Raw genomic sequence first — 72,089 nt, 5'->3', positions numbered from 1 at the left:
TCTAGTCGTTTGATATTAGACGGAATGCTGACATGGTGCGTTGGAAACGTAAAAAGGTGGTTCATTACCCCTGCCAAGTCAGAGATGTATTAAAACTCTCTATCTTCCTAACTAAATCCAATTTCTCTCTCCTGCCCAAATAAAACCCATCTCTCTCTCTCTCTCTCTCTCTCTCTCTCTTTTGAAGCTCTCATCGATGACCAAAGAAGTATCCACAACCCTCTTTCATGGCTTTCTTAGCCATTTCAAGCTCAAAAATGCGCCAAGTCGTTCGACTTTATATAGCTGTGGGCAGGAAGCGATCATGAAAACCTCATTGACTGAGATTAATCCTGGTAGGCATTTTTTGGATGTGTGAATTAATGGGGTAACTTTTGTGGAGGTGTAACCAGTATGATATCAGGAGATTTCTAGTTCTGTCAGTTGGGTTTTAGATGGCTTATATGTTGAGCATGGACAACATCACCTTCTACCCAAACTCCCAACTGATGAGGCAGATGGGACATACACAGGGGTTATCACCAGCTGGTGCCTTTTTTGAGGATACACTGATTTCACCTCAGGTTACTGTGGCTGTTCTGGGTGGTTGGTCTAGGGGAGCATATATGGTTGAGGCTATAGTTTCTGGGGGCAGGATTGTTGCATATGAGGCTTGGTGGATACTTAAGCATGGTGACTGGGAGAGAGAGCATAAAGCGACTTTGACTTGGGAGATTGACACTAGACTCTAGGCAACTATTGAGATTGTCATAAACTCTACCTGATAGGCAGACCTAGAGTACTCTAATGATTTGAGGGACATTCATCCGAAGCAGTGCAGACGAGCGACCTAGACCTTCAGTGCATGCCGACCTTATTTTGATAGGGTAGGATTTTCAACATTTTGATTTTCGACTCAGCCCGTGTTTTTGTGAGGGCTTCGAGATAGATTACTAACTCATGATGTATAGAAGGCACAGTTGACACATTGGACATTTTGACACTCTGGATAGTTGACACATAGGACATAAATAGTTGACACATAGATAGATGACAGAGGTAGGTGACAGAGGTAGATGCCTAGATGATAGTGCTTTAGTGATTTGCTTTTTAAATAGCTTGTACTGATTTGAAAGATATGTAAAAAATGGAATTTATGAGCTTATTATTTTTAAGCCTTAACTTTTGCCTAAAGCCCCCTTGCAGGTTTTCGATTTAGTAAGCCACCCTAACTTTTGCCTAAACTGCCCTTTAGATTTTTCAACTTAACAGGCTTATACTGATTTTTCCTAAGCCACCTATCCTTGCAGGTTTTCAACTTAGCTTTATTTATTTTTGCCTAAACCGCCCTTTGAGGGTTTTGAATTCAGATTTTGATTTTTTATTCTTTTTTTCTCTTTTTTTTAGTTGGCATAGTGAAAATATGGAATTTTCATAAAAGGGGAAAAATATATTTTTTTATTATTATTATGACCGCATCCACAGACTAGGCTACGTAAGTAACAGCCTAGGCCTAGCAAGATATTGTCTGCTTTAGGCCGAACCCACTCAAGCCCGTACGATTTTGTTTCTGCGTTAGAACCAACTCAATAGCCGAAAAGGCCTCTTGCTAGTCTAAGGCTTGCCCTTTCTTATGTACTTCACTTTCACCTTGTGCTTAGCAAATGTGGGATTCGCTTAGGGTGTCACAGTCTACCCCCTTAGGGACTTAGCGTCCTCACTGAGGTTTGCCCCACCACCAGCCAGAGGGACAAAGCTCGACTCTAATATCAACTTTGTAATAGCCTAGACCTAGCAAGATATTATCCGCTTTAGGCTAAACCCACTCAGGCCCGCACGATTTTATTCATTGGCTAGAACCAACTCAATAGCCCAAAAGGCCTCTTGCTAGTCTAAGGCTTACCCTTTCTTATGTACTTTACTTCCACCTTGTGCTTAGCCGGTGTGGGATTCGCCTAGGGTGTCACAACCTACGTATCCCGTACTTTTGGAACATATTTTCAGGAGTTAAGTCATTGTAGTTCTAATTAACAGTGACATAAAAGGAGGGGACAATATTTTTGGTGCTAATGCCTAGATGCATTCAAACAAAGTATCTCTTCAGTTGATCCAAGTTGCATGGATTGGTGAATACGTTGCCATTGATATTTGATAGGATGACACTGCATCCGGAGAGAATCTTCTTTAGAATGTAGAGGCCTACCCAGTTTGGCTGAATTTACCCCGAGTATCTTGTATAAGAGCTCTGATTTTCTTAAGTACAAGACACCCTTCTTCTACTTTCCATTCACGAATTCACTTATTAAAGTGCGTGGCTATTTTCTGTTGGTAGCTTGGATTTGATTGAGAGCCTCTAGCCTTTTCTCATGATAGCATTCAGCTGATTGTGATAATTTTGAGCCCATTCTGCTTCGGGCAACTAACTTTCTTATAATAACCCTAGCTAATTGAATCTAAACTTCGATGGGGTTGACTACTTCCAACCCATAGACTAGTGAGTACGGTGTTGCCTCGGTTAGCATTTTGATGGAGGACACTGCATCCGGAGAGAATCTTCTTTAGAATGTAGAGGCCTACCCAGTTTGGCTGAATTTACCCCGAGTATCTTGTATAAGAGCTCTGATTTTCTTAAGTACAAGACACCCTTCTTCTACTTTCCATTCACGAATTCACTTATTAAAGTGCGTGGCTATTTTCTGTTGGTAGCTTGGATTTGATTGAGAGCCTCTAGCCTTTTCTCATGATAGCATTCAGCTGATTGTGATAATTTTGAGCCCATTCTGCTTCGGGCAACTAACTTTCTTATAATAACCCTAGCTAATTGAATCTAAACTTCGATGGGGTTGACTACTTCCAACCCATAGACTAGTGAGTACGGTGTTGCCTCGGTTAGCATTTTGATGGAGGTTCTATACCCCCATAAAGCAAACGGTAGATGCTCATGCCAATTTCTGTGATTACTGATCATATTCTGAAGGATGTTCTTATTGGACTCATTAGCCGCTTCAATTGCTCCATTGGTCTGGGGCCTAAATGGTGAAGATCGGTGGTGTTGAATCTTGTACTTAGTCATGAGTGTGGACACGTCCTTCTGAAAATGAGACCCATTGTCTGATATGGTCTCGAAAGGAATCCCGTATCTACATATTATGTTTGTCTGGATAAACTGAGTCACTTTTCTAGAATTCAGAACATGATAAGAGGCCGCTTCTACCCACTTTGTGAAGTAGTCGATGGCTACCAAGATATACTCATACTCATTAGACGATGTCGGAGTGATTTTGCCAATCAATCAATTTCCCATGTCACGAAGGGCCATAGTGTAGAGATGGGATGAAGATCCATAGGGGGCATCTTCTGAAGCTTGGCATAAATCTGGCATTTATGACATTTCTAGACAAACTTGGCATAGTCTGATTGCATGGTAAGCAAATAATAACCCTGATTAATGATCTTATGGGCTAGAGTCATTCTTTTCGCGTGGGGGCCTTCTTCTCCGTAATGTACCCATTCCATTATCTATTAAGCTTCTTCTTCTATTACACTCCTGAGATGTGTATGATTCCATGTTCTCTTATACAAAATACTATCCTTGTAAAGTAGCCTAATAACAACTCCTAGAGAGTCCTCTTATCAGATTTAGAAGCACCCTTGGGATATTCATCCTTCTCCAACCAGGTCTAAATGTCCCAAAACCATGGCTTGCCATTGGCGAGTTGGAGGCTACAACAGTAAGCTGGCTGTTGGTGAATCTGAATATTCAGAGGCTTGATTACCATACATGAGCTAACATCAACCATGGAGGCAAGAGTAGCCAGTGCATCGGTAAACTGATTCTTAGCTCGAGGTAAGTAGTGGAAGGACAATTCTTCAAACTGTTGAGCTAATTAATCAAGGTGTTGAAGGTAAGGAACCAAACACTGCTCTTTGATTTTTCATTTTTTTAGGGTATGAGGGACAATCAAGATGGAGTCTCCGTATACTGTTAGGTGCTTAACCTAAAGGCTCAGTGCTACTACTAGCCCAGCAATGCATGACTCATATTCTGCTTCATTATTCGTGACTTGAAACATCAATTTAAATACTGAAAGGTAATCGTTCCCTACTAGGAGTCACTATGATTATTCCGGCACCATAACCCCGATAGTTGGCTGCCCCGTCAAAGTACATCTTCCATGCATCAAACTGAATCTGGAGAATATCCTCATCTAGAAATTAGATATTCGCCATTTTGGCGTTTCCTAGTAATGCAATAATGTGATTTGCTACCATATTGCCTTTCATTGCCTTTCTTGCAGCAAACTTCAGATCAAATGCTGTAAAGATGGTGGCCCATTTCAGCATTTTACTATCGAGAACCAGTCTCTCCATAAGGACTTTTAAGGGGCTCTGATCAGCTATGACAAAAGTGGCGTAAGGGCACAAGTAATGTTGGAGCTTAGAGCATACCCATGCTAGGGTCAGGCATAGTTGCTTGATCTTGATATATTTCAATTTGATGGCCAACATGCTCTTACTCAAATAGTAAAAGGCATTCTCCTTATGAGAATCTGGCGCTTCTTATGCTAACATCGCCCTTATGGCTTCGTCAATCACTGAGAGATATAGGAGAAGTGGTTTATCAGGCCTTAAAGGCTGAAGAACCGGAGGATTGAGTAGGTATGCTTTGATCTTATCAAAGGCTTTTTGGCATTCATCATCCCAAGTCTTGGGGGCATCCTTTCTAAGTTTCTTAAAAATTGGTCCACAGGTGTCTACTAACTGTGAAACGAACCGGCTAATGTATTGTAAGCGGCCTAAGAACTCGCTAATTTCCTTTTCTATCTTATGAGGTTGCATCTCTAGGATGTCTTTCAATTTTGCTGGATGAATCTCTATTCCCCTTTTGGAGACCATATTGCCCAGAAAGGTACTAGATGGTGCTTCGAAAAGACATTTGGCTAGATTGAGCTTTAGGTTGTACTGACGAGGTCTAGAGAAGAACTATTTAAGGGCAATTAAATGACTCGGCCCATCCTCGGTGTGGACAACCATATCATCGATATATTCTTCTATGTTTTTGTGCATCAGATCATGAAAGATTGTGGTGGCCATCCTCTGGTAGGTGGCACTAGCATTCTCCAGCCCAAATGACATCATTTTGTAGCAAAATTTAGCCCATTGAGTGATGAATGAAGTCTTCGGCTTAGCCGATGGATCAACTGGTATCTAATTATACCCTGCATACAAATCTTCTAACTCTGAAAGAGAAGACAAGGAAGACTCAGAAGACTTATCAAACTCTGAACTGGACTCGGACTCAGATTTAGTTTGTGACTCAGACCTAGGTTCAGGTTCGGCAAGAAGGGTGAACTTCTTTACACTCTCTTCCAAATAACAATTCTAGAGGGGGTGCTTGGATAGGTCAAATGAGGCTTATGGGGTCTGCTTCCACTTGATTGGTTATCATGCACAAGTCAAAAAGATATGCTTCCATGTTATCCTCCCAATCTGTCTGGAGTTTGAAAAGAGGCTCATGGTCTTCTACGGAGAGCCTAACATCAAAAAGAATTTCAAAACCTAGGATTAGCTTTCTAGTCAAGGGACAATACCAAGGTTCTTGAAAGAAGTAGTAGGGTTCAGATTCCCCTTCTTTGACAAAGTAATCATTTAAGGTTTTGAAATATGGGCGCATTTGAATGTCCTAAAATCACCTCTTTTCTTGGCCATCCAGTTGGCATCTTCCAACTCCTCTCAGTATTGGTCGATCAATTTGAATCTAAGACCAAATGGAGGTTTAGCAACCAGATGTTCAGTAAAGGAGGCCATACCCTGTTGGTTTCGGCCGAGTCTCATACATAGAAAATAGCACACAGCCCTCATCATATTAGTAATTAGGAGGTTACTATACGGGTCAAAGTCCAAGGGGAATAATTCTTTACTAGGCTTTGCTTCTATAAACCGAACTGAGTCAAATGAGAAACCGGGGAGGGGATAAACAGTAGGCTCAAGCTGGATTTCTAAGAGTGAAGCCAGGACGGGATGTCAGATTTTCTTGTCAAGTCCCTTTTGATTGTCACCACTGCAATTTCATTGGGGAACTTTAACTTCTGATGGTGAGAGGAGCTATTACTTTAGCCTTATGAATCCAAGGCCTTCCAAGGAGGAGGTTAAAGCAAGCAGGGACATCTACCACCTAGAATGGTATAGTCATAACTGTGGGTCTGATCGTGACTTCCATGTCAATCACACCCAAAACTTCTCTTCTGGTATTGTCATATGCTATCACTATTTGGTCGGAAGCCATAAAATCTTCAATAGTTAACCCCAAGCACCTTGCAACTTTGAAGGCAGAGCCATTATCAACCAAGACCATAGACACTGTCTTGCCCCTGGCTTGTACTGTTACATATAGAGCATGGTTGTGAGTAGTATCCCTGTAACATCCCTTCCCGGTCCACCCGTGAACCCAAATGAACCGAGCCGAGACGCTACAATCTGGTTGAACCTATGTCCTGTCATGCTGATATCATCCTGTATGCTAAATATTATGTCATGCTGTTGCTTTATACATTATTTATATACAGACATTTATTTAATATATACAAGACATTACACTATTTTCCAAATGAAATGGGCCCAACTATGTGCCTTGTACATGCCACAGAACTAAAATATCAAAATGAGTAGTTACCCTAAAGACTGGTTCTTCAAAAGATGAACTGCAGCAGTTGTAAAGATGACTCTCTACGGTCCAGACCCAAAACCTACGAGTTAAAACAGATAACTCGCTGAGCAAATAAAGCTCAGTGGATATTTCAACTTAATAAGAATTAAATAAATAAGCATGTAAGTACACATATCATTATACTTTCATGGTCTTACCTGCTGTTCATTATGTTGTATGAATTATGCAATTTTTATTAAACGTTGTATAATTTATAGTTAGCTAACACATTAGGGTACAAATATGTCTTCTATCACCTCTTTGAAATATATTGGTAAAGTAGTCAAATATTGAATTAAAGTAGCAACTTCCAGTCTGCCTGGCTGTCGGTTTCCAGCCTACACAGTTTGTACCATTTTGGTCATGTCTCTCAATTTATAAGGCCAATTTAGGTGATTCTAAATTCTATGGTTAGCTAACAGATTAGGGTAAAAATATGTCTTGTATGACCTCTCTGAAATACGTTGGTAAAGTAGTCAAATATTAAGCTAAATTAGCAACTTCCAGTTCGCCCAGATTTTTTATTTTCAGCCTGCACAGTTTGTACTATTTTGGGCATATCTTTCAATTTATAAGTCCTTCAATTTATAAGTCCAATTTAGGTGATTCCAAAGCTCATAGACAGCTAAAACATAAAGAAACAAATAACGCTTCTATACCACTTCCTAATTCCATCGGTAAATAGGTTCAAATTCAGGTTAAAATTACTAGTCAGTTTTCCAACAAACCTGTTTCAGCATGAAATCAGTATCCAATTCATTTATTCAATGCATCCCATGCTTTATCAGCATTCTCAGACCTATTATTCAACATTCAGCAACATATCTTATCACTATCATCACACTACACATATTCTCATGCAAGAAAATTTGTTAAACTAAAAGAGATATCAAACCTTTAACAAAAAAGCTTTAAACCTTCTAGCTTCCTTATTCTTCTCACTTTGAGCTCACCTCTCCTATACATAATAACATCTTATTAATCATCCAAAGTCTCACTAATTATGAAGTTCAAGAAATTCAACTTACTTGGATAGAGTTATAGGTTGAATTTAATGCTTCAAAGGTTGAATATTAAGTTAGAAAATGGAGGAAGATTTTGGAGAAGATGGAGAAGGTAAAGTGAAGGAAGAAGATAAAGGAGAAGATGGAGAAGGTAAAGCGAATGGAATGTCCGGGTAACCTCTAAATATATCTTCTTGTATGTTAAAAAATTACCAAATAGTACCTAAATTTTCAATATTTTACCATTTAATACCTAAACTTTATACTTCATTTCCATTAGGTCCTAATCCTTATACTTTTATTTCAATTGAGTCTAAATCTTTATATTCTTTTAATGATTTAATTTAAATCCCATTTTACCCCACTCTGGACTCTAAAGGCTCGAACCGGATTCTAGTTCGGTCCGACTCGACTCGACTCTCTCAATGCAACGACTCGATTCAGTAGGATGTCACAATCCCCTTTTGGAATCTCATGATCAATAAAATGGATGGCCATGGCTAAGGGGTTCCATATAATGGATACAACCAATGCCTCAGGGGTTATATTAGGAGTGGTTTGGCATTGATTCATAGCCTTGACCAAGGCTTGGCAATGCACAAAAGATGACTGAATGAGACCCTAAATGGAGATATTGGCCTTAGTCTTCTTCAGCAGATCTAGAACACGATTCTCAGGTTGAGGGTCAGAATTGGAGCTCGGTGAGTCCTTGGCTAAAGAGGTAGGATTGGGTAAAGCTTCAGGAGGAGATGGGTATTGTCTCATTCTCCAGGTGATGACATTTATCTCCTCAAGTACGCCATTTAGGTCTATGACGCAATATGAGTTGTCAAGAATAGGTGGATAAGTGAGACCAGGTCAGTATCTAACTCTTGGTGCAACGTATGGACGGTGGCATGATGATGAGGAAGGGGATTGGTGCTTATGTTCAGTCTGCGTCAAACTAGGAGAATTCGGCCATTGTCCATAAGGTCTTGGATTTTATGGTAGAGGGTTTTGCATTCATCTATCTTGTGCCCTGCCCCCTTGGTTGAAGGAACAGTATGTATTCAGGTTGTACTTTTTGGGAATGGGATTTGGAGTAGCTCTTGGTTCAAGCGGTTGCATCAACTTGAAATTTACAGCCTTTTAGAAAATGAATGATAGATGGACCCCCAAATCTGTGAAGTTACGCTAGTCAATTCTGGCGACTAGTCTTAGACGAGGAGGAGGAGGAAACTGTCTTTGGCCGGTCAGATTGGCCACCTCACCGCCTTTCTGAGTGACGGGAGGAACTGCATGGTAACTGGGCTATTGGGGCTTTCTGTAATTGGAGGAGAAAGCTTGGCCGTCCTTAATTTGACCTGACTGGATCAAGTCTTCTATTTTGGTGGCAGTTGCAATTAAGGCCCTAAAGTCTAGAAGGTACTGGGTCCTTAGAAAATTCTGGTATAAGGGAAGCAAATTCTTGACAATGACGTCAATATGTTCTTGCTCGGAGGAGCGGTTGAGCATCTGGGAACCCTTGCCTCTCCACCTTATAAGGAACAAGGAGAAAGACTCTCGGGCCCTTTTTTGGTTATCTCTAAGTCCCTTATTCTAATGTAAACCTCAATATTATAGTGGTACAGCTGGTTGAAGGCATTTCAAATCTCATCCTAGGTCTTGTTCTTGGCATTATATAGGGCCATAAACCATTAGAGAGCTACACCAGTTAGGGACTACAGAAACAACTAAGCAAGGAGATCATTGTTTACACTAAGAGGAGTGAGGGCACCCACATACATTTTCAGGTGAGTCTTTAGGCATGTGGTACCATCAAACTTGTTCATGCTGCATTTTGAATTTCAGTGGCAACCTGGCTTCTAGGAACAGTGGGAGAGAGTCGACATCAATAAGATCCTCATACTTCTTTATGCTCTTTAGAAACTTCTCGAAGGAGTCCATCTTCTCCATCATTTTCTTTACCTCATGTGAGGCTAGCTCTTCCCTAGTCTAACTTGGGGTGGAAGCAGTACTGGAAATGGCTCCTATCTTAGGAATCGACCCTCAAGCAGTCTGATCGCCGTTGGGTGGGATAGCTTATTACTCATTAGATCCCCCAGCTTAGTGAGGAGGAATAGTGTCATTCTGGCTAACAGTAATCAAGGTCCTAACCTCCCCTAGTATAGTCTCCCACTGAACGGTTAGAGTGTTCTGGAGGGAGTTATTCTATTCAATGAGCATGGTCCAAAAATGAGTTTCTTGGTCTCGGAGCATCTCTTCCATCATAGCTCTTAAATCAATAGGTGTAGCAGTCATTGTTGTTATTCTCTAGTAGAAACAAACAAAAGGAGGTATCAGTATTTTGCTTTTGGTCAGGTTTAAGCATAGATTATCAAGGTTTAGAACTCAGGTTAGTATTTGAGGCTTAGGATATAATATTATTTGCTCAGGTTGGTGTTTGAGGCTTTTTAGTAGGTTGAGGTGCTCAGGCGAAGCTTTTGGACTTTTGATAACTCGATCGGTGTTTGAGGTTTTGGAGGATGTGGAAGACAATGCTTCGATTAGTATTAGAGGCTTTGATCAAAGCATTTTCCCTGGTTTAAGTGCTTAAGTTCTACTTAAGGCTTTTGGTATTTTGAGGTGCTCAGGTTGATGTTTGGATTTTTAGGTCGTGCTTTGGTCGGTGTTTGAGACTTAGGATATAATAGTATTTGCTCAAGTCGGTGTTTGAGGCTTAAAGGATTTGGAAGATAATGCTCAGATAAGTATTTGAGGCTTTGATCGGGGCATTGTCCCCGATTTAGCTACTTAGACTAGGTTTAAGGCTTAAAGAATTTAAAAGATAATGATCATATTAGTATTTGAGGCTTTGATTGAGGCATTGTCCCCAGTTTAGGTGCTTAGGCCAGGTTTAAGGCTTTTGGTATTTGGTGGTGCTCAAGTCGGTATTTGAGGCTTTTGGGATTTGGAAGATAATGCCCGGATCAGTGATGACACTTTGATCGGGGCATTGTCCCCAGTTTAGGTACTTAGGTCAGATTTTAGGCTTTTTGGTGATTTGGTGGTGCTTAGGTCGGTGTTTGAGGTTTTTGGTATTTGGAAGATAATGCTCAAATCAGTATTAGAGGCTTTGATTGGGGGCATTGTCTTCAGTTTAGGTGCTTAGGTTAAATTTAAAGCTTTTTGGTGATTTGGTGGTGCTCAGGTTGGTGTTTGAGGCTTTTGGTATTTGGAAGACAATGCTCAGATCAGTACTAGAGGCTTTGATCGGGGCATTGTCCCCTATTTAGGTGCTTAGGTTACATTTAATGCTTTTGGTATTTTGTTGAGTAAGGGTGCTTAAGTTGGTGTTTAAGGTTAAATTGGTAAAGGATGATGCTTAGGTTAGTGTTGAAGGCTTTTTGGTATCTCAGGTCGGTGTTTGAGGCTTAGGATATAATAGTGGCTCAAGTAAGTGTTTGACGCTTTAGGTGAATAGGGGAAGACAATGCTCATATCAGTTTTAAAGGCTTTGATAGGGGCATTTTCCCCCGATTTGGATGCTTAGGTCAGATTTAAGGCTTTTGGGTAATTTGGTAGTGCTCAAGTGGGCGTTTGAGGCTAAACTAGTAAAGAATGATGCTTAGGTCAGTGTTGAAGGCTTTTTAATTGGGAATATCTCCTCGGGTAGGGATTGGTATTGGAGTTTGACCACTGGTTTGTGTTTAGGTTTGACCATTAGTTGGTGTTTAGAATTTCTTGGTCCATGACATGAAATGCTTGAATGTGTGGATGTCATGCCAAAAATGGTTTCATAATTTTTGGGTGCATATAATCCTAGAGATCAGTTCTAAGGCCATTACATGCTTTTGATGGTTTGGTTTAAGGGTCCCATCTACTAGAGTTGGAATATACCTCGTCATTTGACCATGTCGTATCAAATGGAATGGTTGGTATGCCAAACCCTTCACCCTACTAAAAGGATCGGAGGTGTGTAGGATTGGGTGAGCAGCTTTCTCAACCCGAGGCAACTCTATGGAAGATTGCCCCTAGGTGATAATAGTAACTCATTTTGCTTAATTCTAATGTCAGGAAAGGATCCCAAATGATGCATTTGAATGTATGCAAAAGGTGATTTCTCAATAAGACCCAAACTGAAGATTCGAAGCCTACTAGGTAGTCCTCTTACTTCATTTTTCAGTTTTAAAATGGTTAAGTCTCTAGCCGAGTCGCCAGTTATGCGCCTCCAACCGAGCATCAAGGGAAAGATATTCGAAAGATGGAGTCTTAATCCAATCGAGTCCGTTGATTGGTTCGTCACGAAAACTGGGAGAAACTCCTTATGGTTTTTTTTTTTATTATGTTGATTGATTAGATTATGGCTTGGTTTAGCACTTATGTGTGTCGGGTTGGTTCTTTGGAGCACTTTGACAGTGTATGAAGTGTTAGAGTCGCCACCTTAATTTGTTTTTGATTTCGAGGAAAAGATTAAGAAAAAAAATCCCATAATGGAATCCATTTTCATTTTGCCTTTTAGGATAAAAACGCACTAGTCTCGAATCATTGGGTTTAGGGACTAGGTTTTCAGCTTCGAAATAAATCAACGGTTTGGATATTAATCAAGAAATCAAAATATTATTTTGCATGAATGATATTGATATCGATGTGTAAGCATACTTATAATGCATGATAATTATAGACAAAGAATTAAAAGCATTGAAAAGTATGTAATTCGAAGGGGAGCCCGACTCTAGCCTTGTTTATCGAGGATTCTAAGTCGTGCAACACATTCTCCTAGATCCCAACTGGTCTGTTCAGTCGGGAGCCCGCTACTTAAGCTGAAATTTATAGGTATGCCTTTGTACCTCGTTTGTATGAGGATCATGGTGCACCAAGTTCTATCATCAATCAAGATGGTAGGGTTTTGAGAGTACCACTCGTGAAGTGGACTTATAGGGTCCCAGATGGACCGGGCTTTGAGTTGAAAATGGATTTTGATGGTTTTGCAGGATGTTTGTATGCCCGATCAACCGGCTTGTATGCCGGACGGACAGGGCTTAAAGCATGCTTATACTGGATAGACCAGCCTTAATTGACAAAGATTTGAGTTTAGTAATTTATGCCCTAGGTCAAGGGGTTTGAAGGTCGAGTGGTGCGAGAGTGTGGTTGCATAGCTACATGTTGAAAAAGCGATCAAAGAGGTCGAGTCTTGCTCTAAAATGATAAGGGATGGCCACAAGGACCCTAGTATAGTCGTTATAACATTGTTAATTAACGAATTATTAATTAATCCTTAGATTAATTAATAATGAATTAATTAACTAGTAGCTTTGGTCTAAGGAAGACCGAAGTTTGAGTGATAGTCGAAATGATCGACTTTTGAGAACCAAGTCGAGCTTTGGCTCAACTAAGTTAGAAAAGCAAAGTCAGACTTTATAGCCTTAGAATCATTCACAAAGGGAGAATTAGAGTCGTTGATGCATGAGAAGCGCTCGATCAAGCAACAAGAGATGCTTAAAATGAGGGGAGAGTGTCTTATTTATAGGCACTGCCCGAGATGGTCGATATCGATGTCCTCAGCGCCAGTACCGGCCATGTTAGCCCCGGTACCAATGAGGGCTACTTGGAAGGGCCTTGCCGATACTGAGAAAGGGTGATCAAGACCGCGTTGGGTAGCTCGGTATCGATAAGGGCCTACCCGATACCCACGCTGGGCAGCTCGATATCCATTAGGGAAAAATTACTACCCTGCCTTTTAGCTTGATTTTTGGATTTTCGGGCTTCTGGGAATTCGTTTGAGGTCCAAACGATATCTGATCGAGCTGATTCTTGCATCGTTGGATCAAAACTAATATTTTCTAGAGCGTGGTGCTGAAATCATGGTCAACACAACCTCACATTTGTGATGATAATCTTCATAGTAATCAATTTTTTTGCTTGATTTATAAGGACCTAATTAAAATAATTCATATGTCTATTTATTCCATTTGGACTCATAATTATAATTAAAAAAGAGTTTAAGGACCAAATGGTATTTGGTTTTAGTTAAGATAATAATTAATTATGATTAGTGATAATTAAGTGATAGGATTTAATTAAGAAATAAAGCTCAATTTGTTCTGTGACCAAACTGTTTATAAAAAAATGTTTTGTTCTTTTAGTACAAGTTCAGGAGGTAAATTGTACAAAAACTTAATTTTTGGGCAAATTGAATATTACTCTCAAGTGCATGGGGCAAATTGAGCTTTATTTCTTTAATTAATTGGATAGATGTAGTTTAATTTAATAAACTAAGTAGTTAAAAAATGATATTTAGATTAAATTAAGTGATTAAATGGCTAATAATAGAAATAACAGAATATATGGATATTCAATTTAATTAGTGTAATTTAGTAAGATAATAAAATATTGGGATGCTAACCCTTATTTGATCAATTAATCGATTTAAGTCTCGTGTATGAGAATATAAAGAACTATGAAAATTTTGGATTATCAAGTGATTTATTATGTTGTATTGTATGTATTGAGATTTGTATCAAAGTCTTGGAAATTGTGCCAAATATTGAATAATTTATTATGTGAGTGAACTATGCATGATTTTTGAGTCTGATATTATGTATCAAGTATTTTAAACTTTATCAGAGTTTGAAAATATATTTTATGGCAGGTATGGATATTTTTAATACTTTTAATTAAATAAAACTGATTTTATCCTTGTGTTGGGATTTGTGGAATGTTATGAATGTTTTAATGAGAATAATAAGTTTATAATGGAGAATTATCTTGTAAAATGTAGTTGGGGTTGTATCTGAAAATATAGATAAGGATACTGAAAATATAGAGAATTATTTTGTAAAATTGTTAGAATTCTCCAAAAATTTTTATAAGTCATTTTTAATAAAGTAATAATAAATGGTTTTAATTGGTTAAGCATATTTGCATGCAGGGTCTAGCACTTCTGATGAGGATCCAATATAGTAGTTATCATCCAATCCTATGGTACCAGGTATTGATTTCATGTGATGCTATTGAAAAAATGAAAATCACAAATAAGTTAGGTGTTTAAACTCTCAGACTTCTCAAGTATTTAAGCTTATATACTGAATGATGATTTTGTAAAGTATGAAAACATAATGATTTTGCAATGAATATTTTAAACCCATCCTTAACTTGAGTTATAAAATGGGATATACTTTTATCAATATTTTGTAAGAACTCAAAGAATTTTTGTAAAATGGGATTGGTTTCTCTTAGAAATATTACGCTATGAAATAACATACTTTTTATAAAAAGTTATATATATATATATATAGAAAAATTATAAACATATCTTCATAGAATGTCAAAATTAATTACTTTATCTGGATTTTCTTAAAGAATACACTACATTGTACCTTTATTTTACCCATTTATACTACAATATACTTTTGTCCAACTTAGTCCATTTTAGAGGTTAAATGAGAAGAAAAAGACACAAAAGCCCTTGTATATTTGTAAAAAAAAAAATGGAAAAAAGAACAAAAATTTAAAATAAAGCACAAAAAATTGTTTCTTTTTCAACATGCAAAAGTTCATTAATCTGATGTGTTAAAGTACAAAAAACTGAACTAATTCTTAGTGAGATTGCATAATCAAACTTATGATTGCTAATAACTTTTTTAAGCTATGTTATCTATTACCAACAATTTATTTAAGATACTAAAATCCCTTGATTTAAGGTATAACTTAGTAATTAAATTAAAAAAAAACAAAAACAAATGGATAAAACATAATAAACCTAAAAACATTATTACAGCTCCTCCATAAAATCACCCAAATAGCAACTCGCTCAAGGGTCAGTTTTAACTAAGCTCATGTAGACTCTCACCTGTCTCCAAGAAGGCCCCTAGACCCATGGCTCGACAACCTGTGGCCTCACAATCTTTGACTATGTTAGGCATCAGCTCTGGTACCAGTTGTTGGGCACTCACAAAGAATTAAGAGAAAATTGACGTAGCAAAATAATCAAAATATGACACACAGAAATTTACGTGGTTCATCCTCAACTGTTTAGGGCTACGTCCACAGGACAAATTCCGAATAATTCTTCCACTATTAAAAATAGTAGTAATACAAAGAGTGTAATACAAAAATAGTAGCACTCAAAGTGCTTCCCAAAAAAACTCCATAATAATTTCCTCACTATTTTTCCCTCCTTAATTTGGGGAAACCCTTCCTAAAACTAGATAACTCTCTCTCTACATTATTTTTTTCTTCTTTTCTGCTGTGTGTTCGTGAGGGAAAACCTTCTCCTATTTATAGGAGAAGGAAACGCGTATTGAACGAGCTGTACGATACCAATGCAAATTGGCTACCACTTCCAATTTGCACGTTTCACGGCTGCTGGCTGACTTCTTTATTTCCTCCTCCCTTTGCTGACTTTTCTTTCCTTTTTTTTCTTTATTTTACACATGTGGGTCCCATTTAAGTGGGCACACCACAACAATTCTCCCCCTGCACATTTAAGTGGGAACATTAGGCATACTCTCTCCATCATTCCTGCAACTAACCAATAGTATTCAACTGTCACAAAATATCTGATACCGTTCTTGATGAATTCCGAGTTCATTCAAGAATTTCTTCATCCACAGCAACTCCTTGCACGCTTTAGTAATCTCGATTGCCACAACACGACTCCCCCTGCAAATGTGATTGGATATCCTGAAAATCCATTTCACTGCAGTCCAATGTTCCTTTTCAGGATTTGAAAGAAACTGACTCACTACTCCAACTGAGTGAGCAATATCTGGCCGTGTACAAACCATGGCATACATCAAGCTTCCAATTGCTGAAGCATATGGAATCTTTTCCATTTCTTCCTTCTTTCCATCTGTAGAAGGGCACTTGTTCTTGTGAAACATTTTCTTCATCTCCAATTTGTCTGTGTTCTATTGGAGGGACTCTCTGTATGTCTATTGAGTCTTCATCAGATCTATTGGCACTCTACTTCAATAACTTCAATAGTCTGATCTTCAACAAATACAGCATCACGATTTCTTATAATCATCTTCTAAATTGGTTCATAAAACGTATAGCCACATTGGTCTTTGCCATAGCCAATGAATACACACCGTCTAGTCTTGACATCAAGCTTAGACCGTTCATCCTTCGGGATAAGCACGAAGGCTTTGCAACCAAACACCCGCAAATGATCATAGGAAACATCATTTCCTAACCATACTCTCTCTAGAGTATCATACTGTAGAGGGAAACAAGTGAACGATAAACTGCTGTGAGTAAAGCTCCACCCCAAAATCTCTTAGACAACTTTGCATGTGAGAGTAAACATCAGACTCTCTCCATCAAAGTTCTATTCATCCTCTCGGCCAAACCATTCACTTGCGGCATCTTGGGAGGTGTTGTTTGATGTCGAATGCCATGCTCTTTGCAGAAAGCATCAAATGGCCCAGTGTATTCTCTACCATTATCTGTCTTGATACACTTCAGCTTCTTGCCTATCTGTCTCTAAATCAATTTTAGAAAACTTCAACGTCTATACCCAGGTCTTCCTAGAATGATCATCGATAAATATCACAAAATATCGATTTCCACCATATGACATCGTCAATGGTCCACACAAATCTGAATGAATCAGATCTAATACATTCTTCATTCTAGAAGGAGGGGTAATCTTGAAAGCTACTCTGTTTAGCTTTCCCGCCATACAATCAGGACACTTATCTAGGTGAATTTCATCCAATCCAGGTAGTACGTTCTTTCTTGCCAGAGTTTTCTTACTCATGTGGCGTAGTCGTTTATGCCACAATTCAACTGTACTGTCATTCTCCGCTACACTCAAAGTGTCTTAAGAGAGTTTCGCATGCATCACGTACGGCTTTCGGTCTTTAGCTACCACAAATGAATCTTTTGTGAGCTTCCACTGACCATTTCTGAAGGTGCTATAGAAACCTTCATCATCAAATCTGCCAACCGAGATTTGGAGGCATGCTCGAAAGCCCATTCCTCATTAGTCTTCTCTTTCGGTTTAGTCAACTAAACACAGGCAAATGCATTTTGATTACCATAAGGAGATCTCTCATTTCTCCATATATGGTAATTCCTGCCATTTAGACTAATCATTTTGCTTGTCCATTTTGACTTGCGTAGAAAATCATCACCAACATAAATGTATACGTGAACAGCAGTATACTTGAATAGTAATTGTATGTATAAATAGTAACTGTATACGTGAATAGTACGTAACGCCAATAGTACTGTTCATCATCAACTTTGATTTACTATTTTACTATTCATCACTAAGTTGATTCTGCAACGTCTTTCCGAGCGGACAGCACCAATGGACTCGTCGTAATTTTCTCTTCATCGTGGTATATTTATTTTCAAAATATATCCACGGATTCGGTATTGCTATCTGACCGGCTGGACCTGCCGAAACCTTCGGCTCTAATACCACTTGTTCGGCATCAGCTTTGATACTAGTTGTTGGCCCTCACAAAGAACTAAGAGAAAATTGACGCAGCGGAATAATCAAAATATGACACACAGAAATTTACGCGGTTCACCCTTAATTGTTTAGGGCTACGTCCACGGAACAAACTCTGAATAATTCTTCTACTATTAAAAATAGTAGGTATATAAAGAGTGTAATACAAAAATAGTGGTACTCAAAGTGTTTTCCAAAAACACTTCATAATAATTTCCTCACTATTTTTCCCTCCCTAGTTTTAGGAAACCCTTCCTAAAACTAGTTAACTCTCTCTACATTTTTTTTTCTTCTTTTCTGCCGTGTTGATGAGGAAAAATCTTCTCTTATTTATAGGAAAAAGAAACGCGTATTGAACGAGCTGTACAATACCAATGCAAATTGGCTACCACTTCCAATTTGCACGTTTCACGGCTGCCGACTGACTTTTTTATTTCCTCCTCTCTTTGCTGACCTTTTTTGTTCGTTTATTTTACGCATGTGGGTCCCATTTAAGTGGGCACACCACAACAGATTACTGGTCAAGCAAGGATTTTGGTTGAGGCAGATCTATCCTATACCTTACTATATTCTCTCAGAAAACTATACCACCGTTCTTGTTTCTAATAGGGTTGAATTTATCCCGTCCCTTCTTCCATCCAAACCTACTTACCCTTGCCAGCTAGAAAAAAAAAAAAGGACATGGTCCACCAATTTTATAATGATTTATTTCATCTTTTGAATGCATGTAAAAATAGATAAAGATAAACACATGAAAACACTATGAATTACAAATACAGTAATATTGGTTGGATTGCATTTAGCTAGTAGGAAAAGATAAAGAGAAGCAGAAATGCATTATACTTGGCCTAATGGAGGGTTAGCTTAAAAAACAGTTTTAAGAACGACAACCACTCATTTATTACTATAACAAACACTCATTTATTCTATCACTGTTCATAGAATAGTGATTTGGCTTCCTTGCCCTTGCAAAGTCACAATATTACTATATCAAACACTCATTTATTGTCAAGCACTCGTTGGTAGTAGATTTGGTTTCCTTGCGAAGGTCACAATATTACTACATCAAGCACTCATTTGTTGTCAAGCATTCATTGGTTGTCTTTTTCTATAATAAACATTACTCCCACCTCCTGCATAACTATCGTTTTTTTCTGCAATTATTATTATGCTATAGCTATATATGCCGAGCCATGTGAAACAAAATAGCTATAGCAATTTTATATCCATAACAAAATTTTTATATTAAAGACTAAAAATAAACATGTGAGAACATAATGTGAAACAAAAATATAAGAGTCCACAGAAAATAAGTTTAAAGCTTTAATATGATTATTTGTTTTCTCCTATTATTAATTAAAAATGTTGTTTTACCAAATTCCTATTAGTTTTACATGTATTTATGAAATAAATTTTATACTAATAAAATAGAATTTTTAAGAAAGAAAAAGAAATTACAATTTTATATAAATAAAATATATTTTTTATATAAAAAATTAATAAGAAATAGAGTTAAAACAAATGAAAATATAGAATTTTGATTTTAAATTCTATCAGAGTTTTATTGACTTTGATGATTTTAAATTCTTTCAGTATACCTTTTTACATATTTGGTTGTAGGAGATCTTCAATCTACTATTATTTTTTTATAAACAAAAGGCATTCTCTTATCTAAATTTTTTGAAAGAAAAATAAATTAAAAATTTTAAAAACTAAATGGAGCTAGATTAATAGATAAAAATAACTAACATTAATACAAAATCAATTCACATTTTTTTTTCATTGTTCATATTACTTATCTTCTTCTAAACTTTTATATTTTTCTACTTCTGAAATGGATGCTATCTTCTCTTATTCTTAACAATCTTTTTGTCCGTACATTCCTTATTCCTACTTTGTCAATGAAAAAATCAATATGATTTCAAGGATTTAATGATAATATTCATATATTTATACTAATTTTAAATATAATTATGAAAAGCATATATTAACATTTCAAGTTAAGGGATAAGTCATCAAGATAGATGAGACTCGTTGTCTCATATTCTTGACATTTCTAATAAGGGATAGAAATTTTTTTCGTTATAAAATATTAAATGAAGCAACCCTTTTCTGCTTTGAAACAAACTCAAATTATTTTAAATGATGATTCAATAGAAATTGTTTGTGTTCCCAAAATGCATTTTTTCTCATTTTATTCAATACTTTTGTTTTGAAAAAGCAACCATTTTTACCTTTTATGGTGTTAACCTCCTTGATGAAGTATTCGCTACAAGTGAAGTATGTTTCAAATCATATTTCCATAAATGTTTTATTGCATGCTTTGTAAGTTCCAGGTGGTGATGAAGTAGCACTTATCCCTAATCAAATGCAAGAGTACCTCAATTCTTCTTTTTTTTTTTTTTTTTTGGCCAATATTTATGCTTGCTTATATGCATTTGTAGTATTGAAAAGACGTATACTGTTGTATTTGTAGGAAATTTTTATTTTGCAACTCCACCAACCAATAATTATGTAAGCCTTCCCATTGCTAACACTTCACATCCAGCTATATTATTATATTTTTGCCATCATTATTTTTTTTTTATTATTATTTTGCTATATCTTTATGAATTGTGATTATATTATGGTATGATTCTTTGTTTTCATGTTAGGTATTGCTGAAACATCTGGAAATAATAGCAAAAAACGTGGAGGAGTAGTCTAAGCAACAGCTTAGAAAATGTTAACTTTCCTAAAGAAATTAGAAAGAAAAAAACTAATAAAAAAAGGGATATGACATCCAAGACCAGTAGAATTTCATCTTGGTTAAACAAATATCTCCTACATATAATTGACTAAGATCAACACATGTATAAAAGTTGTATGAAATCTTAACAACCTGTATGTGAGATAACTATATCACTTTAGTTCGAAGGACTAATATAATTATGATCAGAATAATGCATTATTGACAAGTAGTAAACCTTCATGTAATCATTCTCCATTGTTGCATGTTCAACCTACTCGATTCACTAGAGCATCCACATGTATGTTCTGATTCTCCAATCAAAGAGTATGAGACTTGCTATTTCCATAATTATCAATATGTCATAATGATCAAAGAGTAAGGTCTTGCTTTCTTGCGCACACCAGAGAAAAATATCTACAGAGAATTTAGGACCTCTTATATTTTATAGGATGGGGTAGACGATCTTTATTTATGGTTTTGTTTCGTTCAAGATTAATTTTCCAAGAGCTGAACTAGGCTCATATAATCGCAATTGTATTATAATCACCAAGGCTGGACCACTGGTAAGTTCTGTTTCTTTTTTTCATTTTTTCCAGATTTCTGACCTCGTAAATAAGCCTGAACTTAAAATGAAAGAGATAATTTGCATACGAAGAGTGATGTTTATGTATTTGGTCTATTCCTGTTATATATATATATATATATATATATATATATATATATATATATATAATTATGAATTTGAAATTTTTAGATAATTACAATTTTAAAATATTTTAAATTTTTTTTTATCTATATCTATCTCTCAGTATATGTAGATTCTATCTCTGCATATATTACCTCATCTCTCCTATTTATCAATGGAAAACACTTAAAAATTTGTATCTTTATTTATTTTTCATGTATTTTTAGATTTTGCATGTACAGACTGTTGTGCGGTGCCCACTCAGTGGGACCCACACTTTGTTGAAAATAGAAGATGGTAGGTGATCAACCACATGTAATTTGAAAAAAAAAAAAAAAAAAGAGGAAAAGAAGTCTTTGGTAGGTGATCCGTTGGTAGGTGAACGCATTAATCACGCATCCACCTCTCCTAATCAGGCTTCCACCTCTCCTATAAATAGGAGATGGTGTTACAGCTTCAACACACAAAACCGAGGAGAGCAAAAACAAAAGAGAGAGTTTTGAGTTTTAGAACAGGTTCTAAAACTTGGGTAGTTAAAATAGTGAAGATAATTTAGGGTGTTTTTGGGAAACACTTTTGAGCGCCAATGTTTTGTATTACTCTCTTTGTAAGCCTACTATTTTAATAATGGAAGAAATATTCAGTTTTTGTCCCGTGGACGTAGCCCTAAAAAGTTAAAAGGGTGAACCACGTAAATATCTGTGTGTCATATTTATATTTTTCCGCTGTGTTATTATCGTAATTTTATTGTCGGGCTCTAACAAGTGGTATTAGAGCCGAAGGTTTACTGGATCCGTGGATATATTTTGAAAATAAATATACCACGACGACGAGAAAATTACGCTGAGTCCATTGGTGCAGTCCATTCGGAAAGACGTTGCAGAATCGACTTAGTGATGAATAGTAAAATAGTAACGCAAAGTTGATGGTGAACAGTATTATTGGCGTTACTGTTGCTGAGTCTGTTTCCAGAAAGCCCAGAACTATTCACGCATAGTACTATTCACGTATACAGTTACTATTTACGCATACAAGTACTGTTTACGTATAGTATTACTATTCAGGCATACGGTCACTATTCACGTATACTACCATTTACGTATACAGTTTCTGTTGGTGATAATATTCTGCATAAGTCAAAAATGGACAACAGAACAACAGGCACAATGGTGAGACTCAACTCATCAAACTATGCAGTATGTAAGATATTAATGGAAGACCTTCTATGCTGCAAAGATCTCTTTGAAATGATTGAGTTGAAAGGGGTCAAACCAGCTTCAATAAATGAGACCGATTGGAAGTCGACTAATAGAAAAGCAGTCACAACAATTAGGCAGTCTGTTGAAATGAGCGTCATAAATCATATCGCTCATGAGAAAGATGCCTATTCAATTTGGAAGAAGTTGGAGGACATGTACAAGCGGAAGAATGCCCAGAACAAAGCCTTTTTAATTAAAAAGCTTGTAAATCTAAAGTACAGAGATGGTGAAAGTGCTTCAGATCACTTGGGCAAATTTCAAGAAATAGTGAACCAACTGACGACGTCAAAAATAGTGTTTGACGACCAGGTGCAGGCACTATTCTTATTGAGTTCCTTGCCGGATAGTTGGGAGACACTGACTGTTACACTCAGTAATGTGTCAGAGGGGAATCTGACCTTAACCACAGTTAAGGAAAGCATTCTAAATGAAGAAACCAGACGTAAGGGGAATGGTACGAGTAGCAACTCAGATGCACTCCTTACAGTTACAGAAAGAAGGGGGAGAAGCAAAACCAGATACCCCCAAAATCCAGACAAACGTGACAGTTCACGAAGAAGATCCAAGTCAAGGAAAGGTGTCACTTGCTATCATTATGGCAAGCCCGGTCACATCCAAAGGCACTGCAGAAAGTGGAAGAAGGAACGAGCCAAAGAAAATGATGAGGAAAAAGACGATACGGAGGTAGCTTCAGTAGCTATTGATGTTGACACACTTGACGATGATAGTGCGTTGATTTCTCATGCTGGTCTTAATGAGTGTTCCACTAGTCAACAATCTCTTTGGATTATTGACTCTGCATGTTCTTATCATATTTCTTCAAAGAAGGAATATTTTTCATCACTTACCCTCGAAGATTACGACCATGTCAAGACTTTGAATGGCACACATGTGGAAAATTGCGGCATTGGAACAATATGCATCAAAACCAATGCTGGTTATGATCTCTGGTTGGAAGATGTGAGATACACTCCTACGACAAACTTCAATCTGATCTCAGTTCACTGTCTTGATGAATTAGGCTATGCAAATCTGTTCGTCAACAGAACGTGGAAGCTTTCCAAAGGTAACTTGGTGTTCGGTAGAGGAAGAAAGGTTAACACCCTCTACTACACCCAGGCCAAAGTTTGCACGGGAGTGGTGAATGCAGTTGAAGATTCATCTGCTGAGTTGTGGCACCAACGACTTGGTCATTTGAGTGAGAAAGGAATGGAGACTCTCACTAAGAAGAAAATGCTATCTTTGAAAGGTTTTCCTCTGAAAATATGCACTGATTGTTTGTCTGGTAAACAACATAGAGTTTCCGTTCAAAGATCTCCTTCTCCATCTAGAAAACCTGGTATTCTAGAATTGGTACACACTGATGTTTACTCTATGGGTGACAAATCCTTGAGTGGTTGCTCATATTATGTCAGCTTTATTGATGACCATTCCAGAAAGGTGTGGGCTTTCCCAATAAAGTCAAAAGACCAGGTGCTCGATATGTTTAAAGTCTTTCATGTCAGTGTTGAAAGACAAACGGGAAGAAAACTAAAATGTGTTAGAGCTGATAATGGTGGTGAGTACAGAGGTCCATTTGAGAAGTATTGCTCAGAACACGGCATCAGACTTCAGAAGACAGTTCCCAAAACTCCACAGCAGAATGGAGTTGCAGAGAGAATGAACAGAACCATTGTTGAAAGGGTTAGATGTATGCTCTCTCATGCTAAACTTCCGAAAACCTTTTGGGCTGAAGCAATGAATACTGCAGTTTACTTGATCAACCTTTCACCTTCAACCTCCCTCAAAGGAGATGTACCAGAAAAGGTGTGGTCAGGAAAAAATATTTCTTACGATCATCTTAGAATATTTGGCTGCAGAGCTTTTGTTAATATTCCAAAAGATGAAAGATCCAAGCTTGATTCGAAGTCAAAATAGTGTATCTTCTTGGGTTATGGAAATGATGATTTTGGGTACAGATTATGGGATCCAGTTGAAAAGAAGCTCATCAGAAGCAGAGATGTAGTATTCTTGGAAGACTAAACCATTGAAGACTTTGAGAAAAATGAAAAGCCAAAGTCTATCAATGAATTTTCTGTTAGTCTTGATGCAGAACCTCATGCAGAACCACAAAACGATGAAGAAGACAATGGTGAACCAGTTCACAATGATGCTGAACCAGCTCCAATAGAAGAACTGCCTCAATTGAGAAGATCTGCGAGAGGCAGGATACCTTCCCAGAGATATTCTCCTAATGAGTATGACTTGTTGACTCAAGGGGGAGAACCAGAGAACTACCAGGAGGCAATGGAAGATTGTAAAAGAAATGAATGGTGGAAAGCCATGCAAGATGAGATGGAGTCCTTGCATGAGAACCAGACTTATGAGTTGGTGAAACTGCCTCAAGGTAAGAAGGCACTGAAGAACAAATGGGTGTTCAGGTTGAAGACTGAACAGAACAACTCACAGCCGAGGTACAAGGCAAGACTGGTTGTGAAGGGATTTGATCAGAAGAAAGGAGTTGACTTTGAAGAAATTTTCTCACCCGTAGTCAAGATGTCTTCTATCAGAGTTGTGCTCGGTTTAGCAGCTAGCTTGAAATTGGAGATTAAGCAACTTGATGTAAAGACTGCTTTCCTCCATGGTGACTTAGAGGAGGAAATTTATATGGAACAGCCAGAAGGATTCAGAGTCAAAGGCAAAGAACACTTGGTGTGTAAATTGCAGAAGAGCTTGTATGGCCTCAAACAAGCTCCCAGACAGTGGTACAAAAAGTTTGACTCTTTTATGGTAAATCACGGGTATGAGAAAACTACTTCTGATCATTGTTTATTTGTAAAAAAGTTCGTAGAAGGCGACTTTATTATTCTCTTGTTATATGTGGATGATATGCTTATTGTGGGCCAAGATGCTAAGAAAATTGAGAGCTTCAAAAAGGAACTTGGAAAATCCTTTGCCATGAAGGATTTGGGATCGGCAAAACAGATACTCGAATGAAGATCTCCAGAGACAGGAAAAAGAGAAAGTTGTGGCTGTCTCAAGAAAAGTATATCGAGAAAGTTCTCAGCAGATTCAACATGAGCAATGCGAAACCAGTTAGTACTCCACTTGCAGGTCATTTCAAATTAAGTCTCAATCAATGTCCTTCAAGTGAGAAAGAAAAAGAAGAACTGAAGAAGATTCCTTATGCATCTGCCGTTAGCAGCTTGATGTACGCCATGGTATGCACAAGACCAGATATTGCTCATGCTGTTGGTGTTGTTAGCCGATTTCTTTCAAATCCAGGTAAAGAACACTGGAATGCGGTAAAGTGGATTCTCAGGTATCTTAAGGGCACTTCCAAAATGTGCTTATGTTTTGGTGATAATAGACATGTGTTAGATGGTTACACAGATGCAGACATGGGTGGTGATGTTGATTCGCGCAAACTAACTTCTGGATATCTGATGACCTTTGCAGGTGCAGCAGTTTCTTGGCAATCAAAATTGCAAAAATGCGTTGCACTCTCATCCACTGAGGCGGAATATATCGCCATTACAGAAGCTAGCAAAGAACTCTTGTGGATGAAGAAATTCCTACAAGAATTGGGTGTAGAACAAGAGAAGTACATTCTGCTATGTGATAGTCAAAGCGCGATACATCTCAGCAAGAATTCGACCTTTCATTCAAGGTCAAAGCACATTGATGTGAGGTATCATTGGATACGTGATGCGCTGGAGATGAAGTTATTTCAGATTGAAAAGATTCACACTGATAATAATGGCGCTGATATGATGACTAAAGCTTTACCCACGGAGAAGCTTATCACTTGCAGAAAGATAGCTGGTATGGCTAACGTCCCCACTTGAGTGTGCAGGGGGAAATTTGTTGTGCGGTGCCCACTCAATGGGACCCACACTTTGTTGAAAATAGAAGATGGTAGGTGATCAACCACATGTGGTTTGAAAAAAAAAAAAGAGGAAAAGAAGTCTTTGGTAGATGATCCGTTGGTAGGTGGACGCGTTAATCACACATCCACCTCTCCTAATCAGGCTTCCACCTCTCCTGTAAATAGGAGATGGTGCTAGAGCTTCAACACACAAAAACGAGCAGAGCAAAAACAAAAGAGAGAGTTTTGAGTTTTAGAACGGGTTCTAAAACTTAGGTAGTTAAAATAGTGAAGATAATTTAGGGTGTTTTTGGGAAACACTTTTGAGCGTCACTATTTTGTATTACTCTCTTTGTAAGCCTACTATTTTAATAATAGAAGAAATATTCGGTTTTTGTCCCGTGGACGTAGCCCTAAAAAGTTAAAGGGTGAACCACGTAAATATCTGTGTGTCATATTTATATTTTTCCGCTGTGTTATTATCGTAATTTTATTATCGGGCCCTAACACAGACATTATTTAATTCATTACAGCAAAAATGGTTTGTTGGTGTCCTTCTCAAAAAAAAATAAAAAATAAAAAAGGAATGGTTAATTGGTATTGAGGAGGGGATGATCGACACTTCAACAAAGAAATGCACAGGCCACGTATGTTGGTGGTCATTTATTTTTCTTTATACTTTGGTTTCCTCTTTGTCTCACTACTGGAGTTGCTTGGATTTGGTTTTTACTTTATATATATATATATATATATATATATGTTATAGCTTAATCCTTTCCGTAGAGGTAAGTTTGATGACCTAATTTTCTTTTAGTTTTATTTGTTTAAATGTTTTCCCTCTATATTTAGCTCTTTTTCCCGTTTCCATATTTAGAAAATTACTTATTTATTTGTATGTTAATTGCAGATGGTTTGGGAGGTATATAAACATTTAAAACTTGCTACACATATGGGGAGTTCTTCATTTAAATGGGCACAAAGACCAAAGCTAATTGAATAATGTATTTTTAGATAAATAAGAATAATTTAGTTGGTCGGATATTACGTAATGTGTTTTTTCAAATAAATATATAAGTATGTAGATAATTAGGACTCTAAAATGAAATTTTGAATGTAATCTTATCTATATAAGTCTATCTGTTTGTTACCAATACTGTATATTATTTACTAATTTATCATATAAATTTTATATATCGTTCGGATAAAAAAAAAAAAAAAGTCTTCCTTCATTGAATAATAATGAAAAGGAACCAATATCTTAGTTAGCTTAATATCATAGCAGTGTCTCTAAATTTCTTTTTTGGAGCAGTAGAAAAAAAAACAGAACAAAAGAATATAAATAATTTATAGAATATTAAATTTAAATTTTTAGCTATTTTCTATAATTAATTAATAATAAAATTAATTTTTTATTAATAACATAATTTTTAAAATTATATATTAATACTTGAGCAAAGAAAAAATTTGCATATTCCGCATAAAATCAAATTTTCAATGAATTTATTTTTGCAATCTTTTTCAAATATTATTCCTTTTGTTTTTTCCTTGTATAAAGTTTATTAATTAAAAAAGGAGAAATATATTTTATATGATTAAATTTTAAATAAGAAAAATATATATTAATTATAATATCATTAATCAAAATAAATAATAATATTATTTAAATAATGTATTTATATCCGCGCGAAGCGGTGTTTACGAATAGGCCTAAAAAAAAAGGTATGACCTGACTCTGTAGTGAGCGTAATTTGCCATATTGGCCAGGCTAATAAGGTTGATGCTTGCTTTCTGTTGGAATATACAAAATTTGTGAAAATAAAATTAAAAGCCAAGGAAACAAAAGTTAAGATCTTTTGAAAATAACAAATAAGCTAAATCATACTCTTCCATTAAAAAAATCTTTTGAAAAATGCCATTAACATGAATAATTATAATGTCACGATGATGATAATCCATCCGTGGTCTATTTTCTCTTATGTCCTATATAAATGGATGATTACGGTAATAATTCAATGTTAATGATTGTAAAATTTTAACCATCTAATAGCGGTGTTCATAAATCACTCAAACCGAACCAAATCGAATTAAACTAATAATTTGATTTGATTTATAAAATTTAAAAAATTAAGCTAGCGGTTTGGTTTATAATTTGGGGTGAAAACTGCCAAAGTGGATCCAAATCAAACTGAAGATAGTATTTATTAAAACTACACCATTTATATGGGATTAAAACACAACTGTTTTAAATGGGAAAAAAAATTTAACGCTAAAACCCAACGCCAGTCATCGGCAATAAGCCGACAAAGATTATCCTCCCTCTTCTTCTCTCTTCACCCTTTCTCTGCCATTTTTCTCTCTTCTCAAATTCTAAATCCATAGTCGTGTATTCATCATTGGTAGCTATCATAACCATGCTTTCCTCAATTCACGTTAAGCGAATCAACAATTTTGAGATTATTTCATCCTAGCAAGAACGTATTAGTGTTTTGTTTCAAGTGGGTTTTAAGTTTTAATTATTTAAAAGAATTACTATTTATTCAGTTTGATATGGATTTGTCATGCTATTTTTTCATGATGGTTTTTCTTTTATTTCTTTAATTATTACAAGATTTGCACTTGTAGAAACAACTTTGAATCGATTGTATGATTAGTTCAATGCATTTAATTTTGGAGATTTTGGAGTTGATGTGGATAGTCCATCTTTTAGGTCATTGTCATTTGATGATAATGATGATATAAATGATATTAAAATATCACCGATTAATTTAGTTACCACCAAAATGGACTGCTATAATAAGCCAAGACTTGAGAAGTCTTAAGTCCAAAGTTGGAGGTCTAAGCCAACATTCTAGAATACTCCACATTACTCCACCCAAAGATATTTTGTATAATGTCAACATAGTTCTAGAATTCTCCATGTACAAATCTTAGCCGTACATTGAGTAGGTGGAAATGCCTATAAATACCACCCCTCACCTCATTTGTAAGAACCAAGCAAACACTAAGAAAAACCAAGTAAGTAATATTTTCCTTAAGCTTTGTGAATGCTTGATTCTTATTAATACAATTATATTTGATGTTTTGTATTAGTATTATTTTGGTTACTTTTCCCGATATTATTCTTGGTGTTATAAATTATTAATCAATCTTGGAGTTTATCACTACACTGATATCCAACAAGTGGTATCAGAGCATTAATCCCAACAAGTGATATCAGAGCATTAATCTCAACAAACGATGCATTTGCAAAGAAGCTACAACATGAACAATCAATAGAGAGTAAATCAGAGATTGAAAAATATTTGATGGATGATCTTGAAAAATTGACATCTTGTGATGTTTTGAATTGGTGGAAATTAAATTCTTCAAAATATCCGACCCTTTCTAAGATGGCAAGAGATACCTTGGCAATTTTTATTTCAACCGTTGTCTCTGAATTCATTTTTAGTACAAGTGGGTGTGTATTTGATGCATTTAAGAGTTCATTATCTCCTAAAATGGTGGAGGCACTTATTTGTACACAAAATTGATTGAATAGTTCTACTACAATTGAGTTGCAAGATATTTTGGATGGTGTTGCTATGCTTGAAAAAATTGCACAAGTTAATGAAGTATAATTAATTTGCTTTAATTATAATTCTTTATTTAGTTCTTTTAATTGAGAATACTGATTTCTTTTTTTTTTTTTTTTTTTGTTAATAAAAAATTGGGGACTTACCACAAGCATTGAGGACGGTACAATAGATGATGAGAATTAAAGCTTAAATAATTTTAATGTCATGTTCTTTTTATACTAGTTATTTTATTATTGTTTATAGTATCTTTTAAAGACATAATATTTCATGTTGAATCTTCCAACTATTATTGTTGTTGTGTTTATTTATGTACATTGTTTTTCACATTCTTTTGTTGTTTGTTTTGACTTTGATTTGTTATTTTATTTATTTAATTTTTCTTCTTTGAAAGCGAATCAAATCAAACCAAAACGCTATTCTAAATTTGGTTTGGTTTTAATATTTTTTTTTTAATTTGATTTGGTTTATATTTTTTGTAAACCGTCATTTTAGATTTAATTTGAATATAGCTTTAAACGAACCAAACCGACCCCCGAATACCCCCTACCATCTAATGCTCAATCATATAAGAATGAGCATACCATGTGATGAAGTAAATTGCGCTTGGCAATTGTGGATTTATTTTTCATGAGCTTGAATGTGATTATTATAACCCTTTGGAACGAGTGAATTCATGACCTCATAAGTAGACTTGGCTAGAGGCCCATTTGCAGAGAATTTTCTTTGCTGGAAGATTTGAATTTTTTAATCCATCACCTCTCGAATTGGCCCTAAGCTGGGACTCCACAATTCAGTCTGATTCATAAGAAAACGAAAGGAAAACAAGGTGTGAGCGAGGCTGGTGTTATAAGTGAGACATTTTGTTTATCAGCTCGAAATTGGTAGACCTAACTATTGTATGGCATGAGTGATGGGAGTTACAAGCGAGACATTTTTTAATAAATCGCTGACGTTTTGACTGTTGAGTACTAAAAGTTTATTTTTCGTACTAACTACTATTTTCAATAACATGAAAGATTGATTTAGGTCCATTTGATTTAGCTGTTCAAGCTAGCTAACTAATAATTGTAGATAAGTAATAGTTTCTAGCTGATCCAAGACTAATTGTCTGGTAAAAGTTTTAGTAACGTTTACTGTCAAATTTAAAACGAATTTAAAACTACTGTTTAATATATATATATATATATATATATATATATAATTTTTGAAGGTTAATATATTATTTTTTCTATTTTGAAATTTACAAGATTTTGAAAGAAACGTTTTACAACAAACTAGTTCCAAGACTAAGGGTACATTATATTTTAAATTTTAATTATATAAGCTAAAATCAAGGACCAGAATAATGGTTCATTTATTAACAATCCTAAATGACTAAAAAATGCTAATTTTAGGATAGAAGGACCAATGTGCAAATTATGGTAAACCTCAAGGGGTGTTACAGTAATTTACTTCTCGAGCAAATATACAAACATAATGTCCTCTAGGTTTTCATTAATTACCACTCAAAAAGGAGATTTTTAATATTTCATAGAACATGTTCAAACATACTAGAATATATGCTATATCAACAATAAAGAAAACACAGAGCAAAAGAGCTTGACTAAAAGCATTAACGACTTGAAAATTTGCTAATACAAACAAGGAAATGTTATTGCCAATCACATAGTAAATAATAACAATAGAAGCCAAGAAAGGCCATTGATGCACTTGACCTGTAATGCACACTACTTGCTTTTTTAACAGGCCTCATCTGACACTGTTTAGAAAATAACTAGTTGTCAATTTCTCAAAGAAACAACATTTTTTACAATTCATTAAATATCCTAAAACAATGGTTATCTCTTTTGTTCTATAGCTTGTGTATATTCGAGCTTTAAGTTCATATAAAGGAAAGTGAAAAAAAGCTTAAAGATGCTAGAATACAAAATTGAGCTTAATCACATGGAGTTAATGGATCATTAACAACCATGTAGTCAAGCTTAATCTCTAGCACGTTAACCGATCTAAATTCTATACAAACGTAACTCAGGAGATGCAACTTGAGCAGTGCAATGCCAAATGTATCAATATCCATGTGGCGCATATGACATACCTTACACCTTAGTAGGCAACAATACCAAATGTTGAGCGTGAGAGTATCTTTTTGGTTTCACTTCAGCTTACTCTGGCAGCTATTAACCCTCTGTGTCACCCACCTGTGAGAAAGAATAAAGTTTCTAACACCATCTGCCCTCCAACTGAACAAATGCGAATAGAAGAAACCCAGACCTCAAGCATCTGCTGTAAAGGAATCAACAAGTTAACCATGTCAACCTTAAGGAAACAACCCACTTGAATAAAACAAAAAAGAAAGCATCCAACCCAGGGGGCAGAAGGATGTGAACATTTTAAGAAACCGTGGTTGACCATGATTTTGAAAAGGAAAAACCAGTGCAATACCTTTGGACTTAAAATTGATGAGAAATATAGAAGGATTATAATCCTAGAAAGATTTTACTTAACATATATGAGATGAAGACTGAAGATATTTCTTAGGCCAGAAAGTTCATCTAACTTGCATCCATGCTGGCGGACGTCCTTTTTCTCCTCTTGTCCTTTGGCTTTATAGCATCTTGCAATGTCTTTGCTCCACTCATTTGAAGCCCAGTTTCTGAAGCATCAGTAACTGAAGCAGTTGGCTTGGTATCTTCAGGAGCTTTCTCTTGGTCAGCTTGAGAGATCTTTTGCTCACCTATTTTTTGTTTAATAGGTGTTGCTTTTCCTGCATGTTTCCCACATAATACAAGTCAGTTTCTGCTAGGTTTCTCTTTCGATCTCCTGACGACATGATATTTCCCAAGTGGATTATATGATGTTTAGATTCAGAAAATGTTCAGCCTGTGCGCCTTCTAATATATTCCACACTAGATGACTACTGCACACAGATTTTCCAACCACTAATAAGATTTTGCATTAACAACCGAAGGGAAAGCAAACCAGGCTGCTCTTTTCAAGGATTGGTGAGGTTCAATCCTATTCTGCGATATGACAGAGCACAGACATGCGTGTCATGTAAGGCAAATGCAATCCTTTCTCTGAAAACAAAATTGTAAATGATGGGGAAAAATACAAGGCCAGGGCCACCAGGCCTATAGTCTTCCCGTCCCACATAAATGGAAAATACCTTACGGCCATCCCATGGCCTCTCTTAGAATCAATGGAACATTCCGCCTGAAATTTTCACTAATTGCCACCCCAACCAGAAAAGGGGACCAATTTCATATTTTACTTCAACTTACCCTTGATACCAAGTTCTGCTTCAGACAGTATAATATATCAATTGTAATAAGATAAGAACAATGAACAATATATATTACTAGCAGCACCAAAGAAGTCATTTCTTGTACTTGTGGCCAATGTTCAAGTTGCATACCCCGTGAGCCTAGAGAAGCTTTCAAGGATTCCAAATCAATGCCCTTTGAATAAGGATCCCTGAGAGGAAAAACTTTGTCATTAAGAAAAGCGTACGATATAGTAAAAGGCTTCCAATAAGATAAATGATGTATAATCACAACTGCAACTTTCAATAACACAAGTCTGAGATCCAGACTAACTTCAAAATTCATAAAGGGCATTACCAAAAAATTTCTTTTAATGCATGAACAAGTCTGTGACATCTCATGAAAAGGATTTAACATAGTAGTATATAGCAGTTCAGAAATAATTACATTTCGCTGTTTAAAGCATTTAAGCATGCATCTACCAGACTCTCCAAACATCACTAGTGAATAAATCATTTGAAATAATTTCCAATTGCACCTTTTTTTTTTTTGTTTTAGTTCTAATTGACAAGACAGCACCATATCAACTCAACCATAACCAGAATAGCTCCAATCACTTGAGTAAGAACAAAATCTCGAATCTCTATATTACCTACATGTAGCTTTGCACATGAAAGTAGTTGTCTGAAACATGAGATATTAGGCACAGTACAGAATAGTTTTGCTACCAATACAAACAGCAAATGGAAAGATATCATTCATCCTCCGGCAGAGAATATGCCAAAGTTACTGAGGCATTCCTTCTCTCAGGTCTCCACCTCATTACTAATGTTCTTGTCTGTCTTATTCTTCCCACCAAAATTAAAACTTCTATATAATCAAACTTAAGAGAACAGAGATTTTTATTCCATATATCTGCAATACAACCCCTCCCCCTCAATCTCTCCTTTTCTTATTTTTCTCTCTTTTATTATTCCTAATGAGTTGTTTAATCAATGGTGGAATTACAACTGATGGGGATCTAAGGTCTTGTGGATTTTTACACATCTTAATGCCTATTGATCTCCATTTATAGGGTTTCCTTCAATTATTGAACATAGCTTTTAAGATTTTGGTTGATAAATTAGGATAAAGTTCCTCAAAAGATATTGAAATGTTTTTACTTAATTTGTTCTATCTGATAGTGAGAATGACAATAAGGGGAGAAACCAAATTGAAGTTATCAGTTCAGTATTTTTGGTTTCATTTCATATGTAGATCGGTTCAATTTGGTATTTAATTTAAAATGTTCAGTTAATTTGATTTGATGTGAAAATCAACTAATAGCTTACCAATTGATCAAACTCATATGCTAGAAAGTTGTCATCGAACAAAATTGGTCAATTGGCTTGATTTATAATTAGAAATACACATTTCAGCTAAAAAATTGAAAAGAAGATTTATGGTTGAGTTTCAGTTTGTTTGCAGTGAAAAACCAGAAACAACAAATTTAAACATTATATCATATACATTTTTAACATTCCTTTATTATACAATTATTTATTTATACCTAGTGATGAACTCACAAAAATTTCTTTCCACATATAAATATCCACAAAATTTCACTCACTCAAATCTTCAGTAAGCTAGCTAAATTAAGAAAATATAAATCTGCTGGTGTTAAGCTCGTAAAATTTTTATAGGGCAAGAATTGTATTAATGGAGAAAGAAGGGGAACAAAAGCTCACAAGTTAAAGCTCATAATAATGACTCTTAAAGATGGTTCAATGTCTTTTTTTACTTTCTGAAACAGGTTCTTGACAATGCAAAATACAAAATTAGACTTTGGAAAGGACTAACAGCATACCAGCTTGAGGGGGCCCCCAGAAAATTTGTAGCATTGCCTGATCTGCAAGTGGTTCGACCTTGTTGAGATGACCTGAGACCATTATCAGTGTCATTATTTTTCATGCTGCTTTCCTCAGATTCTATATTCAATTTCTCTATTTGGTGCCTTGACAACTCAATAATTCCCTTGCACATGAGAGATTTGTGTTCATGCTCTCTTACATCACCTCCAGCTACACTAACATGTTCAGCAACAGACGTAGACAGGTGCTTGATCTTGCATAATGCTCTCTCAGTGTTGTATGCTTCAATCTATAAAATCATGTTACAAGAGATAGTATGAAGAGAAAAAAGGAAAAAAAAGGTACCAGATAAATGCTGCTACAAACAGTAATAAAACAACATTAGCAAAAGAGGACCACTATTCTTTGCCATCCACCAAGTGGACTGCTGCAGTATAAAATGGCACCATATGGCAGAGGAATGAAACCCTCATTTGCTTCTAGAGGTTACCAGTTGTTTGTGTCAATGTGATATTTCCTTTTTGTTTCCCCTCTTGAAAAACCAATTTAGAAATCTATAATAGTAGTATAGTTGAAAACATTGATGTTATCAAAACATATATTTTCAGTCTGGTGAGGCCATGAGTTGCACTCTGAGAAATAAATTTGAGGCTTTAGGTACACTATTAAAGCAGGTTCAAGTAAAATCTTTCCTGCATATTATTATTATTACATATAGTGAAGCCCAAGTTCCTTCAATTGTTCCAGTAATAATGCCCGGAGGTTGGGCCAAGATTAGGTTTTAAACGGATGACTAACCAAGAGACACGTGTATACACACACACACACACACACACACACACACATACATAGAGAGAGAGACACACACACACAGACTCGCACACATGCACAGAGGCACACACCCATCTACCCACACACTCACATGCACTCACGCTCGCGCACATGCACACATGCACACACGAATGCGCACACACGCATATATATAAAGATTTAACATTATCATTCAAATTGAACAATCAAGTTTACCAATTAGTCAATATTGTTAAAATTTGTATTCTATATACTATTCCAAAATTATATGTAGTGTTTTTCCCAATTGTCTATTAAGAACTACTTTGATAGTATATTTTGCTCATTTAATATTTTAATTATAGAAAATAATAAATTTCATATTCACTTTCAATTAATGAAATATTGTAGATTTACATTTCAAGATGTCACGCTATCAAACATTAGTTGTCCTTGAATATGAATTTTGTCACCTAATTTATGAGTTAGTTTTTCAGCTATAGTCATTGAATTTAACATGATTAGAATCACTAAATTACAATCAATATTAGAAAAATCACCTCATTTTATTTCAATAAAGTTAGGATCACTAATTTTTGTACAATTATTTTTTAATAACTGATATGATACTACTAAGCTATTGACAGCATAGAAAACTTTTACTTAGCTATACTAACTTTTGTAGCCATTTTTTTTTTTAACGAACAATATGATAGTCCTATAAGCTATTAACTAGGTGATCAATTTTTACTAGGTGATCAATTTAAAATAGGATTGAAGTTTTAATAAAATTTATAAATCATAATTCTATTGAAATAAAATTTATTAATTTGCTTATACAAATTCCTAACATAATGTTACAATATCTAGAACTAAGTAATCCTAATGCTCACTCACAATCTCAATTGCAATATTCAAAAATAGAGAAAGAAAAAGGGAATAATAATTTGGGCAAGCACTAAAAGATCTAACTGAAGAATATACAGAAAGGACTATCAAATGAAAAAACCTGAACAGAAATATCAATACTGAAAATCTGTTTCTCAAGGAGAGAAAAGGAAAAAGTGCAAGTGAGAGAAGAGAAGGGTTAAGATTGAAAGAACATGAAAAGCTATATGCAAAATGCAACCCAATCCCAATGAGGCCATTAGCCAAAGAGATGAAGCTATGTTGAATTGTTAAAAGAAATAAACAAGAAACAATAGGAGAGCCAAACCCAAATTATTGATAAGCAGCACTATATTTCTTGATAGCAAGTAAACGATTTGCCACTCAATATTGTTTCATACTTCAAATATGATATCTAATAAACCCACCTGTCTATGAGAAGCAATAATCTAATATAAAACAAGGAAACAATTTTCTTCATGGACCATAATATAGATCAAGAAATACTCATAAAATTTCCAAAATTCTTTTTGGCGTTAACTCCCTTTTCTTCAAAAGTAAAATCTAAGACAGGATGGTATGGTGCCCTGCATTCTTTTTTTTTTTTTTTTTTTTTTTTTTTCTCCTTTTTGGGTAAAGGAAAAAGAGAGATAGTTCAACTTACAGCTCTACTTGAAGGGCTGATACCACACCATAGTAATTCTTGACCAAAAAAAAAAAAAATTAAAAAAGGAAGTTCACACATTAGTGGGGTCCACAATGCTCTGTATTGTCCGTGTAGAGTGCTTTGCGAATTTTAATTTCCATTTTTTCTCAAATGATAAAAACTTAAGGTGAACTACAACCAGATAATAAAACATAGAGAGACACTTGAAGCTATAAATTACGTTCAAAATTCATGATGAAAATATACCATGTGATCTTGATAAAACCATCAAACAAGAGCAGGAGACCATATTCATGGTCCCACCAAAGAGTAAGGTTTACAGAGAAAACAGGAGAAGCATTATAGATGATGTTAATGCTGTTTGGCCTCAAATGTGCACACTTTCAGATGAAGCCCAAAAGTTAGATAGTTTCTCTAATAAGAGATGCTAGTAAAAGGCCGATATAGATAAATTGTTCTCAAAATATTATAAATATCCTATTTACCTAATAAAAGATGAATTTAGGAAATTTGTGTAAGAATCGCTGATTGACCCCAACTTCAGTTAATCAAGTGATTAAAAAGCAGAGAGACAACTCAACTTTTGAAAAGACTTTGCATAGAAGAAACTCACTGCATCTTTTATTTTCTTTGTTATAGACTCAGCATTCTTGGATGCAAGTTGCAAACAGCGCATTATATCACTCTGCATCACACCCTTTCCACCAGCTTTCTGAATGGCACAAATATCACCATTTGCATTCACTGTAACAGTCATTCGTCCTCCCATAACAGCCTCCTCATTATGGGTTGGATCTACTACCTACATGGCACTCATTTACATTAAATTGAAGAGTAATTATACATGAAGAAGAATTAAGGATAGCAGGGGAAAAAATATAATTTATGGGACTAAATATACCTACCATGATGTGCTCACTGTCAAAAAATGCAAAGGTTACTGCTATAGGAAGATGATGTAATATCAAAGGAAGTGGTTCTTTCACCTACTAGAATAAAAACAAGAATAAGAAGTGAACAACATGAGAAATCATAGGACATGAACTTCGAAACAAACGAATGTTATTAAGCAAGCCAACAGAAAACATTATAGCTTACAGTACTTATTGTGAGAAACAGAGAATACAAGGAGTTCTTGCTGAGACCAATCTCAGCTTCAGGCTCCATTTGTTTCCAGAAATAACTCGTCTAGAAAATATTTTCCATATTTTCTGATCTTTGGAGTATTCAAGAAAATCAGTCAACGGAAAATATTTTCCTAGTCAAAAGAAAACAATGTTACGTTGAGGAAAATGACTTCCCATTTTCAAGAAAGGAAAACATTTTCCGGATGTTGACAAACAAAATATAACCTTATAAATACACATTTTTTAATTTCTTAATCACCTGTAGCCACCACCACCGGCCATCAGTGGCTTCCATTACACACCAACTATCACAATTTATCAAATTTTTTTTTTTTACATTTTTTCAAATATTTAGCAATAAATTTTTAAAATATGAAATTTTTATAATTATAAATATATTTATAGTTTTATAAGTTAAAGATTTTAATATTTTTAGCTACTTTTTATTATTGCAACCAAACCAGAAAATAATGCCCCGTTTGTTATAGTTATTTATTTTGAGTTTTTTATTTATTAGAAACATGAAACAGTTTTTAGTTTTCGATTATTTATTTTTTGAAAAACTATTTTTTTTCTAAAATTTATTTTTCATTTTTTTGGTTCACAATATGAAAAATTGTTCCAATTATCAAATCTCTATTATTAAGTCATTAAAGATTTTAGTTAATAATAAATTTTCTAAAAATCCAAAGTTTTAGATGAAATAATTAAAAATATTTTACAATTTAGTTTTAAAATTTCAATGTCACAGTAACTATTGATTATTATGTTGAATAAAAACATAATATCCAAATATTATAATAAATAAATAACACTAAATGACATTAGATTAATATAGATAGAGAAAATAATAAAAAATACAAAAATAATACTAAATAGAGAAGAGATAGAAAAAAAAAAAAAAAAAAAAAAAAAGCTAAGAATTTGAATAGAGATAAAAATATATGCTTGTATATTTTGGATAAATAAAATGACATTCGATTTATATAAATAGAGAAAATAATAGTAATAATAACAACAACGACAACAGTAATTTTATGAAGATAAATCTTATAAAAATGAAAAACTTGAGAAATGTAGAATTAAAAAACAGAAAACACAATTCCGTAAACCACTATTTGTGGTTTCATAAAATTTGGTTTTTGTTTTCAAAACAGTTTTCTCAAAAGCAAAGAAAAAAGTTAAACAAGTTTAAACAAACAGGTTTTGTTTATTTTTTAAAGCAAAAAACGAAAAACAAGAAACTTAATCGAAAACAAACGACACCTAAGTTATTTGGAAAACATTTTTTGAGGAAACCATTTTCCTTAGAAATATTTTCCAAAGCAAATTATTTTTTGAAAACAAATGGAGCCTTAGACTACAAAAGTATAAAGTTGTAGCTTTTACTGCTATTCTTTGCATTAGGCCAAATATAATTGCATCCACTAGTGAGCTAATGATAATATGCAAATTTTTCAGCAAAGGAGCAAATTGTGGAACCAAATCTAACACCTTAGTGGCTAAGTTAACCCATGTCATGCATTAAATTTTGGTTTGCTGTCTTTCCTTTTCCAACTTTCGATCAATCTTATAGTTTCATTTAAAAGTCAAACATATTACAAATGTCAAGTTGAAGGTGAAAAGTTAGCTCTTGACATACAACATGGATGCTTTGAGACACTACTAACAGGCAAACCTAGCCCACAAAAATATGTTGCATAATACATGCAAAGAAATTCATTGTAATTTGCAAGTGCAATTTCCAAACCACAACCACAAATTGAAAAGCTAATTCAGTGACAACTAACAAGGAGCCGAATACTAGACTCTACCACCCAATAGGGCCACTATATCATATGAAGCTATAATAAATTATTGAGTTAACCTCAGGTGGATGTACTATCACTTGCTGACCATCATCTCCTCCTAATGTGCATTCTGGTCTCCGAAATGTCAAGAGAGCAGCTAAAGCTGCAATATTGGCAGCATCAACAAGATTTCTGCATTCACAGCAGCAAGTAAATAAATGAATGGTAATAACCATTTAGCAGTAGCAGAAGAAGAGGTCAACCAAAAGCTACAGGAAAAAATAAATAGAGAACAGAGAGAAGAAAAGAGATGAGAAGCAATTATGGCTTACCCCCCATTATCTAAGATGTGAAGGTCAATTCTAATGGCCCATACTAACTTCCCAGCGAGAACACAAAGTGATTCTGTATCCACTGCCCTGCTTTCCCTGCAGATCGATTAAAGTTGAATGCATTTTAGCAGAGAACTCCCATCTAAAGTCTTGTATTTTTCTAAAGAAGCTCCTACTTATATGCATCCCATTAAAACAAATATGTACTTCACCCCAGATAAATTAGACATTATTGTGTGAACATAAGGTTACATAATACATGTATTAGTGTGTCTGTTTTTACCATAATCTTAAATAAAGGTGTCAAAAATATAGTAAACATAATATATCAAAACAATAATAGGTTACTCATAAATCACAATTTGCAATTAATTTGAATACATATCCTGATAACCATCCCCTTAAAATGTAAAATTATTAGCAGTACTCATACCCAATTCCAATTAAATTGATGCAACTTAAACGAAAATTCACCTCAGACCACGATCAATTACACGCCCCAACTCCACTGCAGATTCTCCCGGACGTCCTGGCTCAAATGAAGGATCAGCCATTGGAGAGAACTCTGTAAAAATTGAAATTGAGCCTTCATTCGGTCGGTCTCTATAAGGTTGAGCTAGTTGACCAGTCACAAACCCCATTACATGAGTATTGCCAAGCTGCACTTCTGATGATCCATCTACTCTGCAAAATCAAAATCAAAAGGGAATAAACAACAAAAACAGCACGTGTATGAATACAGGCAGGGAGGTCCAATCAAGCAACAAAAACAACAGCCAAATCCTAGCAATTTCAACCCTCCGCCAGCTCAACCAAGAAACCCCCTTGCACATATGCTTCAACAGCCCTCCATCAAAGTAACATCACAAATTTCCCAGATAATGGTTTGCATCCAGAACAGCAGCCAAACTTTATTTAGCTTTAAACAATCTTAATACTTAACATGCTAATATACCACCACAAATCAAAAATAGAAACATAGTTCCCTAACCTTCTCTTTTGAAAGTCACAGAACAAAAATAATAAATCCAGTCCTAATTCCATGACCACTAGAAAATTATCAAACTATAAAAAGTTCTGAATCAAATAAAACCATCCTTTTACAGTTTTTAGGGCACAAAATCCAAGAAAATATGTACACATTAAAAGAAAGCAACTTGCCTGTCAAACTTGATTGTTATTTTACGATACTCAAGGGAATTACGACCATCAATTCTCAGGTCCGATGCCAAAGCAGTCTCAATGAATTTCTTCTCATTCAAGGTCATTCGCCATGTATTAGCCAATCTCGCATCCATTTTTAGGTATCGTATTTCAAAATCTATTTAGAGAACCAAAAATAAACGGATAAAAATTGATAGTAGCAGAGTGAGAATGGAAAATAGTTTAAAACCTACAAAATGGATAATGCTAGCAATTAGGGTTGGCAGCAGGTTGCTGCGGAAAATGGCCTACCTGAACCAGTCCCTATAATAAGGTATCTGAACCAGTTTCAAATCTAACTTGCATTACCAGAACCCATCCCAAATCCAATTAGCATTACTCGAATACTACCAAACCCGATTGAAACAAATCACGGAAGATGGATATAAACTAATCATGGAACTAGAATTTGTGTCAATCACCAAATGAAAAGAGATACCCATCACAATTTCCTTACACCTAAAACACAAACAGATCACAAGAGAAGACATACAAAATGAGAAGGAAGGAAAAGAAAGTACGGTAGATGATAAAAGTTAGGGGTGAGCATTCAGTCGATTTGGCCAATTTGGGTCAAATTTTTAATCGAATTATATGGATAGTTAACCAAGTATAACCGAATCATTTTTACCAGATTAATTTTTACAGAAACCAAGCCGAAATAAAAAGAATGGAATTTCAAATTAACCCAACCAAATTTAACCAATAGTTTGGGTTGACCAAATTTAACCGAAATTCACATGAATATTCTGTTAAATTCAAGAAAATAAATAAATAACATTTTAAGGTGCAACAAACTACCACATGCATGAGATCAAAGGAAGAAAAAGAAAAGATAATTAAAATTGTGTCATGCACAAGTTTCCAATGTCATCCAGAATGAGTATTAGCAATAAACTGCAAACGAAAATTAAATGAAGAATTTAACCAATACCCAACTTTTTTCTGCCACTACAACTTTACCGTAATCATGTAACATTTTGGTCAGATCTTAACGGATAACATCTAAATTATATATCGACAAACTGTCAAATTAGGTGATATTGATGTCATCACAGCTTTATGGTAATCATGTAACGTTTTGGTCAGATCTTAACAGAAGAAGTCTAAATTATATATTGACAAACTGTCAAATTTGGCAACATTGATAACTCTTAAACTTGGAATCAATCCATATGAGGTCTCTAAACCTCTTTCTCAGTGACAGTATATAATTTTATAACTATTCTAGTATTATCATCATCTCTTTGGGCTTTTTGTTTTGCTGGGTTGTTTTTCCAGGTTTGTGGTTCCTTCTTTGTCTCCTTTCCTCTTAATTTTATCCTCTTACATTAATTATAAAAAATTCAAAGAATATTATAAGCTCAACATAGGGAAATGACTAAACCCAGTAACAGACATTGAATCAAGCATGATGGCCTTGTTCGGCAATATTAGCTGTTCTAATAGCTGTTAATTGTTCTATAGTTGTCACTTTTTTACTAGCTATTAGATGTGATTTGAAGTAAAAGTGTTCAGTAAACATAAATTATTTGATTAGCTGCTAAAATTAAAATGACAAAACAAGACATTGGAATATTGACTTAAAACTTTAACTTATGGCCAATAGAAGTGAACTCATTAATAAAATTTTAAAAAAAAAAAAAAAGAAAGAGAGGGAGAGAGAGATGATTTCTATATGCATGAATACTGCTAGGCAACTTTTAGCTTTCAATAAGAGCAAACTGTCTCATCACAAGTTTTGTCAACGAAGGAGAACAAAGTGCCAAAACTATCATTTTTGAAAATGAAAAACATGCCCACCGTTTAGATCTATAATTCAATGATTGTATTCAATGTATTTTAGGCTGTCACAAAAATATACCCACAAACAGAATCATGAAGCTCACATGTAGATGTAGAAATAATTTATACTGCTCCAATAGAGAGGCTTAAACGAGGCTGCTCAAAATCAAAATCAAACAGTAGAAGAAATTTCCATATCTAGATGCCATTAAAACAATAAGTGAAATTATCTTTTTACTAGTGCAAAGGTAAAAATTTACAACTTATGAGCTGAGCAATTTAAACAATAAACTAAATTACTCAAAAGATCAAGAAAATGAAGATCAAAACTAATTGGCCCTTAAAAAAGGGGCCGCCCTTCCCATGCTGTTAACAATCTATTGGCAATATATAAAAATTGATTTAAACTCTCAGTATATAAGTCTAGTAATAATAAATCCATAAAAACCAATAGAATAGGCAAAGAATCACATTTAAGTTCCATTAAATATTCAATCTACAGTAAACAATCATACGACGACTAAAATATTTACTAACCTTGTTGGATTCTTAGATAGCAGCAGACAAAAATTAAGGTTGTAATCAGTAGACAGCAACTAGTAGAGAAGTAGGATTGGGGGAGCGCCAAACTTGTTCATAAATTTTAGGGCTTGTGAATTCGTGGAAAAACAATAATGCGTATAAGTGTCAAAAAAAAATTATTGGTTTCTGTAAAACGCAAAATATTAGGATATGTAGTGTTTGATCAAACGCTTCCTCAAACTCTAAAAGTTATTATAAATACTATGTTACCAAACAGAGTACTTAAGAGTACTTAAAAGCAATAGAGTTTTGACTAGTCAAAACGCTAAAAGCTAGCTAAACGTTGTTGCCGTATAGGGTCAATGTTTTCCAGACAAAAAAAATCCACAAACAAATGGAAAACCAATTTAAAAGTTTTACTCCTAATAAAAAACGACACCTACCTTTAGATTCTTGAAAAGAAAAGCACATGCAGCAAAGTCTATTTTCTTGTCGACGTCTTCAATCACTAATTGTTACTTCAAAAAAAATTAACTAACCAATTATCATAATTCCTTAATAATACCAACTAAATATAAGCAACCAAAGACTCTAATTAACTCGAATCATAAAAAGCCTAAAGAAAATTTCTTCAATAGCCAAACAAAACAGTGTTTCAGTACAAATATCAATCCTCCAATAGAAATCGACAAAACAAAACATGCAATCATAATTTAAGTACATAACGAATAGATTGGAGAATTAAGACCCTCGATATAATCCAATTATCATAGACAACAATAAAAAATTACCTAATTAGTTAGAAATTTAGATCTAAGCTTCACGATTGAGGTAAAGATCAAAATTCAGAATGAGAATTTCCCCCCTTTCCTTCAAACTGAAGGTGAAATGAAACTGTGACACAATGGTTAGCAATGACAGAAGAAGTCTCGAGAGAAAGTGAAGATATTTGTTAAAGTGAAGTCATGGAAATTATATCATAAATTTTAACTAATTGACATTCAAACCTGACATTTTATTTAATTTATTACCGTTTTAGTATTTTATTTGTTTAATTTAGCTTGCCTATCCATTTAGTCAAGTCATTCCGCTATCGCTTTTCTAGCTTATCAACAACTTACAGTTATTCATTCTCATTAATATTATTAGGGTAAATTATTATTTAGTCCCTCAGATTTTACATAATTAACCAACTAATCCCAAGTTTTGAGAAAATATCTAGCTAGTCCCTCAGGTTTAAGTCCGTCTAATTAAAAGGTCATTCCGTCTGAAAAGTTGGTTTTTTTCCGTTAAAATCAGTACAAAACAAAGGCAGACATTCTGTAATGACAAAGAATGCCCTTACTGAAGCTCCTATAACTATCAACAAGGTTTGACGAAATATGAGTATCACAAAAACGCAGAGAAAGGAAGAAAGGGAAAAAACAAACTCATCTCCATTTCATTTGCAGGTAACAAGCGACAGCGTACATGTCTTCTTCAAGCGCAGCCGATGGAGCATGGGAAGGAAGGTATGTGAACATGTATTGCAAGTGTGGGAAAAAAGCAGGCATTAGGATCTCAGAGACACAAAAAAACAAAAATCGACTGTATTATTACTGTATTGAAAATGCATGCGGGTCTTTTCTTGGTTGGTGTAAAGCCATAGATTCATCAGATCGATCTCAAGGAAGCGAATTCGAAGTGAGGCAAAGAAGTGTAGCTACTGACTTGTTTGAATTTAAGGAAGAGATGTTGTACATGAAGAGGGAGATGATGAAAATGTACAGTGAGATTGTGACCATGGGAGGAAAAAGGGAGTGCTTGGAGTCGGAGATTGGCAGCTTGAAGAAGTTGATTTTCATATGCTTGATGGCTATCATGATGCTTTTCACCTTACTTGTAATGTTGCTGTTCAAGGGTAACAGAGGATTGTGAATAATAAATTTTTTTTTTTATGTATTTAGGGTAGTTTGGTTAGTTTTTTGTAGTTTATGTTGTTTTTGTAGTTGGCTGTGTTAATGTGGTGGGTTAGTTGTTGAATGTTAGTAGCTCAGCTGGGCACAGTCAATTTGAAGATGACTTGAATGTAATATACGTTCTGCAATGAAATGTGTACTTTTTCTTAAGTATAGCAACTGCAAAGCAAAAATATTAATTCAAACTTGGCTCCCATGCAGAAGAGTGGTTACAAATAGTGCCATTGTCATTAGTCAAATGTTTGCAATTCACAAAAGACAAAAACAACATATTTACATAATGTGCATCACAAAAACCCTATTCAAATCAAACTTGGTCCACACTTGCGTGTTTGCTGTCAAGAAAAAGACAGACACAATGCAAAAAAAAAAAAAAAAAAAAAAAAAAGTTACACATTTGTTCCTGTGCTTGCTAGAAAATCAAAAGATTCTTTGTTCTCCCTAACTTTGCAATCTGTTGTCAGCAGCAGCACAACTTCACACAAAATGCACATAGCAGGATATCCATACTGCAAGATGTGAAGCCCAAAATACCATCTGCAACACCTCAACAACCCAAAACCACATCTGCATCATATTAGTTGACAAAAAAAACCATCTTCAACATTTGAACCAAAAAACCAAATCTGCTATCATTCTTAACACATAGCAAAATACATATATTCACGATATAAGATGTCCTCTCCCTCTCAAACCCCAGAAGCTCCTCTCCCTCTCAAACCAGAAGCTCCTCTCCCTCTAACCCCAGAAGCTCCTCTCCCTCTCAAACCAGAAGCTCCTCTCCCTCTCAAACCAGAAACACCTCTCCCTCTCAAACCAGAAGCACCTCTGTCTCTTGTTGCAGCAACACCTCTCCCTCTTGTTGCAATAACACCTCTTCCCATAGCAGCAGCAGCACCTCTTTCCATAATAGCATCAGATCCAGATGAATTTTTTCCTCCTCTTTGCACAAGTTGTTTGTTCCTCTAATAAAACAAATGGTACGTAGTAAGTATTCACATAGTATAATACATCATAGTAATTATTGAGATTGCAAAAGTGAATCTGACCTGAGATATGGCTGGTGGGGCTTGCTCGCATGTTCTCTTATTATGGCCTAGTTGCTTGCATGTCACACACCTAACTGTGCAAGATCTTTTAGCTGTGCTTGGAGGAGCTTCTTCCTCTTGAAGTTTTCTCCTTTCTCTTGGTCTGCCAGGCTTCCTTTTAACAGTTGGAGGCTTTAGGAATGGAAAGTCAGTTTGTGGTGGGATGTTGTAATTTGGAATTGGATGAATGACTCCTTTGTAGGCCTTTACATACTTCTCTACTGTGAAATACTCGTGACAAAAGTCTTCAACATTGAGTCTCATGTATCCAAGTGCAATGCAAGCATGTTTACATCGAAGACCTGAAATGTCCCAATAATTGCAGGTGCATGTCCTTTTCCCAATGTCAACAACAAAAGCCACAGGCCCCTCTCTCACCTCAAACTCATTATTGTTGCTTGGTAGTATCTTGCATTGTCTAGATTCTTTTATCAATCTGTTCAATGTACTCTTGCATTTTGGAGTTACTCTCCCTTCCCAAGCAGAAGCTACTGCAAACCTTTTATGAAGCATGACCATGCATTTCTGCCTAATAGAGTCTGTTAGCTCAATAATAGGTTTTTTCCTCAAGTTTCCAAGCCAGCTGTTGAAACTCTCTGTCATGTTATTTGTCACATCAACGCTTTTAGCTGCTGGATGAAAGGCATGTCTACTCCAATGTGAAATAGGAATATCCAGTAACCATTTTGCAGCCCTTCCCTCATTCTTAGCCTCAACATTCTTCATATGCTGCTTAAATGCATAACTATGGCTAGACTTAGCTGCCATCCAAAATTCCTTCCTCAACATCACCCCTGGAAAGCGGTTCTTGAAGTTCATTAACAAATGTTGACAACAATATCTGTGGATTGAACCTTCAAACTGTGTCCTCACAGCCTCAAGCAATCCCTATGTTCAAAAAGAATTCAACATCATTAGCTAAATAGTTGAAAGTGAAATATGAAATACTTTAGAGGAAGTTACCTTTTGTCTGTCTGAAATGAATGTCCATGGCCTTGACTCACATCCCGGTCCAATGCATTGTCTAAGACAGTCAAGGAAGAAGGTCCATGTTGCAGTGCATTCATTTTGAACAATTGCAAAAGCTAGTGGGAACACCCCCTTATTCCTATCTAGTGTAACAGCACTCAGTAAACATCCTCCAAAAGGGCCCTTCAGGAAGCATCCATCCAATCCAATGAGAGGCCTACATCCCTCCAAAAATCCCACTTTCATTGCTTCAAAACATATGAAAATGGAGCTAAAAACAAGTGGCTCATCCAAATTGTTCCTTGGCATTGATTCAAATTTGATAAAAGTTCCAGGGTTTGACATTTGAACTTGTGCAATGTATTCTTGCAACTTATTGTAGCTCTCAACGTGTGAACCTGCAACTTGCTCTCTAGCAGCTGTCCTTGCCCTATGAAGCTGCCAATATTCAGTGTCAATGCCCCATTTTGCCTTTAACTCAGCTTGCATTAAAGCATAGCTCATTCCTGGATCAGCAGCCAATTGAGATTCCAGTTTCTTCTTCACCCACTTTGTTGTTGCAGTGGGATTCTTGTTGTTTAATGGCCTCGTGCATGTATGCTCAGGTTGTAGGGTTTTTACTACAAAACTCACTAAGTCTGGAGCCACACTAGCATGGAACCTAAATGTGTAGCCCTCCCCCTTACATTTTACTGTCACTCTTCTACTATCATTCTTGATCATCCTCAGTATGAACCCTCCCCTAACAGCATAATCCCTTAAAGCTTCCCTACAACTATCAACACTTAAGAATGCATGCCCAACTCTGAATTCAATATCACCTTCAACTGGTGTTTCAAATATATTGTCATATATTTTCTTCCAAGGATATTGTGTTTTCTTTTTAGGTCTTCTCCTTCTTGGTGCATCAACCTCCATGTCACTACTTTCAGCTGACTGTTCCTTGTCAGTATCAACATCACTGGGACCATCATCAACATCATCATTGAAGTCAACTTCCTCTTCTAGATCTGTTTCCATTCCCTCAGGTGTTTCAGCTTCACTACTCATCTTCAGTATCAGAAAAGACATAGTCATCATCTGTGGACTGACTATCAACAACAGTTTCTGTTTCTCCCCCCTCCCACTCCAATGGTTGTTGTTGTTGTACTCTATCTCTAAAGCTGTAAGAGGCTCCAACTGCAATTGCTCTTTTCCCCTTCCTATTGTCCCTATTCACATTGGCCTCATGAACATTTGCCCTACCTCTACATCGCCCTCTCCCCCTCCCTTTTCCCCTGCCTAACTGGTTTACATAGCCTGAATACTCAGTGTTGTCAGCAAGCACAATATCCCACATCTGTGATCCTATCAACATTTCTGCCCCCTTCCCCTTACTTGTAACGTCCCATTTTTCTATTGAATCGAGTCGTTGCTTAGAGTCGAGTCGGGCTGATCCAAAACCCGGTTCAAGCCATTAGAGTCCACAGTGGGGTAGAATGGGATGTAACCGAAATAAGGAAAAGAAGTGGACTTACTTGAAGGAAACAAAAAGATCAAAGTATAAGGATTAGGACTTGCTTGCACTAAAGTATAAAGTTGAGGTATTGAGTTGTACCATTTTGACACTTGAGGTACCATTTGGTAATTTTCACATAAAAATCATGATATTTTGGAGATGAACCCGTGAATTCCATTTCATTTTCATTTCTTCATCCTTATCTTCATCTTCTTCCTCTACTTTCCTCTTCCACTTTCCTTTCTCCATCACTTTTAATGGTAGTGAAGATTTTAATGGGATTCAAGCAGTAATTCAACTTCTATTCTATCCAAGTAAGTAAACCTTCTTGAATTTCATACTTGAATCATTTGGTGATATTTTTAGAGTATTCATAAGAATTCTTATTCATAGATGAAGTAAGCTCAAAGGGAAAAGGAGGCTAAGAAGAAGATTCCAAGCTTGTTAAGTGAAGGTGTGCTATCTCCTTTAGTTTAATTCATTTCCTTGCATGAGTATTTGTGTGTTGTGTTGATAATGAGAAGATATGTTGCTTAATGTTGAGTGAGAGGACTGGAAATGGTGAAAAAGCATGAGATGAAATGAATAAATGAAGTAGATATTGAGTTTTTACTGAAACAGGTTTTGCTGGAAAAGTAACCAGTAACTTCACCTTGCTTTTTACCCCATTTACTGATGGAATTAGGAAGTGTCATAGAAGAATTATTTGTTCCTCTATGTGTTAGCTTTACATGGGTTTTTGAATCACCCAAATCGGAGTTATATATTAAGAGATATGACCAAAAGAGTACAGACTGCGCAGGCTGGAAAACACGACGCGCGGTCGCGAATTTCATTTGCGCGCTCGCGAATTGTGCCTGGAAACTCTCTGACTCTCATGTGTGCTTTGCGCGCTCGCGAATTTCATTTGCGCGCTCGCGACTTGTGTTTTTATGCTCTTTTGGACTTCATTTTCAATGCAATTGTATTCCTTTGCTCAACTTGTATGCCTCCAATCATTTTAAAACAAAAAGACCACATGAGAACATGTATCAAAACAACATGCAAGCATGCAAATGATGTGAAATGAGGTAAACACAACTTGTAATTGTATTCTATGCAATTGTGAAATGATGTGAAATGGTGTATGAAGTTATGAATTCTATACAATTGTATTCTTTTTCTCAACTTGTATGCCTTCAATCATTTTTAAAATAAAAAGACAACATGAACACATGTATAAACACAAAATGCAAGCATGCAAATTATGACGCAGTTACTATGCTGTTGTGTTATACTATTGACATACCAACATTATGCTCCATTGAGGTTAGGTAGAAACCATGTAGATAAGGCTATGTCGCGACATAGGATAGCAGATCTGCGCCCTATACAGTTTGGTACTCCGGCTACAGGCCGTTGAGTGGATATGATTATATATCGGCCATAGCAGCCAAGCATACAGTTTCATACAGTTTTTCTTATCACTTCGGTTTCACTATAACCTTATGGAGCCATACAGATATCTTGACATAACATTGCATGAATCATATAGTATACTAAACAGCAAGAAAGATCATCAAGGTAAAATGAAAGTATCATGATATGTGTGCTTACATTCCAGATGTGAGTAAATGTTTATTTCTACATTTGTATGTGCTTATATGTTTCTTTATTCATTGTGATATTCACTGAGTTTAATCAAAGTTGCAGAGTTCATACAGCATAAAGAACATCAGGTAAGATCATGAAAGTATAATGCTATATATGCTTACAAGTTTATTTATTGAATCTTTAAGGAGCCATACAGTCATGAGATGTTATTAATCATAACTTATATGATGTGACTAACAGTGCATAAGTCATACAGCATAATGAATAGCAAGTAAGATAATGAACATATACTGTTATGTATTCTTACAAGTTTATTGATTTCATTCATACAACACAATGAACAGCAGGTAAGATCATGATAGTATCATAATGTGTGATTAAAGGTTCATGTAAAGGAGTTATGAGATAATTAGAACTAAATTATTTATGGTGTGAATTAGAAGTTTATTCTTTGCTATAAAGATGCATTGATATTGAAATTTACTGAATCTATGATTTTCAATGCTTTTATGCAATTTGGAGTTTAAGTTAGTTGTCATCGCACTTTGTTTACTATGTGAATTATGAGCACCACTGAGTTTTATACTCAGCGCGTCGATTTTTATCACGCGTAGGTTGAAGATCGTGGTTGCTACTTGAAGACTTGAAGAGTACTATCAAAACAGAAGTGACGAATTTGGGAGTAGTAGATCGAGAGTAATATCATTAAGAATTATGGCATGTATTACGATTTATGGCATGTATAAATATTACATTTGTTAGAGCTTATGTGATTGGAAATATAATTGAAGCATGTAATTATTATGGTGTAAGTATTTGGAGGAAATGATTGAATATGAAATATTTTACTATAGTTGGTATGATTAGGTCATGAAGACTTGATATAGATCATGAATGCAATTAATTGCTGGATATTAAATGCTATTGAGGATTTATACAGTTATGACTATATATATAAAGTGTTGTTGTGTTATGATGATTAGTTGGAGATATTGAAAGTTTGAAGTTTAATTGGGAGTGTTTTATATTCATATTTAGCATACAGGATGATATCAGCATGACAGGATATAAGTTCAACCAGATTGTAGCGTCTCGGCTCGGTTCATTCGGGTTAACGGGTGGACCGGGAAGGGATGTTACATATCCAGTTACAGAAACGACCCCATAGGCTTTTGCTTTCGCGTCTCTCTAAAATTGCAGTCATGGTAAAATCTTGGTTTATTTAATCATCGAAAATTCAGAAGCATTTTCCCTAAAAATGGAGTAGTAGCCTGTTTAAAATTCACAATTTAGTACATATCAATTCACACCCACAGCCAATCTATCAGGTAAACAACTCAATCAAATACCCATCCTCCAACCAACATCACTGTCAGTATACTAATTTCTCATTTACAAATTTAACTTACAACACTTAGAAAGCATAACCAATCAATTCTAGCTCATTCGCCGGATCTTATTTTTCATTTACTTAAGTTTAAAAATATATTAAAAATATAATCTTTTAAATAAGTATCTACTAACTAAACTATCAGTTCTAACTACATGACTAATTAATGACTTAATGAATTAGAACCATGAAATTGCATTGTAAGAAATGTTTTTACTTTAAAATAATTCTAGTCCATCATTATACCTCAATAAAACTAATTTAATTAGTCGACAATTGTTATCACTTGTCTAGTGTATTACTACATTCAAACTTTATTGCACAAACAAATCTCTATTTATTGCGATATAATCAATAAATAAATAAATAAATAAATAAATAAATAAATATATATATATATATATATATATATATATATATATATATATATATATATATATATATATATATATATATATATATATATATACAAACATTATTAGTCTGTCAACATTATTAAGCAGTCTGTAATTAGAAATCTTTCTGCTCAAATTTGGCATTGTCAAATTCTAAAACTAAAACTTAGAGATCGAAAATTGGATCGCTTACCTAATCAAAAAGTAATTACAAGACAAAAATTGACATTGAAATGAAGAAGTTGTTGAATCACAGATTGCTTCCACTCATATAGCAAAAAACTTTCACCATAGCTGCTGCCATAATAAGGAAAGTTCCAAAATCCTTGCCAAACCTTGCAATATGTGTATCAAACTATTCAAAATCCTGCAAGAACTTCAATTATGGTATTGATTATCCCAATTACTAAACAATTATCTCTAATTTTCACATGAACAGTAATCTAAGAATCCTAATTTTGGGATTTCCTGAAATATCTAATGAAAATCGAAATGGCCAAAGGAAAAATGTACCTCTTTCGCGGAAGACAGAGAGTTCTCGCCGGAGCCGATGCTGTCTCTCCCTCTCTTCGCAAGTTTCAGAACAAGAGATGAAGTAAACGAAAATACAGCTTGAACGAAGTCAATGAGATTGATTTTCGAGGCTGGTATAGTCGTTTGTGGCCGAATATGGAGAAGACGCAGCTGGGTGGGTTTTTGGATTGAAGTATGTTTATCAGGTCGGTTGCATCACTGTAGTCGTTATTAGTGTTCATCCAAATTTTTCATGTCATGACTTTTACTATATTACATTCCTTTTTATTCTTTAATATTAAACATTGATTATAAATTTTTTTTATATTATTTAGGATGTACAAAAATGACAGTTCTTTTCTATTCTATGAGCATTCAATTAGTATTAGTTAGCGACCTTGCCTCAGCGAGTCTTTTCTTCCGTGATGAATTGTTTCCGTGATAAACTTTTGGCACCAATCCTACATCCTACGTTTTATTTTGTCTTTGTGGATTGAGGAGAAAGGGGCTCAGGAGAAAAAAATTATACCATGAGAGAAGCAAGGAGGTCAACCTCTTTCAAATATAAAACATGAATGCTAGCAATGCAATGTAGTTGGACTCTCATGTCCACCCGAGTTTCTTAAATTACCGCCAATTTGATACGTGTTCCTCCAAAAAAAAGAAGTCCTTTCATTATTATTCATTGCTAATAAAGCTAATAAACGAAAATTGTTGTTAAGCATTTTAGATTCTTCTTTACCCCATAAAGAGATCGAATAAAATGAACTGTTTATATGTTAAAATAAAAATCTATATGAGATAAAATGTGAATATAACAACTAATTAATAAAAATAAAGTATATATACACAGACTTCAGTTCAACTTATATGGATATTTATCTAAAATTTATTGTAATTATATATGTAAAATTCATCTATATCATTTAATAAATATGTTTCAATATATATAAATATATAGATATTATAATAAAATATGATAAACATTTTTAAAATTAAAATTTTTAATTGTACGTCATCCCACAGACACATGTTCATTTTATTTAAAAATCTATACTATATATAAGTATGAGAATAGGTGGAAATGATGAGATTTTCTATTGTCTTTAATGAAATTTAAAATATGTTAAAATAACTTTAGTCATAGCCAATTAAAAACCTAAATTTTTTTTGGTTGATTAGATATATTTTATAAAAATTATTATTTAAATAAATATATATAAATAATTTCTCGTTAAAAGAAAAATATAGATAATTAAGCATGTCAATGTCACGTATGGGTCCATGAATTTGGGTGTCCTATATGGACATTATAATTATTATAAAAAATAATATATATATATCAATAAATAAAGTTAAAAAAATTGATTAAAATTATAAAAATACTCGAAATTAAAGATTTATTTTAGTTTGTCCTAATAAATATACATATAAAAAAATAAAAATCAAAATAAAAAAGCCTATGAATTTGCTGGAGATATATATATTTTTTTGAGGGTTAAAACTGCAACTTTCATTAACTTAAATCATCAATCAAAGGATCTACAATGAAAGAAGGAGAGATAAGACCCCAGTCCTTCAAATCAGACAAAGAATAAGCATGAGTTACAAGAAAGATGAGCAATCTTTTTCGCTGATCTACAAACAAAAGAGACAAAACATAAAGAAAGTTCTTTAACAAAGCTTTATAATCCATAACTAAACAACTAAAATAGGATAGATCATTTGAGCCACGGTGTATGGCTTAGACAAGTAACTGAGAATCATATTCAAATTTTGATACAAAGGTAACCATTTCTTTTGACCCAACTTAAGGCCTCACGAAATGATAGTGCCTCAGCAATTGAAGGATCAAACCTACCCCCCCCCCCCACACACACACAAACTGCAATTTGACAAGCATTAACATAGTGCCCCTTTCATGCCTTAAGACCCAACCAATGCCAACCACGTGAGACGATTGATGCACTACTGCATCAGAGTTGCATTTCAAAAAGGATGCAGCTGGTCTAGTCCACTTTATCAAGTTGGACCGAGAAGCAGAAGGAGGGACAGAAACCTTTAGTTGGGCATGTTGCCAATCTTGCAACCAATTTGCAACTTGAGATAGTATAACAACTGCAGAAATGTCAGAATTATTCCACAAAACGGCATTTTGATGCTTCCAGATTACCGAAAGCGTGATACAAACTAGCTCCATATTTAATTCTCCACGATCCATAAACACATTAACCAGCCACTCAGTGATAGAACTAGGATTCAACAGTTGAAAAATATCAAAAGCACATGGCAAGACTGAGATCCAACATTCTTGTGCGCAAGGACAAAAAACAAACTCATGAAGCAAGCACTCCATATCACAATTACACAGGGGGTAGTTACCATCAATATCCAAACCTCTACTAATTAACCGACCTCTGACAGGAACACAACCATTACAAATTCGACAAATTAAATTCTTTACCTTAGGCAGAACTCTCAAGCACAAAAGTTTGTTCCTAAAAGGAGCCATATCAGATGAGGTTGACTGATAAGCAGAAGTCGAAGCCAACCTTTTATAAGCACTTTTCACCATTTAATTCCCACTCTTATCCTCCTTCCAGAACCATTTATCAATCTTGCAAATATCACTTAACGGGATTTTGAGAACAAGATTCTTATCTCTCTTATTAAAAATTTGGTTCACAACATCCCTCTTCCAGGATTGGCCATCATTTGCAATTAAAGAGGAGACAAAGAAGTAATTGCAATACGGTGGTTTGATAGAGCTTACCAGAGAGTTGTTAGGATCTGAAGCCACAAATCATCCTAGATTGTAATAAAAGCACCATTTACCACTCGGATAGCAACACTTGACTTTACTAACGGAATAGCTTTCTGAATGCTGATGCATATAAAGCTAGGATTTGTGCCAAGATCAGGGTCAAATAAGGGAGAGAAAGGGTAATACCTAGCCTTGTAAATCCGAGCAGCCATGGATTCCGGATTATTAAGAAGATGCCAAACCTGTTTACCAAGGAGAGCAAGATTAAATTCATATAGGCTACGAAATTTCAAGCCTCCCAAAGCCTTAGGTTGACACATTAGCTCCCAATTATGCCAGTGTATTCCTTTGTAGCCACTTGAGGAATTACCTTACCAAAACCCATTCATTAGCCTCTGAAGCTTAGTACACAAATTTGAAACACACTCATTGTGTTAGTTGGGAGTGCTTGTACTACCACTTTCAAGAGAACCTCCTTGTTGGCTCGAGATAATAATATTTTTTTTCCATCCCTGAACCCTTTTCCTGATTTTATCCTTCTGAAAAGCAAACACCACTATCTTCTTTCTCCCTACCTTTGAAGGCAATCCCAAGTAGTAACCCAAGTCAAAGGTTTCACCCACTTGAAAAATATCTCTTATACGGATTTTCTTATTTTGTTGTTTGTTTGCACTAAATGCAATCGTGGATTTTTGAAAATTTATGGTTGGCCAGATGCTTTTTCATATGCTTGAACACATTCCTTCAGTTTGATACAATCTGATTCCTCGACATTGAAAAAAAGAAGGCTAACATCGGCGAAGAATAAATCGCTAACAGGAGGGACTCCTCTAGCCACACTTAACCCACTGATCAATCCTCGACATTCTCAATCTTGAAACAAGAAACACAGACCTTCGGAACAGATTATAAAGAGGTATAGAGACAAAGGGCCGTCTTGTCTCAATCCTCTTCCTGGGGACACAGGACCCAATGCCTCCTCTTCTTGTAGAATTGAGTAGCGCACTAATGAAACACAAAATGGGATCACTTCGATCCAGGTTTAACAAAATCCCAACTGATCCATCATACCTGAAAGAAATCCCATTCAATGTGGTCGTAGGCCTTACTCATATCAATCTTGAGCACTGCCATACTCGTAAGACACTGCCTCTTCTGTTTCAGATAATGAATTACCTCATAAGCCACCATAATGTTGTCTGAGACCAAGCAACCAGGAACAAAGGCACTTTGATTTGGAGATATAATATCTAGAAGAACAAGCTTCAATAGATTGGCAAGGACCTTGGCTGTAACCTTGTAAAGAACATTGCACAAGGATATAGGCCGTAAATTTGCATGGACTGAGGTTCTTTCTTTTTCAGAATAACCACTATATGAGTTTCATTCAAACTTAGTGGGAAATGGCTTGTATTAAGGAAAGAAATACAAGCCTCCATTATGTCCTGCCCAATAATATTCCATTGCTTCTGATAGAACCCCGAGTTCATTCCATCAAGTTCAGGGGACTTGTCTGGGAACATGGAAAATACTGCTTCCTTCACTTGATTGGCCAAAAATGGGGAACTGAGAATCTGATTATGGGTTTCTGTAACTAAGGGCTAAACACATGAAAACACATCAGAACCCACACATTTGGAAGAAGAAAAGAAAAAGAGAAATAAGTAACAATAAATTTTTCTAACCCACTTGTTCCTTCCAAACACCAGCGTCATCTTGTAATTTTAATATTTATTTTTTCTTATGCCTAGAAGAGGCCTATGCATGAAAAAATTTGGAATTAAAGTCTCTGCCATGAAGCCAAATTAAATTGCTTCGATCGGTGTTACCAGTACAACTCCATCTTCTCTAAACCCTGCTCGTAGGGTGCACAGTTTCCGAACTGCCCGTTTTAGTTTCAGAACCGATGATTTCGGTTCTTAAAAATTTGGAACCAAAAACTGACGGTTTCGGTTACAGGTTGAAACCGAGCAATTAGGATTCCAATTTCGATTTCTTAACAGTTTCAAAATTGACGGTTCCGGTGGGTTCTCCAATTGATTTTTCGGCGAATCGCATAATTATAAAATAAAAAATTATGTAACATCTTTTTGTTGAAAATTTAAAATTTAAATATTTATGCAATAATTTTTAGAAAAAACTTCAAGAAAAAATTAAAAAAAGGCTTATCTTAATTTATTTATTTAAAAAAAAAAGCTTTTAGCAAAAGGACTTGAACTTAATTTATTTTTTAGAAAAAGGTTTGAACTTAATTTATTTTTTTTTAAATGAAAAGGGTATTTATAGTAAATCCAAAAAATCAACTTTTCACAAATACCCTTAAAACTAGTCATTATATAATTGTTAGAAAGTTTAATTTGGGGATTTGACAAAAGTATTTGAAAAAATAAAAAAAAAAGTTATTGAAATTGGGTGGAACCTCTGGTTCTAACCGTCAAAACTGTCGATTCTAACCGGTTGGAACCGTCAGTTCCAGCCGGTTCACTTCCTCAAAAATTGAAACCAGAACCAAACCGTAGATCTCCAATTTCGGTTTGGACCGATTTTGGTTTCGGTTCCCACCAATTTCGAACCAGCGGTCCAATTCCAATAACCGTGAAATGGCCACCCCTACCCGCTCATACAGAACAGACATTTCTTCATACTAGGCCAAAGAGAATGGGTCTTTCTTCTTTTAAAGATAATTCAATCTTCATTTCAGTTTAATCCCAAACCCATTCAGCAAGAGCTCTACCGCATTCGGTAATTTTGTCCACAACCAAAACCCCAAAATGCAAGTTCCAAGCTTGATCGACAATAGTTGTACACTCCGGTTCTCTTAGCCATTGATTTTCAAATTGAAAACGACAAGAATGAATTTGCTGGGAGGATGACCTCGGCCTTAGAAGCAAAGGGGAATGGTTTGAAGCAATCATGGGAAGATTAAGGACATTCCAATTAGGAAAAACAGTCCAGCCATGCTGTATAAGCTAATACTCGGTCTAGCCTTTTCTCAACCCACTTAGCAATGCCTCTGCCTTTCTTCCAAATAAATTCATAGCCAACCATACCCATATCGTGTAATCCACATTATTGTACAGTATCCCGGAATCCGTCCAACAACTATTAGGAATGAGAATGAATATCCCTTCTCTTAGAATTGCTTAGCAAGTCATTGAAATCCCCCAAGCAGCACCATGGCAAATCTGACTTATGTTTTAAAGTCCTTAGGAGATCCTAGGACTCTCTCCTACGGCTTCTTTTTTATCTCCTATAGAAGCTAGTAAGGTGCTAGGGAGCATGGTCGGGTAAACGGATTACAACATCTATGTGATAATGAGAAAAGATGATCAGTTGGGTCGAGTTTTTAAACTTCCATAATAGAACCAATCCACCACTTAAACCTTTGTTTTAGACCATGAAACCACCCTCAAATCCAATAGCATTACACACCACTTCAATCTTTATTCTACTGACTTTAGTTTCAATACAAAAACTGGTCTTATATATACAGACCATGTCCTTTAGGACCCGAACTGTGCATGGATTGCCTAGACCACAATAGTTCCAACTTAAGGAAATCATAATGCTTGGTCGACCTAGACCTTCGGACCCACCAAAAAAAGAATAATAGACATTTCCTTTGAGCTCTTAGGAAGCGTCTCAATCTCCTCAATGAATTGGGCTGCCTCCTCCTCACATCTCCTTCTCTTACTGTCCGAAATATAAAGCCCATCATCAGATTCAAAAGGCCCACCTCTTGGATTAGGAGAAACCACAATGTTGCGAGGACCTGAGTGGAACTGCTCCTTGTCACATGGAATAACTGCTTTCTACCTCCCCACTATTATTTCTTTCCTACGTTTGCTTGATTTCATAGAATAAACATTTAAAATACGTGGTAACTGCTTCTGACGTGCACCTTTCACCCTCTCCTCCAGACAACTGCTATCTTCCATCCTCACAGATGGCAACTCATTCAGTAACCATTGATCACCCACCGAAGAAGCAATCCAGTGAGAATTAGCTCGGATTTCAGGTCCAAATAATCGGTCTAAAGAGGATCCCAATTGTTCAGCCCAATGAGTGCAAAGTTGTTCTGAATGTCTAAGGATTCCACAATTAAAACATAAGCTTAGGAGACTCTCATCCTAAATGTAAGCCATAACCAATCACCACCTAGTTTTTTTTTATAGATATTCGTCGTTTGACAGGAGTTCAGGTATCAAATAAAATGCGAATCCACATAAAAACTTATTACAGCCTTGAGAAGTTTGACTCATCAACGGAAACAAATCCTCTAACATAGTTTCCAATAGCTTGAGTCACTCTTGTCGTTATGAGTCCGTTGGAAATATCATGAATCTGCAACCAGATGTGAGTGCAGAATAGAGAAAAATTTTATGGTTGCTCATTCAATCCCAATTTCTCAAAAAGGAGAAGACGATGATCAAAGTGTTGGCGTGAGCAAATCAAGGAGAAAGAAATGTCAAAGGTGATGAAATTAGTGGAAATTGTTGGCGTGAGCAAATCAAGGAGAAAGAAATGTCAAAGTTTGACAGATTGTGAAGAAAATCTACTGTCAAACTTTGACATGAGCAAAAATAGGAGTTGTCAAAGTTTGACAGATTATCTGCTGTCAAACTTTGATAAATCTTAAATCTTTGCCTTTAATTTAGGCTATAAATTAGGATCTAAATTGTACAAAACTAATATAAATATTTGTAATTGCTGGAAAAGTAATAAGAGAGGTGAAACAAAATTGTTCTTAATTATCTTTTCTACATGGTATCAGAGCGAATTAGGTAGAAACTGAATTTTTTTTTCTGCAATCATGACAGAAGAAAATGCTCTTGCTGTCATCCCTCATGAATCTCAAATCATTGTTCAAGACAATGCCCCTCTCCCCTCTGGAATCATCTTAGATGATACAAATTATCCATTATGGTCGCAACTTATGGAGATGCGTATTGGAGCTCGAAATAAATCTGGATTTCTTAACGGTGCAACACCAAAACCAGCTGCAAATGACAAACAATTGGAAACCTGGCTTCTTGATAATAACCGGGTTAAGAGTTGGCTCATTGATTCTATGAGTCCACTCTTGATGCAACGATTCATCCGTCTTCAAACAGCCAAAGAAATATAGGAAGCTGTTGCAAAGACGTTTTATGATGGCTCGGATGAAACACAACTTTTTGATCTAAATCGAAAATCATTTACCACTCATCAAAATGGTAGATCCTTATCTATATATTACAATGAACTGATTAGCATATTTCAAGAAATTGATGCTCGCATTCAAACACAAGAAGATAATGCTACAGTAATCGTATCACTGCATAAATATATGACTCGACTTCGAGTTCATATCTTCTTAGTTGGGCTTGACCCAGAATTCAACCAAGCTCGAAGTGAAATATTGAGGAAAGATCCACCTCTTGATCTTGAGTCATGTTATGCATATGTTCGCAAAGATCAAAACCAAAGACAAACTATGGAGGAACAAAAAGTTCAGCCAGATAGAATGGTTCATTTGACAATCCGAACACGCCCTACAAATTCCCAACAGGCTAAAGGAAAAAAATTTGGCTCCAAGGGAAATAATTATGTGTGCACTCACTGTGGTGAAGAAGGACATTCAAAACAACATTGCTATGAGATTATTGGGTATCCAGAATGGTGGGATTTTACAAAGAAACCTAGGAAGAAAATTGTACAGGCTGCTGCCATAACCACAACAGATGAAGAAGTAATTGCATCTACTTCAAATCCAGTTGCAGCACACGTTACAAAGCTGAAAATCCAGGTCTGTCCAATACTTATCTTATTAGGAATAATACATGGATAATTGATACAGCTGCTACTGACCATATGACAAATGATTCTACCCTTCTTTCACATATTCATCCTTCACCTCAACCTCATGTACTCACTGCTAATGGAGGAGTTGCTCCCGTTATTGGCGAAGGATCAACACATGTGTCGCATTCTATTAATCTTGATACTGTGCTTGTAGTTCCTTCTCTTTCTTCCAACCTTTTATCTGTTGGTAAAATCACAGAAACTCTAAATTGTACTGCAATTTTTTGGCCTAATAAATGTATTTTTCAGGACATTATAACACAACGGATTATTGGCTATGGTATTAGGCGTGGAAACTTGTACTATCTTGATTTGGCCACTTCAAGAAAACAAAGAATTGATCAAGCAAATAACACTGAGGCTAGTCAAGGAAATGAGGATATGGTTTGGTTATGGCATCATCGCCTTGGTCATCTGTCATTTAATTATCTTCGAAAATTAAAACCAAGTTTGTTTTTACATACAAATGCTAAGTTTGATTGTGACGTTTGTGAAATGGCTAAAAGTCATAGAATTTCATATCTTCCTAGTTATAATAAGAGTACTTCACCTTTTATGATTATCCACTCTGATGTTTGGGGACCTGCTCAAATCCCTACATTATCTGGTGCTCGTTATTTTGTGACATTTATTGATGAGTGTACTCGCATGATTTGGGTCTGTCTCCTACAAAACAAGGGAGAGGTATGCTCTGTTTTTTAGAATCTGTATCGAATGGTACATTCACAGTATCAATGCCGAATTAAAGTTCTTCAATCTGATAATGGTGGGGAGTATATAAATTCTGAATTGAAAATTTTTTGTCAAAAAAATGGTATTCAATACCAAACTTCATGTGTTGGTACGCCACAACAAAACGGTTTGGCAGAACGAAAAAATCGCCAAATATTAGAGGTTGTCCGAGCTTCTTTATTTGGCATGAAAGTACCTCGAGAATACTGGGGCGAAGCTGTTTGCTCTGCTGCATATCTTATTAATCGGACGCCATCACGAGTCATTGAGTTTAAAACACCACATCAAAAACTCCATGAATTAGTTTCTGCTCCAATCAGTCCGAACCTTGAACCTCGTGTCTTTGGCTGTACTGCATATGTACACCGGGTTGCAGGTAAACTTGATCCACGAGCTATCCGTTGCATGTTTATTGGGTATGCAAACCTCAAAAAGGGATATCGATGTTATGATCCTACAGAAAATAAAATGTATGTAACCCGCGATGTCACATTCCATGAAAATACTCCTTATTTTGGTGGTCATGAGTGCTCTCTTCAGGGGGAGACTACACTTAATTTGGGTGAAGACAACACTCATGAATACTTTGAAGAACAAGAAACGACTGATAAACAACTTTCAGATCCTGTTGTCACACAACCTGAGAATGATGATGGCGCCCAAGAAAATCAAGATAGTACAATTTCCCAAGTCACACCAATAGCCATAGAAATTCTGGATGTGTCAGTGTCTCCTCAGGTAACATCACTACCTTCATCTCCTTTAATTCAGGATCCAATTCCTCTAGCTGAACCAAGATATCCAATTAGGAAGAATAGAGGAATTCCAAAAGCACAATATGACCCTGATTTTAATGCTAAGACTAAGTACCCCATTAACAATTATACCTCCTCTCATCATTTGTCAAAATCACATGCATTTGTTGTAAATCAATTATCTCCTGTATCTATTCCAAGTAATGTGCAGGAAGCATTGATGGATTCAAAATGGAAGAAAGCTATGAATGATGAAATGGAAGCCTTACAAAAGAATCATACATGGGAACTTGTATCGCTGCCCCCAAAGTAGAAAACTGTAGGGTGCAGATGGATCTTCATAGTTAAGCTTAATCAAAATGGAATCATAGATCGTTACAAGGCAAGGCTTGTTGCTAAAGGGTATACACAAAAGTACAGAATTGATTATGGAGATACATTTGCTCCTGTAGCAAAAATAAATACCATACGAATTCTTATTTCCATAGTAGCGAATCAAGATTGGCCGTTGCGACAGTTCGATGTTAAAAATGCATTTCTGAATGGAACTTTGGAAGAAGAAGTATACATGGATCCTCCTGTAGGCATAAATTGTGGTGGCAAGGTATGCAAACTAAAAAGGGCCTTATACGGATTAAAGCAATCCCCCCGAGCATGGTTTGGAAGGCTATCAAATTTCATGAAGAAAATTAGATACAAATAAAGTGATGCTGATCATACTCTCTTCGTCAAACAAGAGTTTGAGAAGGTAATTGCTCTTATTGTATATGTGGATGACATGGTTGTTACTGGAAATGACTCAAATGAAATAGATGTCCTCCAAGAAAGCCTTGCAACTGAATTTGAACTTAAAGATCTTGGACACTTGAAATATTTCTTAGGCATTGAAGTTGCAAGATCAAGTAATGGAATTTATCTATGTCAGCGAAAATATGTATTAGATTTGCTAGCAGAAACTGGGTTGCTTAACTGTAAGCCCGTTGAAACTCCCATTGAAGTGAATCACAAGTTAGCCATTCAATAAAACCAGATTCCAGCTAACAAGGAGAGATATCAAAGATTAGTTGGGAGGCTAATATACTTGTCGCATACGCGTCCTGACATTGCATATGCGGTTAGTATTGTAAGCCAATTCATGCATACACCAAGTGAAGAACATATGAAGGTTGTTCATCGGATCTTGCGATACTTAAAGTCTTGCTTAGGAAAGGGATTATTTTTCGCTAAACAGGGAGATCAAGAGGTCAAGGGATATACAGATGCAGATTGGGCTGGAAGTCTCACTGATCGAAAATCCACATTAGGGTATTTCACTTTTGTCGAAGGTAACTTAGTTACATGGCGAAGTAAGAAGCAAAAAGTGGTAGCAAGATCAAGCGCAGAAGCAGAATTTCGCGGAATGGCACAAGGCATCTGTGAATTGCTATGGATAAAGCGTATTTTACATGATCTGGGTATACATCTGTCAACACCTATGAAGTTATTATGTGATAATAAGGCAGCCATAGCAATTGCAAATAATCCAGTTCAACATGACAGAACCAAACACGTGGAAGTTGATCGGCACTTCATCAAAGACCATCTTGACAAAAATTCAATTAGTCTTCCGTTTGTCACTTCAAAAGATCAACTAGCAGATATCCAAACAAAGGCTGTATCCGTAAAAGATTTTCAAAGCTCACTTAACAGGTTGGGAATGATGGACATATATTCACCAACTTGAGGGGGAGTGTTGGCGTGAGCAAATCAAGGAGAAAGAAATGTCAAAGGTGATGAAATTAGTGGAAATTGTTGGCGTGAGCAAATCAAGGACAAAGAAATGTCAAAGTTTGACAGATTGTGAAGAAAATCTACTGTCAAACTTTGACATGAGCAAAAATAGGAGTTGTCAAAGTTTGACAGATTATCTGCTGTCAAACTTTGACAAATCTTAAATCTTTGCCTTTAATTTAGGCTGTAAATTAGGATCTAAATTGTACAAAACTAATATAAATATTTGTAATTGCTGGAAAAGTAATAAGAGAGGTGAAACAAAATTGTTCTTAATTATCTTTTCTATTGCTCATTCAATCCCAATTTCTCAAAAAGGAGAAGATGATGATCAAAGGTCCAAGGACTCATCTCTATCACCCTGTTCAAATCCATTCATCAAGAAACTGAAAGAGGAACAAATTTTTTGAGACATCTCTGATATTAACTCCATGGACAGGTTTCCATAGAGAAGCCAAGATTTGCTTCATTGCTGAAAAATTGATGTTTCTGTCGGTAAGAAATTTGTCCACCAACATGTAATCTACTCTGGTTAGTTCCTCCTCCACTCTGTCTTCTTCGAACTCGAAAGCCCCCCCCCCCCCTCTCCAGTTCGCAAATTGAAAGACGGACTAGACTCTGAGCAATATCAGGTGAGCAGGTAGAATTAGAAGCCATGCTGAATATACAGAAAAGAACTCACAAAGAAACGAGACTCTCCAAACTCGCAAAGAAATGAGACCTTCTAATTTATGTCATTGTTGGAAGTATGTATGATCTCATAATTATTAAGATTTAAATCTCCTTTCCTAATAATTAACAGAAAAAGGAAAAAAAAAAAGATATTAAATGTAGTTGATGAGAATGCCAAACCTGCTATAAATTTAACCTCATCGTCAAATTAAAATTTGTTACATACCGAACAAACTTAGATGGCACGACTATTGTAGAGAATAAAAAAATATTTTTTATATTTTGTTTATATTTTTTTTCGTTATTGAGTAATTTGTAATTATTATCATTTTTAAGCATTTCAAAATTTTTAAGTTTTGTCTTTTTTATAATTATGTTTAATAAATATATATGATAAGGAGACATTTAAAATTTTTATATTTTATTTTTATATTTGATTCTATTTAATTATAATTTAAAATATTTTATTTCAAAGAGAAATAAAAAGTATATTTTTTAATTAATATTTTTTCTTTACATTTGTATGATTTGAGTGAATATACTTTTTCAAAAATAAATTTTCAAATAAAATATAAATAATATTTTATTTAGGAAAAAAATAAAAAGTATATTTTTTATTAATATTTTTTTATAATTTTTTAAAAAATAAATTTTCAAATAGAATACACACAATCAAACCTTTCAAAATTTTTAAATTTTTACTTTTCAAAATTTATTTTAAATAAAATGAACATATGTGTGTGAAATTGTGAAACAGTTTAAAGTTTTAATTATTGAAAATGTATATATTATTTTATTGATATATTTATATATCTATACACATTGAAACATTTTTTATTGAGTGAGTTCTGAAAAGTTTTATTCTTAATAATAATTTTTTTTATTTCTTTTTCGTTACTGAATAATTTATAACTATTATCATTTTAATTTAGTAAGAGATTTATATTTTCCTTGCAATAAATAGATGGTCTCTTGATGATCAAGCATTTTTAATTTTTTTGATATTTTTTCTCTTATATCCTAAATATGTTTCACTTAAAAGAAAATAGTGTTTAGAAACAAGAAAAAAAACTAGAACTATATATTTTTTGTTTTGGATTACTTTTTGGGTTTCAAGAATTTGTGTTTACGTGCATATATTTCATTCTCTAATACACCTGGTAAGTAATACTGCCATTGTAACTAAAATGATTACCTTATCAATTCAGTTTGAGACCATTTTATTATATAAAAATATAATTAAACATATAAGATGTATCATTACAAATAGTTTGTACGACAAAATACAACACAAATTAACCGCTTGTATTTATTTTAAACTAAATAAAAACTTATGATTTAATATTATATAAATAAAAAAATTAAAATAATACAAAAAATGATTATATAACGATCATAGTCCTGTGGTTTTAGATTTTCTATTCTTCTGTTTTACAAATTTTTTAAATTTTTAATTCATTTTTAACAGAAAAATATAATTATTTGTCAATTAAAACTAATATAATTTGCATTATTATCACTAACAATCTATTTGAAAAAAATTTCAAATTCTAATACTCTCTAACCAATCCAATCTTTTTCTGACACTATCATCTACATAATAATCATCATTAGCCAAGCATGAATCGCCAATACCATTTTCAGCAAATGTTGGTTAAACTTAAAAAGGACTTGACCATTCTTCATCAACATTTCTGGAAATTTTTTTTTTCTTTTGCAAATTAAGTAAGTATTAATATTTTCACTCTTTTTTTTCTATTCTAAGTTTTGATTTCTTTGCCTAGTCTGTATTCATATCTTTTTGATTATTTTTGATTAGTTATTTTATACTATTTTGCTTTTTTATACAGGTTCTTAGAGACGATAAAAAAAAAATGCACAAAACATGAAAGCTGAATGCAAATAAAAAACCTGTGACCACCGAAAAGAGAAATCTCTTAGTACTTTGAGTTTACTTCTAAAGATTTACTTAGTTTTCTTCTGATATTAACTTCTGTTTCATTGTAGGATTGACGATGCAATTGAGATATTAAAATATATTCTTAAATTAAGAGAGGAAAAGCTTGAGATTGCAAATCCTAATCCCGAATATCAGAAGAGTAGGCTAGTTGAGATAGTGTAAAATTTCAAATGATTTTCATTTACGTGAAATATGAAAATTTGATTTTGTAAATAAATTTGAAAGAAATTTTCAAGAGATTGTTGTGTTGGTTAAAGAATTTGTAGATTAAAAATCACTTTTGAAAAAAGTTTCTCAGGCAAAAAAAAAAAAAAAAAAAAGAATTTGTAGATTGTTTGAATCACGAACTCTTGCTAAAATCTTGCTATTATTAGTTGAATTGTGCAATTTAAATAAAAAAAAATTAAGTTATCTACTAGATTGTATTTTAAATTCACATTTTATCTTTAGTAGAACCTTTTTAAGAAAATTATTTAAATAAAATACACGTCTATTTCTTATATTATCAAAGCTTAGATCGGCCGAATTATCTATTATCTTCTATCTATTAATTTGTTTCCTTATTTTTATAAAATTCTGCTTCTGTGGATTTTGTCAATGAATGGCTAGAAAATATGAGAATGAGGACCTTTAAAAGTTTCTCAATTTTTAGAGGTATTCTTTCAAGCTGAGCTATACAACATTAAACATAAACAAGACGTTAGAGAAAAAAAGCATGAATTTGAGTTTAGCTGCCTAAAATAAGAATGAATATTATCATGTATATAATGATGGAACAAGACTAAAACAAAATAGTGTGGTGAATATGCAATATAAGAACTGAATAAAAAATAACAATAAATCATTTAATATGTACTAAATACAATTTGTATGTTATATATTATAACCTACAAAACACAATGTACATCAACAAAGAAATCAACCGAAGAATGAATTTTTAATATATGTTACATAAAATTTATAAATTATAAATTATAAAAAACAGGTGGTACATATATTATAAAATAATTCGCACAATGCGCAGACTTTCACCTAGTTTAAAAATAAATTTGAAAAATAAAATATAAAATTTTTTAAATGTCTCGTTATTAGTAGATATTTATTAAAAATAAATTTAAAAAATAAAAGATAAAACTTAAAATTTTGAAATGCTTAATTATCTATATGTATTTATTTAAAAAATAATTTTAATAAATTATATCCAATCAATTAATAAAATATAATTTATAATGTTAAAACAATATGGATAAACTTAAATAGATAAAAAAATTGTAAAACTTAGATATAGATAAATATATATTAAAAGAAAGAATTCAAAACTTTTAAAAGCCATATATATATATATATTAGTTATGACATATGAAATAATATTTTTTTTATAGATGTTTTGTTATTTTTTTGCATTTTAAAGTTTGTTTTAAGATTAGGATAATAATCTGTTTTTCTTGAAAATATTAATATCCTAATTAATGAATGATTGAAAATTTGGTTAGGATAATATATTAAAATAATATAATAATACAAATTTTTTATCAATTAATAAATAATTATTATAAAACCTCAATTGATTAAGAAACTCAAATTATTATCAATTATTAAAAGAATATTTTAGAATTTTTAAAATTTCACTAAGGCTAGTATCGGTAATCCTATTATTTCTCCTTCCCCTCATTCCCATATTTATATATAGTATATAGATTAATAAACTTCACCTTACTTAGCGACTAAATCATCAAAAAAAATCTCTAAACTTTACAAGTAGTTTTAATTGTACCCTAAATTCAATTTTATTCTACTAGTACCCTTATCTTCAACTTTAGTTATAATAGCACCCTAATTTCAAATTGTATCCAATTTAATGCATAAAATATTATTTTAAATGGACATGCGTGGTCAGATTAACCAAAAATTCTGTAACACCCACCGGCCAATCCCGGAGAACCAGACGGCGGATGCCACAATCGGTGCCGAAGCACCGTCTTATGTCACTTATTAAAGCTAGATCACAAATTAGAAGTGGTTAAATTTTCATAAAGAGGCAAGTAATTAACATTTTGTTTGGTTTTTTTTTTTTTCTTTTGTTAACGAAAATAATATTTAAGGAAATTCCTACGAAAATTTCGCAAGAGTTTCCCCTAAAAATTAACTTGCCACATAAAGAAAATATACACACTTCCAATTTTCTCCAAACCCCAAAATTCCAATTCAACATAACATACCACAAACACTTCTAAATATCCATCAACATACGCATCATAGTCTAAACACATTCTTTTCAAGGAATATATAATCATCATACACCAAAAATATAATAAGATGTTATTTCCTTCAATAATCATAACTCTTAATACATTATAAACTTATGATATACAACCTCCATAATACAATCTTTATATACATGCCAAAAATCACCATTTACAAAATATCCTACCCAAAATGTGATCTCTACTCTGATGCTTGTCCTCTGGTCTTTAAGAACACCCTCCGCTCCTAACCTGCGCGTGATAAAAATCAACGCGCTGAGTGGAAGACTCAGTGGTGCTAAATAACCAACAATTAAATTAACAATAAAAGCCAAGGCAAAACTTAAATTACTCAACTATATAAATACCGAAATCGCATTCATTTAATTCAAATACTTTGAAAGCAATGAGAAGATTATAAATACAAATATGTCTTCATTCTTTTATAGCAACAATAAAATTTCATTTTTCGTTAAGGCTCATACTCATGCAGAATGAACATAAGCAGATTTGATCGTGGCCTATATTAGCGCCACCCCCATCACATACTCGTGGCCTATGAAAGCACCACCGTGGCCTATGAAAGCACCACCGTGGCCTATGAAAGCACCACCGTGGCCTATGAAAGCACCACCCCATCACACAATAAGCGCGTCCGCCTATTTATAAGGGCTGATAACCCTAGCATATGATCATAGCTTCACAATAAGAAAATCCATCTCATCATACCACGTTTCAATCATGCATAGTAGAGCCCAAATCAAAAACATTCTTTCACAAAAGCAATAATTATAACTCAAAACCTCTTCATTTAGTACTCATCAGTTCAAAAGTTTTACTCAAAACACTATAAATGTATATATACTTAATATAGTAGAAAAGTACATAAATCAAGAACTTTTCAGCATTTCCATAAACTTGACCTCTGCTGGGTTTTTAACACATAAATTGAGTTATGGGTCTCCAAATTGCAGGAAATCAGATTCATTAGAAAGCTAAGACAAAATTATACAAATGTTCAGAAGGGACCACAGCCCAGATCACAGAGTAAGATAGCAAACAAAAGCTCAGAACACAGACCAACAGATCAGACCTGATTCAGCAGAACCAAGTCCAATGTTTCTTGAATTCCTACTTCACCAAACATTCAAATGAAACCAATCCAAAACGAGAGAATTATCAAGACACAGGGAAACAACTTTTATGAAGAACTCAGAACCTAATCTTATCATTATAGTGGTCAAAATGGGCACTCAATTTAGTAATGCATGTGGCCCGACACAACAGAGTCAGTTTGGGTGTTTCAGCCATAAGTTGAGCTATGTATCTCCAATTTGGACACAAGAGGATGGGTTGGAAAGATAAGAAGTAAATCTATAACTTTTATGAAGAACATAAAACTTTATTTGGCCATTTGAGTGGTCAAAATGGACAATCAGTTCGGATATACAGGGAAGACACCATAACAGAACCAGTTTTGGTATTTCACTCATAAGTTGAGCTACAAGTATTGAAAT

General features: G+C 34.7%; 3 protein-coding genes and 1 long non-coding RNA gene across 7 annotated transcripts in view; all 4 read right to left on the bottom strand.

Moving 5' to 3' along the window:
- Positions 1-31,839: 31,839 nt before the first annotated feature.
- LOC105628925 (exosome complex component RRP45A) lies at positions 31,840-42,837 on the bottom strand. Of its 4 annotated transcripts, none has more exons than XM_089722959.1 (11): positions 42,374-42,832; positions 42,080-42,239; positions 41,393-41,602; positions 40,919-41,014; positions 40,664-40,778; positions 38,575-38,655; positions 38,283-38,471; positions 35,322-35,614; positions 33,628-33,686; positions 32,718-32,976; positions 31,840-32,495 (listed from the first exon to the last, which is right to left on the bottom strand). In XM_089722959.1, exons 2-10 carry the CDS (start codon positions 42,214-42,216, stop codon positions 32,765-32,767), a joined length of 1,392 nt encoding a protein of 463 aa, XP_089579085.1. In that variant the 5' UTR covers positions 42,217-42,239; positions 42,374-42,832; the 3' UTR covers positions 31,840-32,495; positions 32,718-32,764. The 4 variants fall into 4 exon arrangements, with proteins under 4 accessions (XP_089579085.1, XP_089579095.1, XP_089579083.1 ...); XM_089722969.1 differs by having other exon boundaries at positions 31,840-32,492; XM_089722957.1 differs by having other exon boundaries at positions 31,840-32,976; positions 42,374-42,833.
- Positions 42,838-47,075: 4,238 nt separating this feature from the next.
- Positions 47,076-49,463, bottom strand: LOC149499115 (uncharacterized). Its single transcript, XM_089721977.1, has 3 exons — positions 48,438-49,463; positions 47,436-48,362; positions 47,076-47,351 (listed from the first exon to the last, which is right to left on the bottom strand). Exons 1-3 carry the CDS (start codon positions 49,461-49,463, stop codon positions 47,076-47,078), a joined length of 2,229 nt encoding a protein of 742 aa, XP_089578103.1.
- Positions 49,464-55,348: 5,885 nt separating this feature from the next.
- Positions 55,349-56,407, bottom strand: LOC149499114 (uncharacterized). The gene is made up of 2 exons (XM_089721974.1): positions 55,711-56,407; positions 55,349-55,470 (listed from the first exon to the last, which is right to left on the bottom strand). The coding sequence occupies exons 1-2, from the start codon at positions 56,405-56,407 to the stop codon at positions 55,349-55,351; spliced, it is 819 nt and encodes a 272-aa protein (XP_089578100.1).
- Positions 56,408-70,659: 14,252 nt separating this feature from the next.
- The window catches only part of LOC149499113 (uncharacterized), a 2,076-nt gene continuing 646 nt past the window's right edge, over positions 70,660-72,089 (bottom strand). The window contains exon 3 of the long non-coding RNA XR_016322993.1: positions 70,660-70,824. This is a non-coding gene — a long non-coding RNA (uncharacterized LOC149499113). The remainder of the gene's footprint in view (positions 70,825-72,089) is intronic.

This window comes from Jatropha curcas, chromosome 1 (assembly GCF_041381405.1).
Source record: "Jatropha curcas cultivar XTBG-Jc1 chromosome 1, XTBG_Jcur_1.0, whole genome shotgun sequence".
In the NCBI taxonomy this organism is placed as follows: domain Eukaryota; kingdom Viridiplantae; phylum Streptophyta; class Magnoliopsida; order Malpighiales; family Euphorbiaceae; genus Jatropha; species Jatropha curcas.
The sequence above is the reverse complement of the archived record's forward strand: the minus strand, read 5'-3'. Positions and strand labels throughout refer to the sequence as shown.

What these genes read in the sequence shown, in the direction of transcription:
- LOC105628925 (XM_089722965.1), bottom strand. Translation starts at nt 42,216, where the DNA reads ATGGATGCGAGATTGGCTAATACATGGCGAATGACCTTGAATGAGAAG. An exon ending in CTGGGGGCCCCCTCAAGCTG is followed by an intron (nt 33,687 to 35,321) that starts GTATGCTGTTAG and finishes TTTTCCTCTCAG; the next exon opens with GGATCCTTATTCAAAGGGCA. An exon ending in AGCTTCTCTAGGCTCACGGG is followed by an intron (nt 32,977 to 33,627) that starts GTATGCAACTTG and finishes GGAAACATGCAG; the next exon opens with GAAAAGCAACACCTATTAAA.
- LOC149499115 (XM_089721977.1), bottom strand. Translation starts at nt 49,463, where the DNA reads ATGGAAACAGATCTAGAAGAGGAAGTTGACTTCAATGATGATGTTGAT. An exon ending in TCATTTCAGACAGACAAAAG is followed by an intron (nt 48,363 to 48,437) that starts GTAACTTCCTCT and finishes TTTTGAACATAG; the next exon opens with GGATTGCTTGAGGCTGTGAG. An exon ending in CCCCACCAGCCATATCTCAG is followed by an intron (nt 47,352 to 47,435) that starts GTCAGATTCACT and finishes TTGTTTTATTAG; the next exon opens with AGGAACAAACAACTTGTGCA.
- LOC149499114 (XM_089721974.1), bottom strand. Translation starts at nt 56,407, where the DNA reads ATGGTGAAAAGTGCTTATAAAAGGTTGGCTTCGACTTCTGCTTATCAG. An exon ending in TGTCAAATTGCAGTTTGTGT is followed by an intron (nt 55,471 to 55,710) that starts GTGTGTGGGGGG and finishes TTTTGTTTGTAG; the next exon opens with ATCAGCGAAAAAGATTGCTC.